Raw genomic sequence first — 64,117 nt, forward strand, 5'->3', positions numbered from 1 at the left:
TTTAGTCCAAGATTATAGCTTCCGAGCAATAAAGTTGGGTAGAGTTGGTCTTTCGACCAATAGGAAAGCATCTGAGTGCACGGGCAAATCCAACATGGCTGCCTGCTTGAATTCCAAGTAGAAGATTAAGAAATTTATTAAATAATGGACTTTATTAGCGAGAAAAAATGTCTATGGGATGTTAAAAGTCCCTTGTATTGCATGAAGATTTATAGAATTTGGTTAAGGAGGGAGTATTTTCAAGGAATTGATTAATCAGCGATTGCCGAAAGCATGCATACTCCTTGCATACGGTAAAGATATCCTTTTCGATGTTTATTTATTTGTTTGATATAGTGCGTGAAAAAGAAATCTTAAATGCTGTGATACCTTTAGATTTATTGTTGTTCGTGCTGAAATTTCGCCTGTAAATTTGGCTAATTCTTACATTAATTCGTAGTTTTGGTTAAAGGTACATTGGCGACAGTACCGGTACATATCGACGCCAAATGATTGTTTACATTTTACTGAATCTTTGTCAAATTACTGGAAAAAATAACAATAATCTTAATTTGATTATTTGCCGTATTATTTCTTATAGTGCGTATGTGCGAAATGTAAAACTGTTTACATAAAACAGTATCATATAAAAAGTAGGCTGATGCTTGATACATAATTTTTATATTAAATGTTTGTAAAATAGTTTTTGAGGTGTTCTAGAATAGTGAGAAATTCTTAATTTCATAAGATTCAAAAACAACTTTTCATTTTGCAGTGCTAATAAATCAGTATTAATCCTGCTTGCAAATAATTATCATTTTGTCTTGCTTTTAGTGTTAAAAAAAATTAAAATTAATCTATGTTATTGCTTTATCATGATTTAAAAGTGAGTTTCTGAATCGTTTTGTAAGAGAGCTGTACATAATTTTTGCTTCTCAGTTACAAGGATCCCTTTCAGCCATTCATCTGTGCAAATGAATGAAGAAGGATATGAGAAAGACCTTTTAGTGAAGTCTTACCATTAAACGCTAGCTGGTTTGTCGATATTGACAGGTTAAATAAATTAAATTATCTGTCATATTGGTTAACTTGCTGGTTAATCTTTTCATCCTTTGAGTTCCGGTGCCAAAGTAATTGAAGAAAACCACAAGTCACTGAGGCATTTACAATTGTAATAGTTCAGTTGGTGATGGCTATGTTTTAATTCAAGAAAAAAAAACCAAGTTTCTCCCATTTGAAGAGAATTCACTGCATTTAGCCAAGAAGAAATGAAGATTTGAACGCAAGCATCATTACTTTGAAAAACCTAGAAATGTATTCCCTCTACCAATTTTTATTACGATTTCATAGTATTTTTTTTATTCTGTTCTTTTATTAAAGTTTATGCTATTTTTTTAACGAATAGTTCTTTACCTGAGTAAAGCATGATTAGAACATTTGCTATAGTTTTTATATTTAAAATAAACATTGTTATTCAATTTGGTGTACTTACTGTTCATGTCATTACTTTGCGAATATGTTAACAATGTTGCACCAATTATTTGGGAACTATTCGGTTTCCGGCTATTTTTTTTTAACAATCCGGTATCTGATCCAGCCAGCCCACACTGTACGGGATATCTGACAGATTTTTGCAGGATATCCAGTAGTTAATCTGATATTGATATGGGGGTTATCCGGTATGAAGTGGGGTTTGATGGAAAATTTTCAATTAAATGGGATGATGTAATAACTTTTCATGTTTCCTTCATCAAGTTTTGCCTTTAGTAGTTAAGATAATAATTTGCATGTTTTAAGACTCTACCTGAATTTTTTGAACACAGTAAGATTTCTTAAAGTTGATTTTTTAATTATGAGTTTATTAATTTCTTTTTTAAAAAAATAAACATTTTTAGCACAACTCTTAATGATGTATTTTAGATGTTAATTTGCATTTTCTATGACTATGTAGGGGAAAATGGGGCACATTTGAACATGGGTCACATGTGTACATGGCATGTTTTACTAAGATAACCTCAAGCAAAAAATATTTAAAATTCTCAAAATATGACAGTAGCAGTCCTACCTCTTGGTGACATAATCTTTGTTTTAGCGGGTGTTGTATATAATTTTACCAATATGTCCTTTCCTTGTAAAGACATATTTTAAACTAATTATGGAGCTAAACTTAGCTGTTGCAAACCATTATATGAACATTGCAAGTGAATTTATGACATAACTTTTTAAATTGAATCAACTTCTTTTGAAAGTCAGCTGTAAGGTAGATAAGATGGGGTACTTGTGAATATAACATCTTCCTGCATATGTGAACACTTTCCATACCTCTTCCATAATACCTGTACCTCAGAGCCAGACTGATGTAAGTCCAAAAATTGTGTTTTCAATTCGTTCATTATTTATATTGTACGTAGAATCCTATTCATTCCGCATCGAGCCATGTGAATGCAATTCTAAAAAAAAAATTATATTGATTTAAATTTTTGGCATCTTGAATTCAAATTATGTTTTTCGCAATCACGAGCGTGTGTGTGTATGAATGCTCGTGTGTGTTTGTGTAGGCGCATGTATGTGGGTGCGTGTATATGTGTATGTATGCATGTGTGTGCATGTTGTGTATGCAGTGCTGTGTGTGTAGGAGTTCGTGTGTGTGTATGTAGGCATTTGTGCCTGTGTTGAGCGGATGTTCAATCTTTTGCATGCGGCAGACAAAAGTTTTTCCTCTCGCCTCTAAAGTTACAATTATATGACTTACGTTGTTCTGACCTGAGGTACAGATATTAATATTAGGGTAGTATTAGGGTTGAAAACACTACGTACTGGTGTCGGAGTACAATTAGTTTTGGGATACAGGAGTCAGAGGACCTAAAATGTTTTCAAAAAATTCTGTGTACAAGCATGGAGAAAGAAAATCATTGAATTAGTAATTTAAACTTTTTCATTTCGTAAAATTTTTGACCTGAATAGGGAAAAAATAATCTTTTACTAATAATAAAGATGAAAGTCTGTGTCTGTCTCTGGATCTCTGTACGTCTGTTACGCGCATAGCTGTAGACTGCTCGGCTCATTTTTATGAAATTTGGCGCAGAATTAGTTTGTAGCATAGGGGTGAGCACCTTGAAGAAATTTTTCGAAAATTCCATTTTGTTCTTTTACTATTCCAATGTTAAGAATATTTTACCAAGGAAATTATCATAACCTGGACAAATAAATTTCCAATTTATCATAACATGGAACCGTAACATTTGAGAGCAAATGAACACAGCAAATTGGCGAGAAATTCATCATCCATTATTTGTAAATATACAGGCAAACCAAACCACCTTTTATTTTTCTACTACTGGCAAAGCCGTGCCAGTACCGGTACTCAATAAAGTAAGACAAAACTGATAAAAATAAGGAATTTCTGCCGAAGCTGCAGAGTGGGAGTGCGACTAATTTTGGGGGTGCAGGAGTTGGAGGCCCTAAAATTTTCTCTAGCATTTCTTTGTACATGCATGGAGAAAGAAAATCATAGAACTAAATTATTCAAACAATTTTTCATAATGTACATTTTTAATCTGAATAGGGAAAATATAATAAATTAACTTATGAAGTAAAGCAAAAAAAAAAAAAAAAGATGGAAGTAATGAATTCCTGCCACAGCTGGGGAGTCGGATTACGACTAATTGTATGGTACAGGAGTCAGAATTGGTAGCTAGGCATTTCCCTTCAATTCCGCAGCATTAGTAAAACCATTTGCATTTCATATTCCTTTCATTTTGGTTCAGTCATGTTTATCTCTTGTGTCAATATTCAGGTCTACGAGATATGGCATTTCAATTTTAGTGATAGTTTTTTTATCTATTCCTTGATACCAAAAATTGAGAATGTATTCAAAATCTGCATAAATCCCCCCCCCCCTCTTAATTTTTTTTAGGTGATAAAAAATAATGTTTTCTGTCATTCTGAATGTTAAAAAATTTTCAGTTGTTCAAAAAATACTTTTAAAATAGTTAAATTGACAAATACCTTTTCTATATACATGTTCATCACCAAGAACTTTTTCCAACTGTTTGTTTGAAGCAAATTCACCTTTAAGTTAGGGATTTATCTTTGCCTTAAATTTTCCCTTAGAGGCTAATGTTACATTCCTTTGATGCGTAAAAAATGGAACAAAATATATTTCAAATCAAAAAGTAAAATCTGGAAATGAGGTGTGCTCGCTGAAATTTTTCAAACAGAAAGTTTGTTCAAATCTGACTATTCACTCAAAAGTTATGTGTGTGGGGGGAGGGGGGGCAGCAGATTTCTAAATGTATTCTGTGGGAAAAAAAGCCTTTTTTGTTATTATAAAATTGATATGAAATTAATTTACTTCAGCTGTTAGTCTTTAGTTAATTAAACCTACATTAATAGCACTTTTTTAGGAAAATTTTAAATTCAATAAATTTCTTCTGCATTTCTGCGCACAAAACGAGGTGAAAAAAAAAAATCATGGAACTAAATTATAAAAGCCATTTTTCATAAGGCATTATTTTGAATCTGCATAGGGAAAAAATTAATAATCAAACAAATGAAGACAAAAAAGACAATTTTTATGCAGTTAAAATTTAGCACCTTTTTTTACTTGAAAGTGAACAAGACAAGATTTTTATTGAAAAAAGGAAGGAAGTAAAAAAATAGCATACGGAACAAAAAAAAAATGTATCAAAATAAAGTCCTTTTTTTCAAACATTATTTACTAAAACTATCGGCGATGAAACAAGTAAAAAAAAAGCCCGCATGAAGAGATAAAAACTTATTTTAGCAAACCAAGTATTTGTTTTGAGAGCAGACGATCCGAACTTTTACGGCAACCCACAATAGTAACGATGACGTCATGGTTTAGAAACAAGTCTGAGCTCTGCCAGTGTTGGCTGGTATAGAGGATAGCTCGAACTTCAGCGTTGCTTGGACTTGTCTCATGTTGGATCGTGTGATAAGCGCTTTACATTTCGTCTGAAAATTGCGCCAAATGCATTGCCAAATAATCATATTAAATCTTTTGCTTTAATCAAAGAATATTTTTTAAGACCCGCAATACATTTTTTAAGTATAGTATAGTTGAATAAATAACAATAAATGGAGAAAAATCAGTTTCTGGGATCAAAAAGCTTGATTCGTGGAAAAATAGTTAAGATCTTTTTTGGTTAGAATAATTTTGCTGAAATGGCAACATATAGCTGGAAAAAACAAAACATTACGTAATGAGCGGAATGCATTGTAGTCCATGTGTGTTTTTCTTTTCTTTGTTTTCGGGTGATAAACAAAATTATTGGTATAGTAATGTATGCCGCAAATGATTTCCTGTATTAGTTTTTTTTTAATTCACATGTTACTCCGTTCTTCTCTTGATAAGTAGTTCAAATGGGTGCGAAGCGGGAAGAAAGCTCCGCAAAAATCAACAGATGACAAGTGCTCGAATCCAACTGGAAATAAGAGAGTTCGAAATGCAAGTGACCCCTGTTCACCGAACAAAAAAGAATCGAACTGGCATCAAAAAAGTCAAATACTAAAGAAAACGAAGGCGAGGTTAAGAAAAGTAATACCGCAAAAAGTGTAAAAACATCCAGTAGCAGTATTTCGACTTTTTCTTCTTGGAAAAATTCAATTGTACATTTCAGGACTTCTGTAACTATTGGCTCAAATGATGTTCTTCGCAATGTTGAAGTACGTTGTAAATTTTTGATTTCTCCAAGAGCAAAAATACTCATTTAATGCTTATTCTTTTGAAAGTTCATTCGATGTACACGATGATCGCTTTTAGCTCTTTATTTTAAATGCAAATTGCTTATTATAAATATTATTTCAAATGCACTATTGATTGCTTTTTCTTTTAAATGCAAACATTCATGTTATAGTTGTACCCAGCAGGTATGAACTGGGCCGACATCGGCCGGCTTGAGCTCAAGAACGGGGAGGAAAGATTTATTGCCATGAATCATGTGTTTTTAATTTCTGTTCAGTTATCATATTACTCAGAATTCATCAGGTTTGTAACAATCAGAGCAGTAACATTGAAACATATAGAATTTGTTAACGAACTAATGCATGCGTTATCAATGTTTTTTTACACTTTAAATGCTTCACCCTTGTTGTCCAAGTATCCCGTGTTTTAAAATTACAGTCGAACCTCGTTAAACTGCCCCCCCCCCCTTTAAGTTCACCAAGAAAGATAGTTAAAAAAAAACATTTTGTATTTGAATGCAATACCGAATTCCCTTCTTAAACCACCAACCGCCACTGATTTTCGATGAAAACTGCATACTCGGTATGCTAACTGTTTAAACTGCCATCATGTGGTAATACACTAATAATTCCCCCATACATATGTGCTTAGATTAGTCACCAGGTAAAAATGGTAAAACCGTCTAGCCTTCTTTTACAATTTTTTCTGTTTAATTCGCACACTGGTGCACTCAGTAACCAAGAAGCATTGCTTCCAACATTCCATTGCTTTTTTAACTATATATCTTATTGGCCGTCTACCCCTTTCAACTTAATTCATTGACATTTCACTGCTCAGCCATAAAAGCATTCATTCTTGACCCTGTTGGGGGGGGGGGGGGGCTGGAGGCTTAACCTGGTAATTGACATTGTATGCAGACTTCAGCAAATGAAACTTTGTATCATAATTTTGAATCATTGAGATCCTTTGTTCAGCTAAGATGTCGAAAGCAGTCTTAAACATGTACGATAAAAATTCTAATTTGGGTGTTTCAGAATAAAAATTAATCTACAAGTCAATGGTTTAGTGCTAATATATTTTCTAATTCTGGGTAGGGAGGATGGTAGCCAAAGAACTATCAGTAACACGCTGCAAGAAAACCAATCGCTTTTATTTTTAGATAGTAATTTCGAAAAAAAAAGACAGTAAAGTCCTGTTACAAGGAACCACAAATTTTGCTCGTTGTAATGCAATTCAAATCGGGATTGAAAATTTACTTAATTGAAACAGAATTTCACTGCATTAGTGTGGATCAAAAAACTTTTTTTTCTAATCAATTTCTATTCAGTTCAGCAGAAAACAGCAAAAAATCACGCCCACCCCAGATGTAAATACATTAATTTCTCAAAGCCATGGTAGGGGGCAATAGACTACCCCCTGAATCTCTAAATAATGGGCCTAATCAGATCAGGGTGGCAGCAAATCGAGTTCAACTCACCACCCTACCCAATCAACCAACCTTATGGTGAAATTCATTATGCTGAAGTTCTTTAAATTATGACTGCGTATCAAATGTTCTTGATCTGATTGTTATTTTCTATGAAAACCTTCTGGGTTTTCATGCTTGCAATAGTTTTTTGCAGCCTCTGTCACAAGTTTTGCACATCTATCTACCGATTGAGTGTGGTATCAAATATTCAAGTTATGGCAGGGCTTTGGTTTTCAATGAAGTTCAAAGCCTTTTGTTGCATATTTGGCCACAATGGTAGTGGTATCAGCTTACACTTGAGTCAATCAGTATGTTCAGGATAATCTGCAGTTTGAAAATTAATTAATGAAAGCTTGAAGAATTGAATGTGACATACTACTGGCGGCTCATTTCAGACTTTCAGTATTCTCCTATAGCCTAATTCTCGAATGTGCTGTGTCCAATATCAATGCCAAATCCTATTCTCTGGATGATAAAAGAACAAGTTTCTATGAATGACAGGATCAAGGATTTCTTTTAATGTCATTCGATAAATGTCTTGTTGTTTGAATGACCTTTAGTGTATGCTTCGGACCGTCTTTTACGGTGTAATGCATCTAAATATAAAACCAAACAGGAGCCATGTTCTTTACTGTTATTTTCACTGTATCTGCATTACGTTTGTCGGACTTGGAATTAGATCGCTTGTTAAAATTTTTCTGTGTTCGGGGTAAGGAAATTTCAACAAAAGGGAGAAATTTCCATGCCATATACTCAGTATATAAAGAGAAGCGTAAAACTTGTGACAGAGACTGGTGGATAAGTTTGTAGGCATGAAAACCCAGATGGTTTTATTAAGTAGACAACATTCAGATCAAGATCTTGCATGAAAATTTTGAAACTAAGAATTTAAAGAACTTCAGCAGAAAAAGCTCACACAAATTGATTGGTTGGTTGGATAGTGGTGTGTGTGGGGAGGGGGGGGGAGAACTTGACTTGCTGTTACCTCCATGTGATGAGTCTTGAGTAATTTTAACATAATAGGAAAATAAGTAAAGCATTAAAACAGATGTTTAATATTCATTGAAAGCCAAAGCCCTGCCATAACTTGAATATTTGATAATACACTCAATTGGTAGAGATATGAGCAAAACTTGTGACAAAGGCTGAAAGAGGTCTCAAGCGTGAAAACCGAGAAAGTTTTCATAGTAAATAATCGGATCAAGAACAATTCAGAATTTAAAGAACATCAGCATCACACCCAAATTCAGGGACTGATTTACGGCATGGCATTCAAGGCCCGGGGCACCAAATTTCTGTCATCAATATTTTTTTGGGGGGGGGGGGGGGACCAGTGTTCAGGGCCTCTAACTAAAGGAAACAAAAAAAATTTGTCATTTGACAATTTTTTTTATTAAATGAGAGAATAAAGAGTCCTTTAAATTAAGTGTCTTTTGCGTACTCTCATTTCTGATGGTAAATTATCTTTATTAGCTCTGTTATCAATAGAAGTAAGTTTGATCTAAAATAGAGACATACCGAGTAGCACTTTGGCCGAGTACCGAGTTACCGAGTTCTCGGCCTTTCACTACTCTGCCGAGTTAGCAAGTACCAATTACGTTTTAAGAAGAACCACCGACACACGAATTTTGAACTTATTAGAAAATAAATAAAAGGTATGATTAATCAAGTTGGAATTAAAACAAATTACAGTAAAATCCCTCTATTGCGGACACTAATAGGACAAATTTTTTGTCCGCAATAGAGAGGTGTCCGCAGGACAGGGGGTTAATAATGTTATTTGCATTGGAACTGGGGAATTAAAAATTGTCTGCATAAGAGGAGTGTCTGTTATGAGGGGTTTCATTGTATACCAATCAATCATAGTTCTAGTCTGCCAAACATAAATAATTTTTAAAAGCAGATAAAACAAATGTGCAGGAACACTGCAGACACGTGTTTCTGCCCCCCCCCCCCCCCGTTGCAAGGAACGTCTTTTTTAGTGCATAACACGTGAGCTAAAGAGTGTTAAAATTCGACAAAAAATCTGACTTTTGTCGGATGCCTTTAAATCCACGAGCTCCCATTTTGTGCATTGAAAAAGGAATTCCTTGTAACGTCAAAACACGTGTCTGTAATGTTCCTGCATTGTGCTTTTAACGTTGTTTTATTTCCTTTTATTTTTTAAGCAAAAATATTTTTATATTTTTTATAACTAATTTTTGTTTGTAGCAAAAATCCATTTTAAATATAAAAATTCCATATTTTCTATACTTATCTTTTTTGCATAATTTTTAATAAATAAGTTTTATTTACTTTGTGGACATTAAAATAAAGATTTATTCCATTGAAGCATTACAAACTTCATTATTCTCAAAATTTAAATTTGACTTATAAATTTTAATTGTAAATGATTGCAGAATATAATGCTTGCTCTTTTTTTTTTATAAATTTTAGTATCTGTCTTGGACAATGTTAAATTTTTTGCAAGTACTCGGTATTGGCCGAGTATCTGATCAGAATTTGGCCGAGTACCGAGTACTCGGCAAATTGGCCGAGTACCGAGTAGTTACCGAGTACTCGGTACGTCTCTAATCTAAAACTTGATTATGAGGACATTATAGATGAATTTACTACAAGAAAACAAAGGAGAAAATATATAAAGAATCATTAATGCGCAAAAAGCACGTTATGATTTACCTTTACCATTTGTATCATAGTTTTTCCAATTGCCACTGTAAAAAATTTTCTAACATGAAAACCATAAAATTATTTTAGATTTATATTAAATGATTTCTTTGCAAAACATCTTAATTATTAATTTTTTTTTGTATGAAATCGATATTTTAAAGTTTTCTTTCCATCAAAATAATGTCCAACACTTACCTTCATATTTTTTTTTTTGGGGGGGGGGGGGAACACCATATCTGTCAGTGCCCGGGGCACCCAGGTGAGTAAATCGGTCCCTGGCCAAATTAGTTGATTGATTGAGTCGGGTGGTGAGTGGGACTCGACTTGTTGTCACCTCCACCTGATTACGTTCGTCATTTAGGGGGTCAGGAGTATTAGTTTTTTTAAAATAATAAGATTAAGAGATTAAAACGGTACCAATCACGGACCAGTGTCTGTGCATCTGTGCTTGGATTTGTAGTCTGCGATATCAATGCATCGGTTTAGAGAAAAATTCTAAGCCGGTTTAATGATGTGGGATGTGCACCGTTTTTTTGCAACGCTACCCTTACAAATTCTGATTGTTCTAAATAAGCTTTGTTTTTTTATTTTATTTTGTTTTTGTTTTAAGTATGATTTTTTTCTAAAAATAATTGATCCCTTTGCTTGTTTTTAATTTCATTTATCACATTTATGTGACTATTTACTGGTTTTAATTAGTTACTAATTTTGATACTTATATTTTTTAAAAAGCCAAGTACAGTCAATTCGCCATAACTCAAATCTGAAATTACCTACAGAAAACTTTGACTTATCGAAAGTTTGACTTAACGCTAGTTTTGGATTTTGACATTTTAATAAGAAAACCCATCAAATATTTTAATTAATATGTAAATATAAAAGACAAAATTACAAAGCTTATAAGCACAATTACACAGTTACTTCGTGAAGAATTCTGAAGACAAAGTTGTGTCTGATCTCGAACTTCTCCAGCCATCCAGCACTGACTTGGAAATTTTCTATGTTTAGTAATTAAGCAAAATTCGTTGCTTTCTCACGCAGCAAAGACCCACTTATAGGAATGACATGGTCTTGATTTCAATACTGCTGGAACCTCTTGAATAGAGCTGATTCTACATCAGGAAAGGTGCACATCTTCATTTGTTTCAAATTCGGATTTGTGGATTAATACTGTTTTTTGAAGTTTCTCTTTTTCTTTTAATATCGTTGACAGAGTAATTTGGAGGTATTCCGTATTTCATTGCGATATGTTTCTTTTCATTGTTGAATTCCTTTCAAAGTCATAAATAAGATTTACTTTACTTTCTAAATCCAAGATTTTTAGCTTTCGCTTAGACATCTTTTATAGTAAAGAACACTCTCTCGTTCTCTCTCTCTCTCTCGGGAACTTATCAGCAAATGATTGAAGTAAAAAATGAAGGGGAACGCATCTTAAGAAAGGTCAGCCTTTGAATAAAGATACAATCAGTTGACTTAACTACTTGACAGCTTAAAACCAGACTCGTAGTCCAGCAAAATGTCTAAGTGTAAGCAGAGCAGTACAGTACAACAAAAGGAAACAAGGAAGTCTTTTCCGCACGTGCAGGGGCGGCATTTCAGCATTTCATTTGGGGGGTTGAGTTTCTTAAATATGTATTACCACAGTGCGGTGCTAAACACACATAAGCTATAACAGGAAGTGGTCATAAAATCGGTTTAATATGAATAAAATTTAGTGTTTAAAAACAATTAAAACTTTGATTCATTTTTTAATAAGTTATCATACATAACATCTCGATACTAAAGTTTTTATACCTTTTGGAAAAGTTTTAATGCATGATTTTTGGAATTCTGAAGAGCAAGGATTCGTGTTACTACAGTGCCCAGTGTCGTGCCGTTTTGCCAGTAGAGCTAAATAGAAAAGTTTTTTTTTGCCCATTGTTCTTCAAAAATAATTCTCTAACCTCCTGAGACATAAAGAAATCTTTCTCTACTAGTAGAGAAGTACTTTCCAATCAGCTCAGCTAGCTGAGCTGATTGGAGTAATTAAAAAATAATTGAAGTAACTAAGATATGCATGAAAACACTTTTTATATCTTGCTTTTCAAAATGACCCAAGGCAACTTCAAAAATTGTGAGGGACTTAATTTTTCCTCATTGAATAATCTAGTCTCGTCGGCGCTCTCAGCTTCAATGAGATGTCATCTGCCTCCAGCTCTGTTATTCACTATTCCAGACTGATGAGTTCATAACAAGGACGAAGGTGCAGTCTCTGGATGTGATACCGATCTGTCGGTATATTGCTTGTAATTTTTCTTGCCGTATGCTAAAAATTTTACTCGTTATTGAAACATTTTATTTTGCGTTTTCAAAATCCAATCCAGATAATATAAAGTCAACTATACAGAAAAATAATTATCATCAAACCTTGTGTTAATTTCAATCAAAACTGAATCGATTACTTCATACAAAATATTAAAATATCAATGTTTGACTTCACAGCGTCTTGTGGATTTTTGTCACCTCGGAGGACGAATTATTTTGAAAAGTTTCACGATTGATTGAAATATACATCTAAGTAAAATCTATTTTCAGTTTCAATTGTAAATTGAACTATGGTAGTATAGTGCACAGATCAATCGTAGATTGAACTGTGGCTTGACTAGTTTGAAAATTAAAGGTAGCGGATTGAAGATGTTTTGATAGAGTAAAGCATTTTTCAAAAACTTTCCTCAATGCAAACAAATTGAACAAAAATTCAAACGAAGTCATACATGCTTAAGGGCATGAGCTTTTTCACCATTGAAAGAATCGTTTTGCAATAATTCTTTCAGTCGTCAAATCACTGCTTCGAAGTTATACAGAATTGTTTTTCTGGTTTTAACTCTTGAAGACCATCTTGTGTCACTCCGAGGTTGCATAATTATAGAGTCCCATAAATGGTATTTGTTGATATGTTTTTTTGTTGATTCAATAATCACATGCATTTTTGAAACCTCTTAATATAACTCATATAACGCATTGAGCAGCTGAAGCGTGTTTCTAGTAGAAGAAAGCGATGAACACTCCTCAAATAAATATACACTTAAAAAAATGAGCGTGAAAGTGAATGAAATATCAAGGAATTTTCTTGATATTTCACATTCACTGCAGCCACACCACTTTACGCGAGCCTCTCGTATTGAACATACCATCGTTACGGGCATACAAGTATGAAATATTAAGCCTTTATCAGGAAATGTTTTCTTTAGTTAAAATCAACCATGGTTCTCTATCAGTTTTCTATGTTCTGAAAAGGCCGGAAAATACTTCATGAATTTCTAAATCATCATCCAAATAACGAAAAACACTTTCTAGTCTGGGAATGTGTCGAGTTTCATCAAATAGTTACTGAGAACCAGCGAGATTTTTTTTAATGAACATTGATTTCCAACTTACATAAATAATTTCATCCATTTTATATCATTCTGCTCAAAAAATTTGGGGCTGCGACCGCCCCCTGTTGACCCCCCTATTTGCCACCTCTGTGCATGTGTAACTCCTTTATTGTACATTGGCACAACGTGTGTACTCTTTGCTTTAGGAGTCTATTGTGCAGTAATTGCTAGTGAATTTGAAGAAATTTTTCTCTCATAGAATTACTTTTTTCTTTCTTTCTTTTTTTATCCATCCCTTCGAAATAAATTTCAAGTCATCTTTGAAAAACCAACGAGTGAAAGGAAGTTAATTTCAAGATATTGAAAATAATTAGCATGGAATTAAAGACAAAGGGATCAGGATTTGATAAAAACTTTGAGGTATAGTAATATTCAAGTTATCCGACTTCGAGTTATCGCAAATTGACTAATAATTTGTTCAACGTAAGAAATTTCCTCGTTTCAGATATAAAATTAATGTAACTGTTTACTCTTGTTTGATTTTTTATACTTTCATCTATTACAGTCAAATCTCAATAGCTCCCAAGGGACCGGCCAAAACCTTCAAGTATTTGGTAGTTTGAGTTATCGGAAGTTCCTCTCCCAGCCTTCTGAAGAATAATGTTTATTTTCTTTTTCAGGAACAGTGCATAATGGATAGGCTATAACACTTATAGTTTGGATAAAATTAATTTTTAGTGCTACATTAAAATATCTTTACGAAGAATAAATTTTATTAATATACTTCGAAAAATGAAGTTATTTTTAACTGCTGAAATTTTTTATTGCATCTTAAAACATCATTAAGTTTGTACGTAGTAGGCCCAATTTCTTTTCTCTTGATTTCAGTTATTATTGCTTTTAAATGTCTTTTTGTTCTAAAAGCAGATTATTTGAGTCATCAAGAAAATAAACACTACTTTATTAAATTTTTGCCAAAATTTTGAGTCTCTCAAAGGTCAGCCAGCAATAAAATTGTAGGTCATCAGCCATAACGAAAAGGAGCCCAATCAACTTATTCTAACTTAATTTTGCCACACTGTCCCCCTCACACAAGTTGGTAAGCAAAGCAATGTGTTAAAGACAAGAAAAAAAAACTTTTTTTCCTTATTTTGGCAACATTTTTATACATAAAATAGAAATGACACTCTCATAAAAACTTCGACTTTTTAAAGGGATTAGATTCGAGATATAAAGACAATTTTGAATTGAAAATTATTTTGGGACCAAATGAAAACTTCGAGAATTCAAGGTATAAGGCTTCGAATTATCTAGAGCTGACTGTAGTGTACAAAAGTTTCTTTAAATTAAAGAAAAGTTCAGAAAATGAGAAGAGGTGAAAAAAAAAGTGAGCAGATATTCTCCTCAGATTAAATCTGGTACAGAAATAGCAAAATCCACTTATATTTACTTAAAGCAAAAGTTGGAATCCACCACTGCTAAATTACTGAAACCAGGAAAGGAAATTAAAAAATAATGGGAAGGGGAAGACACTGATTCATTAAAATCCAAAGATAAATCAAAGTTGATAGTATTTCTAGCAACAAAAAATGCAAACTAATTAGTTAAAAAAGAAGGTATTATTTTAACTAAAGAAAAATCAGGGGTAGGACAAATATCATTGGGGGGGGGATGTGGAGAAAGAAAGAACATTATATGCTACGTTGATTTCAAATAAACAATTGTGAAACTTTGATTTAACATATTTTGTCGGATTAAAGATTTAAAACGCATCAAGCGGAAAAATGTATTAAATTTACGTGAAACATGAAATCTACAACATTTGTCAGATCTGTGATACTGCAGTGTAGTTTAATGCCCTATTAATTTTATTTTCTATAAATCTTTAAAAATTGAAAATTTTCATGTTCAATTTGGCATTTTTCCTGGTATTCACCCTTTAATAGATTTTTCCTGTGGATTGGCCTAAAATAACCCCTTTTAATTTTACTATTTAGATTCAAATTGCCGTCTTACTTTCATTTACTTTGAAAGTGTATGGTATGAAAAATACTCTTGTGCTGTTTTTAAAAGCATTACTTAAATGACTTTTTTTAATATGTTTTTAATTTCTCATCAGCCTGTGAAAAATGCTCTTGTGAACCACTTTGAAGGACTCAAAATTTTCAAAGTTCACAACCCTTTTGAAAGAAGAGTGACATCTATAGCTTGTCATCCTATATACACTAATTATGTTGTTGCTGGCTCTAAAGGAGGTGAATTGATCCTATGTGATTTAAACAGTCCCCGTACTGTTTGTTGTCCTGGAGTAAGTATAATTTAATCCTGAAAGTCTAAAAAGTTTTTTCCTTACAATTTATTTTTCATTTAAATAATTTCTTGTAATAAAGATTTAGACTCATGTTTTAAATTTAATTTCAGGTAAAATTAAATGCTCTTATATATTTTGCTCAAAGCTATTTCCTGCCCCTACTTGAGTTTTGTTTTTTGATCAAGCATAATCAGAGACTAATAATTCAAATGACCAATTCAAGTTCATCTTATTGTAACTCGTTCTCTTCTACTGATATTCAATGGCTTTAAACCACTAGTGCCCAACCTTTTTTCTGCCCGAGGGCTGCACCTCATATTAAAATCATCTTCACGAGCTGGGACACATATAAAATTCTAAAATATTTCATTATTTTTCAAATATCATGAGAAAATGAAAAAGGGAAGAAAATTGCAGACCAGTGATTGGGGTTATCATTGCTTTGATGCTTATTTTATTAAATGCATGTTTTTCAGAAACCAATTACTGAATTTCAAGACAGGGATAAGATCCTAAACATGGACATCAAGCAAAAAAAACCATGGGAGAAGGGGTAAGGCAAGTTTGGCAAGTTTTTGACAGTTGGTGGTTTTACCTAGTGTTAACCGTGGTTTTTACCGTCATGTCAAAAACAACTTTTTGACATTGTTTTTGAAAGAAACCTAAATTTGTCCAAAAACTATCTAAATCTATCATATTGGCAACAAAACTACCTTAACAAGTGATCCTCAGTTTTTCAAATTTTGATTTCATACATTAAAGGAAGTTTTCAATAACTGTTTTAAATTTTTTAAATGATGTGTTAAAAAATCTCAAACGTTATTTTGGATCAACAAGTTGTTTGTTTGTAGAATAAAAGGGATAAACTCTGTAGAATGAAGCTGCTATTGTTAAAAAAGCAGTATATTTATAAAATAAATAAATGAAATAGACATTTTTAGTGAACATTTATATATTATATTTAGTCCCATTCTAAATATTTTTTCCCTCAAGTATGCAATAACAAAATACCAGTTTTGAAGCTTTTTGTACACTGGGTTCATTTCTAAGTTAGGAAAGGATCGATCCCAAACTGAAGTAAGTCATCTCAATTTATGCTGAAATACATGAGCTATATTGGTTTTTCTAAAACCTTTCCACCATATGTTTGCTGAGACATCCTGAACCGAGACGAAACTTCCAGGATATGATCCAGATTCAGCTTCACAAGCTATTAGAAACTTAAATGAATTTTGTTGTTTTAGGCAAATATTAGCTTATTTATGAACAAAGACTATATTTCTTTAGGGAAAAAGTTAATTAGAAGAGAAAAAAAAGTGTCATGAGAGAGAAGAGAAAAAAAAAACATAAATCCTGACTTAAAAGGATTTTTATATTGATAAAGTACTTGTGACTAATTGTTTTTCTTCTTCTTCATCAGCACAACAGCCTGGTGTAGGCCAAGGCTTTCTCCATCTGCTTCCTCCAGGCGGTACGACGCGTTGTACTAATTGTTTTAGTTATTAAAAAAAAATAAAGAGAACGACTTTGAAAATTGGATTTAACATTGGACATAACTATTTTTACAGCATAAACAAAGGAAAATTGACTTATTTTAATTAAATACATTCATTTAATATTTAGTTAACTTGATTGATATGATGTGTAAATTATAGTTAAATAATTTTTCAGCAGGAGGAAATTTAATAAGTTTAGAAAACATGTCAATAATAACTGTTTGGTAATGTCAGATTTTGACATTATCGTCAAGTTTTTGACATGTACTGTCAAAAAACCCAACTCTGGGGGAGGTGGGGGTCATGACCTCACCTCCCTTTAAGGTACCAAAAATAGCCTAAATCTGCATTTTGAGATCTTATATTTCAAAAAATTCTCCCCATATGCTTTTGCCTGAAGATGCACTTATGAATGACCCCCCCCCCCTCCCGGCCTTTCAGATAATGAACCCCTTCAAAATCAGATGCTGGATCTGCTTTTTATTGAGAGTTAATAATTCCTCAGGCTTATTTTCTTAAAATCTTTTACAGGTCGGCCCAGGTGGATCAATTGTAGGATTGAAGTTTAACATAAACGATCCTTCTCTTGTATACACAGCTTCAATAACAGGGAATGTTAAAGAAGAAAATCTGACTGATCAGTCAAAGTCAAAGACTTTTCTTTCATCTGGTACATTCGAGTAAGTACAAAGTAACTTTTTTCTGTAGAATGTTCTTAAATAATATCAGTATGCTACTGCAATAAGAGTTATTTTAAAACAGATAACCATGATACTGCTGTAAGCAAGTAAACAGCATTAATTTGCCGAATTGAGTTTTCAAAATATTTGAAGAAACACATTTTGGATTCAATACCAACAACAATGGGGAAATGTTGGAATTGGACGTTTTTTTCACACCTTTTTTTCAGTGGAAACAAATAAGCAAGCGTGCACAATAAAGCTAACATACAACATATGACAAAAATGCAAAAAAAAAAAGAGAAAAAAATTGCAGTTACTGCTCTTTACCTGCCCACGACAGAAAAGCTCTAAAGTGATTATAACAATCATTATATTTTTATCATTTGAATTTTGTATTGAAGAACATATTAATGTAGTATACAAAAAAAAAAAAAAATGTTGTGTGCTATTTACAAAAGTGCGTGATGTCACTTTGTAGATAGTGGGGAAAGCAACATCAGTCCAATGATTTTTTAAAGAATGGTATTCTTCCTTAATATGTTGCTATTATAAAATTCGTTGTTAATGTGATGCATTTAGTATAAAAGTAATGTGAACTTTTATACTAGGAACTTATTAGCTTGTTTTACCAAAAATGTCTTCTTTTTTTTTAAAAAAATAGGAATTGGTTTGCATCTTTAGATGTTTGTTATTCAAGAAAATTGATCTTTTCTGGAGACTGTCGTGGCAATGCTTACTTAATAACTACCGCTGGTCAATCGGTAATAATTTTTAAATATTTTGTTAATTCTTTTCAGCTTTGTTTTCTAAGTTCTTTTTAGTGATTTTAGTACATACAATCTTCTTTTTTGTAAAGGTTCCATTTGAGTCATTTTTCTATAAAGTGGGACATTATTTCTATGCTCCAAAAAAAGACAAATTAACTTGTATAGAAATGAAACTGTTGCTAGATTGCTTTAGTAACATGTTTTTATGTTTTTAAAATAGACTAAAAACAAACTACCGTAAAATCCCAAAAGTACCCCCCCCCCTATTTTCAAAACCTTGTTAATTTCAGAAGGGGGGTGGTTATAATAGAGATTTTTTTGAAAAATGAGCCAAAATAATTGTTTTTAGTAATTTTAATTTTAGAGTACAGAAAAGAAATAAGTAAATAAGAGTTAATATTAATGAAGAGTGAGAAATTAATTAATAAAAACCTGTCAATTTTCAAGTAGTAATAAATTGCATGTGGGTGCCATTTTTTCAAAAGAAAGGATTTTGTACCTTAAGTTGGCAAAATTCCTATAATTTATCGCTTGAAAATTCATTATGTACTGAATGTAATAAGGTTGCAGTAAAAGAAGCAAAATCTTAATGTTCTTGTTTCAGAATAAAAGCCAAAATCACAATCATGGCTGAAAATTCGTTACGAAGACCGTAATTTCGAAAACTGGGCTTTACAAAGTTTGCGAGTGTAAACAGAGACAAATCTCTTATTTAATTTTGTGAAATATACATTTTTGATGATCGTTAACTCGTTCAATTGCTTTATTTCTCCTTTAAAAATGGTTATTTTTAAGTTTTGCGCTACTTTTTAAGCAATGCATTTCCAAAATGACTCCACGTTTTCAAAATGGCGTCGTATTGAAAATTGTTCATTTTCACAAGTCAGAACAAAAATGCTCCTTCCAAAATGAATAAAAAGCAGTACAATCATATAAATTTCTGCTGCAATACTATGAACAAAAAAAAAAAAAAAAAAAGAAAGAAAACAGCTGCCCTTGCATCAAAAAGAGCCTAGACATTTTGGAAGGAATAAACCATGGAGATCATTTTTTTTCTTTTTTGTTCAAATCATGTGGTTTTCTTTTCTTTCTTTTTTTTAGAAAAGAAAACCTGCACATGGAGGGAGGGGGGGGGGGGAACTAAACCTCTGTAAATGCTTTCTAAGTAAAGCAGAAAATGTTATCCTTTTTTTTTTTTTGGAGGAAGTGGCAAATTAAGATGATTGGAAAAAATTTTTCTGGTGAAGAGGGGGGGGGGAATATTCAGGATTTTAAAATGATTTCACTTTCCACAAAAAAGAGGGAGGCTATAATCGATAGGGGTTACTTTCGGGATTTTACTGCATATATTATTATTATTCATTAAAAAAAATTAACATGATCAATGTCATTCCACTGTGTGTCCCTACCCCCACCTTAAAGCAAAATAAGTTCTAAAATGTCAGGTATCTATCATACATATTTAAAGAAATGAGGAACCTGCATGGGTCGGGTAATCGCGGAACGTAGATTCATTTGAATAGTCTACAACTTTAAACTCCCAAAAATCAACACAGTTTTTAAAAAACTGACCTGGATTCTTCAAAATTACAGCTTAAAGTTAGCTTAAAACGAAACGAAGCTCACGTGACACTAAAAGAGGAGGAGCGTGTGTCGACATCAGGATTCAGTCCCTGCACAATAGAACTGGTTCGGAAGGAGTCGAAACGAAGGGGATAGAGTGAAGCGTGATTTGCCGTTCTTTATTGAAAGCAAAGGTGTTCTTATTTTAAACTTCAGAGAGGAAGAGGTGTATATTCTCACTGAATAGATCATCCTCAAACAGTAGCGGGTTTTAGGGAACGGGGGGGGGGGGGGGGCGCCCCAAAATGAGGAATTAATTTAACCCTTTCAGCCGTGGCGTCCGGTGCACCGTACATGAACTTTAAACAGCTGCTAATCATTTATTAATTGAATTAATTACTCGATTTTTTTTTTCGCAACTGACTCTTTACAGTCTGCTTATTATAATCTGTACAAGAATTTTTCATTTTGGGTTTGACAACATAAAGAAATAGGGGTTGGGAGAATGGGACTGGCTCATTTTCCCAACTACAGATTCTCGTTGCAAATGCGAGTTTTTTTTCTGATTTTTTAAAAAATATATAATCTTATATTAATTATTTCAAATGCTTATAGTATGTTTTATTATTGTTTAGAGAATATTTTACAAAGAAGTTTGTTTGATGTTTCATCATTTTATTATCTGAAATATGTATTTCAATAACATATGTTCGGATTATTGGACGTATCATAACTCTTTTAATTTCTCACCTATAAACTTGAAATTTTGTCTATAAGATACTCCTTACCATAGTACACTGTCTACCGAATGAAAACACTTTCGCTTAAGTATTTCAAAATTTCGTCTGGAAGGGTTAACTATTTTATTTATTATTTTTAGTTAACTTCTGTGTAGCTTTTTTTTTTTTTTTTTTTTTTGTAAAAAAAAATCTTTCTCAGCTTATAAAAAATGCAAAATGAAAGAAATCATATGGTGGTTTCTTAGTAAATTCTCTTAGTGATATTAATGGAAACGACATATCGTATCAATATGTTACCTCAATTGTATCATGGCTTTAAAAACAAATTAGCAACTGCTTTCAAATTCACACAGGAATAGCTTCTGAATTCTTCAATAAAACTTAAATGTTATGAAGCTATAATTTTCTTAATCATATATTTTGTAAGTAAGATAAATTAATTTATAAAAACTTAAATGAGGTATGGGTTTTTTAAAGAACTTTACCCTCGTGTTATAATCATATGACAATGTTCTTAACAATTAAAACCTCTTATTGTATAGTATCAGCATCTAGGTGGCATGTTGGGTTTAGTATTTAATTTGCTTGAAACATTAAAGATATTTTACGTTCACATTCAAAGTATATTAGTGTATAGCATTTATGTACTTAAAGTAGATTCATTGGTCTAAAAGGATCTTAAAAAATAATAAATAATTAAAAAAAAAACATTTGTAAAAGTTAAGTCACGAAAACTTTGTTATAAAAGAGTGAATGGGGTGGGGGTTCAATTTTTCAGGCCTCCTGCAAAAGATTTTTCTGTATCCGCCCCTGCCCTCAACCCCCGAAGTTCCGACAAGGAAATTGACTTTGAAGTGGACATCAATATTTTACTCACAAGTAAATTACTTCAAAGTACAACTGTTCACACAATAAAATAAATACTGAGTGTTTATTGAGGACCTCTATATGCCATCGGTGATAAGTTTATTTAGACACCCCCCCCCCCTTCATAAAAAGTCCCGATACGAGAAAAATTCCTTTTGAGACTTACACCATTAATTAATTCAAAAGTAAATCACTTAAAAGTAAGATTTTCAAATTAATAAAGAAAGCAAAAATGGAAGATTTTTTTCTATATTTGTAGATATCACTCAGAATTTTACAAACTAGACCAGTGCCAGTGACTCTCACAGCTTGCAAACGATGCTGACACTCACAAAAACGCATTTGTGTTCATCAATGAGACAGAGCAAATGAACACTACTTGTCATATTAGCCATGAAAAATAATGACGCTCAAAAAAGATATAAAACAAATTGCTAGTGCCAAAGCTAGGAAGATACCTTTGCCCGCATGGAATATGGGGGGATAAACCTTCTTAATTTAATATTTTATAACATTAAGCGGGTTAATTTTATAGTTTTCTATCTTTGTTCGTCAAATTGACGAGCTTTTTTTTTGCCTCGTAAATATATATATATATATATATATATATATATATATATATATATTATTTCTTTTGTTTGATATTTTTGGTCTGAAAAAAAAAACGTAATGTGTTAGGTTAATTAATGTTCAGTATTTTTGTGCTTTTAAATGCTTATACATGTTTTCAGATTGATTTAAATGCTTACTGAATAAATTTTTGATTGCTTGTTTTGTATCTTGTGTAGTGACATTTTACAGAAAATATAATTTAATTTTTTATTATCATTCCACTTTTTGAAAATTGTTTTTGAAAAGCTAACACTTAAATGCAAATATAAGTATCATTTACTAGTTTTTTACTATTTACTACCTATATAATTGAGATTGTTTTATTCATTAATAATTAAATTGGAAATACGTTATCTATTGTGCATTGAAGTTACAACCAGCTTAATTTCTCTATTCGTATGGGGGGGGGGGAGGACGTCACGTCTTCGTATGGCCCGGGTTTTAGACGCAGAAGTTAGAGCAGAGCAAAGTAATGCAACTTAATAAATGAAAACTATATTAATCTTTTTTGTAACTACTTTCAAATTTTGTATTTTTTAACATGTTTTGTAGTAAAATGAAAATACTATTTTAAATTTAAAATTTTTGAAAATTTGTTATTTGTTCAACATGTTTTTTTTCTCATATTTTATTGGGTTTTTTCCTTAAGTATTTTATTTATTTATTATTATTTTCCTTTATCAGTTTTTGCTGATTAAAGATTGAAATAATTCAAAGCCCCTTCACTTTCTGAAAATTCAAATCTAGCTTGTTGATTTCAACAACTGTTTTTAATGCAGAAGTTGACAAAGAGCAAAATAAAATAAATCTCAATACATGAAAAATAACATTCTATCCTCAAAGAAAATAAAATCGTATCAATTTGAAGAATAAAAAAAAAAAAGAAAGAAAGAAAGAGGTGTGATCAGGGATAGCTTTTATAAAAAGCAAAACAATTTTGTATAGTTAATGCACATTTATGTTCGGTACTATAAAATAATTTTTGCAACAGAAGAGTGAAAAACACAGTTTAGTTTTCTCTCCCTCACTTTTTTTTTTTTCATCGTGCTGATGGCATTCAACAGTCTCATCTTCTCTTTTTGGTGTACTAAAAATATTTTATTTGCTGTGGTAGATGTTGACCATTTGCTATGCGATACAATATAGGACTTGCAGTTCAACATTTTGTGCTTGGAGCCATCTTGAGAATCCTAGCGATCTTCTATACATGCACGTGCGTCCAGTACCAGAAGGAGATGGGAGCGGGGAGTGGGAATGGATCTTGATGTCATCAGGGGAGATGGGGAAACTAAGGGGGCAGGGCTAAGCGGGAGATTAAAAAAAATAATTAAAAAATAACTAGCAACCCGATTGAGCTGAAATTGGTGTCTATCGTCATGAAATGACCTGAATTTTCATTTATAAAAATAAAAAAAAATGCATGCAGGTTGCTCATTGTTGTTTAACATATTAACAACTATTATGCAATGTTGTAAAATGGAAAAATAAAACTTTTCAAGGTTGCACTATTTTGAAAAAAATAACAAAAATTGCTCTTTGATTTTGTTGTCATTCCCCTGTCAAAGAATAGAATTAATATTTCTCACATCGTCACATCTGGTAATTATTGTATTAATCCATAATTTAGTCTGAATTGTGGCCTCATTATAGAAATAATCTTATTTTTTTTTCTTTTTGCAAAAACTAAGTCAAGTATAGTTGGGTGATCTGAAGTTGAATCTTGCTCAATATTTTTAATGACTGTCATTACCCTGTTTCTGATAATTAATTTAATTTTGTAATATTCACTTAATGTGTTATTGACTATTGTTTGTATGGAGTTTTTCTACCTTGTTTCAAGTGACACTGATTTTTGTTGTATATAGTTATAGCAATACATAAGTTAGCTTTAATTTTTGTCATTCCATTGTCGTCATTCTTGTCTATGGTTTATTCACTAAATGAAACTGATCTCGTGCAGACAGTAAATATCCATTTTAAAACCGATTTTTACTTTTTAAAAAAATGCTTCTAACTTTTCTCCTGGTGAATTTAGGTCCATGGTGGTTTCAAATCTGAAGGAAGGAAAGCGTATTTTTCATTGTTGTTTCCGTTATTCGTAGTCAAACTTATTCTCTCCTTTAAGTTTTGCTAAATATCGTTCATGTTCTTCTGTATACTATGTATAACATTTGTGTACCATGCAGTGTACATTATTTATCCTTGATCTTCTTAAATTACCATAACTCTTCTTATTTTTTTATTTCTTATTATTATTATTATTATTTTTTTTTTTTTTTTTTGTTCTAACTATTGCTTTCCAACTGAATATCTATTTGAAATTTCAGCTTTTTCAACAATTTAAATTATCCCAAGCATTTTTATTTTATTTGATGCTGAGATAAAAAAAATGATTGATAAAACCAAAATTAAACAAAATTGAATTAAATATTTTCAGGTTTGGCCCAAAAGCAAAAAATTGCATTGTGATAAAATTTCTCATGTGGAATTTCATCCCAGGGATCCAAATGTGTTTGTGACTGCATCTATAGATCATTCTGTAAAACTCTGGGATTTAAGGATGATGGGTGATCCGGACTCAAAAGGAAGGTATCACCCTACTGAAATTTTTCCTCATCTAAAAGGTGTAAATTCAGGTTTGTATTTACTGTTGTACAAATCTGTATTTATAATAACAGGAACTAAGATTAAATTAAAACCCTGTCCCTGATTGCTGACCTCATATTGAGGTGAACTTAGCGGGTCAGAACACATAAAATTTAAATATATACATTTTTACTAGATGATATAGGAAATGCTGGAAAAAAAAAAATCACACCTAGTGAAATTTGCTAGTCACAAAAGCAGAATCAAGAGGGAAACTTGAAAATCCTTTGAAAAGTCTTTCTTATATGCTAAAATAAATTGCAATATTTTATTTGCTAACAAATAGAAACTGGCAACAGATAAAAAATTTTAAATCATTAAGCTTTCTTTCTTTGTTGACCTGCAATGAGATTGTTATAAATGGCTTGAATAAAAGACTTAGATTATATTTTAAATCTTCTAAAAAAGGTTAAAATTTGCTACCTGTATAATTTGGAAGTTCCAAGTAAATGCCATCAAACATATAAAATTTTGTTGTTTCAGTGGATACTAATATGTTAAATGTGCAACTATGTTTTCAACGCCAAAGCACAAGGAAAAAATCCTTAATTTTAGAGTTAATATCTTTAATAGATTAAAAGTCTTAAAAAGATGAAACCAAGCTAAGAGCATTCTTGATCAGGTACTTTCAAGCAAAAAAGGAATAATTAAAATCAGTTCATCCATTTAGGAGCTATGGTGTCATAGACAGACATACAAATACACAGACACATCAAACATATAACCCCCTTTGTTACATTGGGGATTACAAATAAATAAACACATTAGTCCTGTTGATCCAAACTACGCTTAATTCAAAGTAGAGTGAATAATGTATTACAAAGGACAAACTACAAAATATTTTTAAAAACTGCGGAAAACATCACAAAAAATGTTGTCTGTATTTCTGATGTACATGAATGCCAGCAAGGGTTTGCAAAGGAGGTGCACTTTCACTCCCTGACTTTTTAAAATAAAATAAATATTAAACAGAAAAATGTTTCAATTTAGTTTTCTTTGGATATTTATTCACTGCAAATTTCTATGAAAATGTGTGAAGGTGGGTTTTTTCATTCAATTTTCATCTTGGATTATGAATTAACACGGCAAAACAGGTTTGTTTTCCAGATTAGAAGATCTTGTAGTTTGCTATTGCTCCATCCCTACTCTAGATAATCCAGTTAAATTTTAAATATTAAATTAAAAAAAGTTGCTTTTAAAATTTTCTTTGACATATTTTTTGAGCAATCACGATTGCTTATTGCTTTCATTTGACTGTTTTTGATGTTAGCTGATTTTTCCCAGCGCCACCCTCTGCACCATCACCGTGGACAGGCGGGCTCCCCACGCTGCTGCTCCTACAGCGAAAACCGTCTCCAGGTTGCATCCATGTCCTACACACACGCGCATACATACATAACTACACACACACACACAAACACACATACATACAGACACTTACACATATACACACACAAAAACCTACACACACACACACAAAACTATTCACACTTTCATGCCTGCACACAGAGACAAACACACATATCCCCCCCCCACACACACACACACACTTGTGATTGCGAAAAACATAATTTGAATTCAAGATGTCAAAATTCAATTTTTTTTTTTTTTTTTTTTTTTTTATGATCCTGCAAACTTGCATTTATGTTAGCAACCTTAAACCTTGTGTATTTTGGCTATTAATTATTTTCAAAATTTAAATCCAGAGTAGAGGAACCTTATGCAGTGTTATGGAAACAATGTGTGTACAAAATGTTTTAATTTTATTTTTGTAATTAAGATAATATTTCTTCATCCATTTTGCAGCCTATTTCAGTCCATCAAATGGTTGTTCACTTTTAACAACAGACCAGCACAGTGAGCTCAGAGTTTATTCTTGCGAAAATTGGAAAAAATTCAAGGTCATTCCTCATCCTCATCGACAATTCCAACATCTAACTCCTGTTAAGGTACTGTTACTGTCATGAATGTAGTTTTAACTTAGCATTTTTTAGAAAATCTCCCCTGGTATCTCTTCAGTGTCATAAATTACTGAATTTTTGCCTGCCTAGGTCAGTGGCGTAGCTACGGCATCTGCCACCCAGGGCGATCCCTCAATTTGGCGCCCTTCAGTTAGACATACATAGACTCGTTACCACATGTAATCACAGCGCCAAACAGCTAAAAAATCGTACTACTGGGTCAGTTTTTCATCAAGTTAAAGGATTGAATCATAGAAGACTCATGGGGGGAGGGGGGCGACAGCCCTCACTTTAAAAAGTTTAGGGGCTTTGTTCCTCTATTTTTCTCAGTTAAAAATTAACAATTGGTCAAAAATTTACAAAATTGATTAAGTCATGTGTTTAAAGAATGAATAACTGACTTAATAAGTGTTGGTTATATGAAGCTCCTTTAATATAATGTTAAACTTCAATTCATAAAAAAGCCTTCTGTCGAGACTCCATCCCCTTCCCTTCCAGAACATCTCCTTTGACCCCTCGCTTTTTTTGTGCATCAGCCACTTATGGATTGGATTGTGGTTCACTTACGATTTTCATCTCAAAAGACCATCATAAGCAGGAAAGTAACTAGATTTTTAAATAAAAGTTCTGGAAATAACATAATGGCTCTGTTGGATTAATTGAAGCCAATTTTTCGTAAACCGCAATTTTTTTTCAATGTGATGCTTTTATCTTCTTTATTATATAAAATCTCAAGATCTATTAACCATTCATAGCTTTAAATAATGTAAAAGAACTTGAGGTAATTGGAGTTTTGATTGGACCTTAACTGAAAATCGATATTTTAATTAAAAATTGGGAATTTGTATAAAGCTATAATATTTTTAGGCATTATACTGATTAAATGAAAGATAAATGTGAGGGAAAGATAAATGTGAGGGAACAAGGAAAGTGTTAAAAAATATTTAATGGATAACTGATGACTGAGTACACAAATAAATAACGTGTATTCGTAATGCAAAGACAAATTTAAAATGATTTTTTTTTTTTTTTGCTTTTTTAGTTGCAAAATCCTTTATTAAGTTTTAAAAATCCAATCTATTTGTTAATAAATGCACAGATGGTAATAAATGGCAGAATAGATAGGTTTTCCTGAGTTACAAATCACTCATTCTAGACCAAAGATAATTTTTTATCAATTTCAGTTTAGAAAAGCTCACTTCGCAACTAACTACACTGATTGCAATTGTTAAAAAAAATCTTGGGACGGAGTTTTCTAGTCTGTACTTGCATATGAATTGTAACAGCTCTAAAGGACCTTTGTTTTCGTCCCAAGTTTTCGTTTGATTTTCAGTTGCAATCATAAAATTTTGGAGTATTTTTTTTTTCAGTAAGAAATTGCTGTTCATCAATATCATTCTGACCATTGAGATTACAGTCATAACTCTCGTTTAAATTGTTTGCTGGCGCTAGAAATTAATATTTTTCAGCAAGAACACGTATTTGTTCAAACCTCAATGTTACTTTTTTTGTTATTTGGTCCAATGAAGTAAACATTTCTTTTGCCAGTTCTGACTCCTATGGTGACACAGCGTCTTGAGACCCTTCTTCAAACTTTGATTTTTTTTCTTCTGATCCGTCATTCAATTATAATTCCTAAATCAGATCAAGTTACCTTTGCAAGTGCCGCATGTTCAACAATCATCCCATATCATATATAACAAACAACTTTCCCTTTATAAGAAAACTATTCGAAAAATTTGCAAGGACACCTGGAAAAAGTTTTGTACTAACATGACAACTGTTTATGCAAAACCGTACAAAATAGCTTTCAAGACAGTTGTACTACCATCAATTCTGCAATAAAAAATGAGATTAATGACTCTGAAGAAATGTTTTTGAAGTCTGTCTTAAATCATTTCTTCCCTCCGGCATCAGATAATATAAGAGTCAATGACCGTTCAGTGACTTTACCTGACTGAGTCACCAGCGATCATATCGCAGGAAGTAGATTTTGCTATGAAACAACACCCCAAAAATAAAGCCCCAGGTAATGACGGCGTTGATTGCTATATTTGGAGTTATGTTCACTCTTTTTCCACATCTATTGCTGAATTTCTTTAATGCCTACCTTCAGTTTCAATACTTTCCTAAAGCTTCTTCTGTTTCACAAGCATGGCAAACCACGTAATTTATTTATGTCATACAGGCCAATCACATTACTTCCTGTTTCATCAAAAATTCTAGAAAAGCTTGTTCTTAACAGATTACAATACTATCTTCATAGCTCTGGTCTCAATAATCCTCATCAATTTGGATTCATGTCTGGACGCTCTACTGAGCATGCTTTACAAAATATTTTTGATAAAATTTACAACCGCATAAATAATGACAGGCTTACCCTGTTGATTTCAATCCGTGTAATTGGAGCCTTTGACAATAAAACATGGAAATCCATATTGCAGCAACTTCTTCATTCAAAGTGCGAAAGAAGGTTTTTTGAATTATACAAAAGTTTTTTCATTAGGAAGAACTATTACAATTTTTTCAGGATCCACTTTGGTGAACGCAAACCCATCCAAAGGATGTCCGCAAGGTTCTTGTAGTGGCCCAGAACTTTGGAACCTTGTTTTAGCACCACTTCTTGACATTTCAAGGCCTGTAAACGTCCATATACAAGCATTTGCAGATGACATCATCTTTGTAGTCTCAGCCTCAACTAGGAATGAACTCGAGTCCTCAGCCAACTAAGCACTTAGAAGACTGCATGTTTGACTCCAATAAAACCAGTTACAAGCTTGTCCGGAGAAAACAAAAGCCCTATTTCTTTCTAAACCTAGAAATTATGTTTGACAGCCCGTCAAAACTTGGCGACAGTTTCATTAAAAAGTACAAAGAAATTGATTATCTTGGAGTCAGGCTGGATAAAAAGCTAGCTGTACAGCACATTTGGAAAAAATCCATAAAAAATCAATTCTTCTGAGTAATCTACAATGCATCTCTGGAAAATCTTTTGTAGCAAGTATCCAACTACACAGATTACTATATCAAACAGTAATAGAACCTTCAATTCTTGATGGAGTCGCAGTGTGGGGTCAATTTTTGATGCAGAGGAAAGGATCTGATGAAATTAGGAACTATTTAACGTCATTTCCTCCTTGTTGTCTTAGGAGCATATAACACATCAGCTCATACCACTTTGCATGTTCTTGCGGGTACTCCACCAATTGCTCTTACAGTTCATCGAAAATTAGCTTTGGGAAATGTATTTATCAGGAAAACCACAATTCAAATATCATCAAATACCTTCTCATCTAATAGCTTTGAAGAAACCAGCCAAAAATGGACAGAACATCTAAAATTACAGTGTGCAATTTCATATGTTAATCTAAAAGAAACTAATATTTCAACACTACATACAAGAATTTTCACGGACAAAAATATATGATGGAACAGCGTCAGCATTTACTCACGTCTCCAATAATCTGATTGTCTACGATTGGTCAGCCTAACTAACAGTAAATAATTCAGTTTTTCAAGTGGAACTTTTCTTCATCTTTCACACTTTACAATATATATTGCATCAAAAAATTTTCTCCAGCATTTCAATATTCTCAGACAGTATGTCTTCTCTCAAAGTGATAATGAACCTAATGCATACCTCAAAGTTAATCAGAGACATTCAAGCTCTTTGCAGAAACCTCCCAAATATAAAACTAAAATGGATTAGAGCTCATATGGGATACTACGGCAATGAACGAGCCGACTTTTTAGCTAAAACCGCAGCAATGACTATTACACATCCATTCGTATATAAAATTCCTCTGCCAAAATCTTTCCTCAAGTATCTCCTCTGGTCTGAACTTCTTCAAAATTGGCAGGAAATCTGGGACACTGCAGAAACTGGTCGGAAAGTCCATGATTTCCTGTCAAAAGTAAAACTAAAACAACACTGTTAACATCCAATAGAAGTACAATTTCTCAGTGCACATGGACCATTTCCATCGTATCTACACAGATTTAAGTTAATTAGCTCACCATTATATGGCGTCAACCTGGAACTCCAGAACATTGCATATTCAACTGTCCTCTAACCAGCTCTTTCCATTGCAATTACAATTCCAACTATTCTTTTTCCAAAAATATTACACATATTCTATCTCATCCAGTTACACGCAAGAATATCCATAAAATAATGTCACTACTCATAACTCAAGCAGATGACTTTAAATATCCAGCCTAAAAATTTTCAAAATTGCCGTTTACATTGTATTTACCAGCCACCCCAGTCTTATTTTGCTTCTTCACTTGTATACTTTGTTCCTTTTATTGTTTATGATTTTATATTGGTTTCAGTAAATATCAAAATTGTTCCAGCGAGTGTCGCTCGTAAACTATTCTGTTCTCCCCCAGTCACCACATCTGGTTAAACCCTCACTGGGGTTGGTACAGTGGTGATTGGTAGGGTTTAAATAAATAAATGTTCAACAATCAGGCTTCAATTAGAGCAAAAAAAATACTACAAAAATTCCCGTCAAAATAATAATTCTCAAAGAAAGAAAATGGCAAATCAAAAGTTCCCAAAAAAATTGAGCGCATCCCTTCATAAGTACAACTAAAATCTTTAAAAAAAAATGAAAGAAGGTAAATCGCCAAATAATAATCAAGAAGGGAAATTTTTACCTCAAAACAAAGACAAAATTTTATTTAGTCACAACTGAGAAAAAAACTGGCAACCTTCTGAATGCTAATTTAAAATGAGATTGCGCAAAAATTAATTTTTGGATTTAAAATTTCTGTTCCATTAAGCTTAGTAGTGCTTTTTAATTTTTTCCCGGTAATTTTACAGCCTTTTTTTTTTTGAAATTCAAAGGAAATGAAGGAACTCTATGGGTGTTTTTTTGCGAGCTTTTAAATGGGGACCTGTATCAAAGAAATCGGATAATTATTTCGGGTAGAAAGAGACCTTTAATGCCATTTTTGGGTCTTAAAATTAAAGTTCAAAAGGTTCGGTTCTTTTTTGGTGTTTAAAAAAACCCCCTACGTTCCTTCTCGAGTGCCCAAGTACCTCCCTGCCAAATTTGGTCGAGATCGAACGTAAACTGTCTATTTGTATAGGGAACATACACATATATTCTTTGTTTTATTTATATAGATGTCTGGACTGCTGTCAAAAATCACGCAATAGTACTTGGCTCATTTAATTTACTGAATTATAAATCCTTTTATTTGGCAGTGAAGGGAAAGTGAAAAAAAAGCTGTGTTTTTTTATGTTGAGCAATACTTTCATCTGTGAACACAAATTTACAATATTTTAAAATCAATGAAATAAATATCCTTGGATTACAAAGAAAAGTTTATAAATATAGTATCCCTTACTTTGTCTCCCATAATTTCAATGAACTCATTTTAAATTATGGGATACATGTACGACATAGCAAATGTTCCCCCCATTTTGATTCTCAGTACGTGCTCTTGAAGCACTGGATCATACTTAGCCAATAAATCAACTAACTCTAAAAAGTTTCCTTTGTTTTCCGTCGATTCAATTTCAAGCTCGTGAATTTCTTCTCTGTGGCCTCTTAAAGCCAAATTTTGCTTTGCCAAGAATCTGATAATGTCGCGCAATCTTGAGGATTTTCTGCCATTTTTCTGCTTCATCTTCAATCTCTTTTTGCTTCATTTTATGTATAGTAGCTTCATGGTCAACCAGGGTTGGCAAAAACCCATTTAAAAAAAAAAAAAAGCCCATGGACCCAGGGTTTTTTGGGTTTTTTTTAAATAAAACCTAAAAAATCCCAACTAAAGCTGGGTTTTTTAAAAGAAATGTGGTTTTTTTGTCTTTTTTTAGGTAAAATGTGAGGTACTTGTAGCATATTGTAACGTAAGTATATGGACAAAGCACAAAAATTGTCTTAGGGTTAAAAAAAAGCTGGAAAATTCAGCATTTTCTGAAGAAAAGTAAAAAAGACGACAAAACCCAAGAATGGTGAAGTTTCAGATTTTTTAGTTTCCATGATTATCAACAGTTAAGGCAAAGTTACTTTTTGAGTGATAAAATCTATTGTACGTTTGTAATTACTACTTTTTTTTTTTTTTGCATTTTACTTTATTGTATTTCATTTTGCTATGCAAAACTACTGTAGAACCTCAAGTAGTTTAAATCCCTTTTTACTGAACTCCAACTTAATCAAGACATTTCTTTGAATTTTATGTTGCTGTTTTTCTATTTCTCTGTACAGAGTAAGACATATTAAACTTTTTCATAAGAAAATGAAAATACTGTACATCCTATTCTGTTTTCTGTCCGACCGTTTGAAACCTGTTAATTCCTAAAAAATATACCATTTTTATTCGAGATTTGTGACTTGTTGGTTTGCGGAAAATAATTTACATGAAAGCCTTTTAGCTAGAGTAGTTCCTCTGTACAATCTACAGATATTGAGAAAATCAGACGTGACAGGACTTAGTCAAGATAATTTGAGTTATTTATTGAGACCAGTTAAAGAAAAAAGTTAAATATATTTATTTAAAATCTTTGAAGTATTTCTTAAATGCTGTTAAGAGTTAAGAAATACTATAATAGAAGTTCAAAATTCATTTTTTATGTCCATTGTCTGTGGTGAAGAACAAATAAAAAAGAAGTTTAAATTGTGAAAGTATTTAAATTAATTTTTTCAAAAACTTCTCGGAAAATTTAAAAAAAAACCCCCAAAATTGGGCTAAATAATGGGTTTTTTCAAAAAAAAAAAAAAAACATTGGGTTCAACCCGGCCAACCCTGTAGGCCAACTCTAATTTCTAACTCTTTCCATTTGATAAAATTTCGACTGTGCTCCGAACTGGATTCAGGTTCAGATATTTCAGGATTTTGTTTCACTATAAATTAAATCCATTTAGTGAGTCAAAACGAGAGTGTCTTTCCGTGGCAAAATGGTAGCAACAAAAGCAATAAAGCCTTTCTTTATGTGGTGAGTACACCATCGACGATTGCAACATTTTTTCACCATTAGGTAAAGATAGGAAAAACCAATCAGAAGTAAGTTTTCTCATTTGACCTTTGACAGATTCACCTGGGCAGGTAACTTCACCTAAATTAGAGTCTAAATGCTGAACGGCAAATGATTCTTGGTAAACCAAAAGAATTTCTTTGGTTGTCATCAATTTTACTAGGCCATAGACGCAACACCTTTTAAATCAGTGTTTTCAGCACATTCTTCCTCATTTCAAGAGTTTCTGGAATATGGCCTTCCCTCGGATTCTTCATTTGCTGTACATCTTCAGTACTTGAAGGAGGATTAATTGCAGATTTTCCAGAAGATTATTGAGCATCGGATTCTTCTAAAACTACTGTTTCAGTAACACTTGTAGTTTCCTTCCTATTAATAAATTTCAACAGTGCTCCTTCGTTCTTTTTTAGCTCTTCTTCTTTAGCTTTTTTCTTTTTTCGAAACATAGCACCACTTTCCTTCACTCCTTTCATCTTTAATACATATAAAGAGTAATTGAAATAATTAATACTGAAAAAAAAACTTTAAAATGCTTCTGGCATATTTTTTCCTGATTCTTATGTAAAAAATCTGAATCCAAACATGACCGTCATTATTATTTTTTTAAATTTATGAAAAAAATAATGTAGATTATGTTTTGTCAATTAACTAACCCATTTAGCAAAGCTTATAGAAGCTTTTTTTTTTTAAATTTTACCTTTATTTAAAAAGGTAAATGCAAGCATCATAAGTTTCAAACAAGACCAAAGGGAAAAAACTAAAGACGTATTTGTTTTCAACATATAAAATAAACATAAAATTCTGCACCAAAATGTATGTGTCTTGTGTTTGTATAGTACTTTACCAAAGCTTTTCTAATTTGACCATGTTTGGAGAACCTTTTGAAGAATTATTTATGGACAGATTAAATTTGTGTGGATTTGTATTTGGATTTAAAATCATTAGCAAAATATTTTTAAAATTAACACTAACAAATTTCAGTTTTTGCAATGAATTATTGTATCCACTTCATGTTTTCAAAGGGAAAAAGGAAAGAAAAACATGTTCTTGGTTTATTCAACTAAATGTATTTTGTATCAAGTAAGTGTCAAGTTAGAAATGATATATATATATTTTAAATCATTCGCGTTATTACCTTATCTAAGGGTTTTAAAGGTAACAATGTACAAACATGCACAGAAATTAGGACAATTACAAAGAATATTCAATCCGCCGAAATAAATAGTCGAAAAACACATATAAAAAAAGTATGATAATAATATTTATTGCCAAACACACAGGAAACTTTTTTTTTTAAATTTTATACTCTTGAATATATTTTTTCACTCAGAATAAAAATAGTCTGCTTTTGAAAAAATAGCGAAATGGCACTTGCGATAAAGAAAATAATAAGCAATCCTTGATTGATCAATAAGGCACATAATAAATCATTAAAATGGAAATTGTCTTCAATTTCCATCCAGGAAAAAGTCTTCATTTTGTTTCCTAAAAGAAAAGAAAAAGCTTCGTTAATGTAGAGGGAGTTAGAAATAAAAAAATGTATTTAGCCACTGGTAGTTCTATCATCTCATTATTACTAAATATACCTATTTTAAAAATATATATATGAGCACTATACTATATTTTATGAAACATTTGTTCAACTATCAATTGAAAAACTTATTATAAAAAGTATTTTCACACCATACTTAATTTGATTGAAATACCTAAATTTAATTAAATTTAAGTGAAAATTGAAATGAGAAACATGACCAAGACTGGCAATGGAATTCCCTTACCTTACTAAAAGAATAAAATTATATTGCTCAAATTGGTTTAATTAATTTTTAGTTGCATAAGAGTTAGGGAATATCAAAATATGAAGTAAAAACAGAAGTTCCGTATCAGCAAATGCAGGGTTGAAAACTCATAAAAATGTTTTCCGCAAAACTCAACTCGTAAAATCTCTAAATGCGATTAGATAATTTCATATGGCTTTATAGCAAATGATCATGTGACCCTTTCATAATGAAGCCACACATGAAAGATATAAAAAGGTCACGCCACTATTGCAAATTTCGGATGGGGAGAATGTAAAAGTATTTTTTTCTTTTATATATTTTTTTCTTCAAATAAACAGTGCTAAATTTCCACCCCCTAAAAAGTGCCGCCCGGGGGGGGGGGATCGCCCCCTCCCATAGCTACTTCACTGACCTGGCTGTTCTGAAATGAAGAAGAGTAAAGATTTCTTTATAAAAAAATTTCATTCATGTTCTTTTTTCCAAAGATGCAACTCTGACACTATTTTTTTTTTTTTTTTGCTGAAGGAGTCTTATTTTATCATTATTGTGTCACTAGTATGAAGGTTTTTAGCAATTTGTAATAAAAAATTGGCTATTTTATATCATGAAACCTGTACTGTGCCTTGCATACACGTCACATTTGCATGATTGTTGGTTTCATTATCATTTATCAACAAGATCTAGAAGTTAAGATCTTTAGAAAATTGCTGAATGACAGAATTTTTTTTTTACAGGGAAAATTGTTGATTAGATTTCTTATTTTGACTATCATTTATAGGCAACATGGTTTCCTCTTGCTGATATTGTGGTGGCAGGACGTTATCCTGACGACAACTTTCAGCAAGCTGATTCACGCACTATAGATTTTTTTGATGGCAGCACGGGAAATGTTCTTTACAGGAAAGATTCAAAATTGAACAAAATTCACTCGGTAAGTTGTTGTTACTGTAAAGTAAGGATCTTGGAATTTCTTTTAGTGGAACAGATTTTTTAGGAGCATGGTGAACAGAGTAGCAACATAACTTTGAAATTTGAAGGAAAATCTGTGAATTTCATAAAAATTACTAAAAATTAATTGAAGACTTAAAAAATCGAATAAATATAATAAAAAATCGAATAAAATTAAATAAGGCCTAATAATGAATTTTTGGCCATCCTTTTTCTAATCGGAAGCCCAATGTCATCAAGTTAATACTCATAGCAAGCAAAGTTGCTAACTCTCCAGATTTAGAATGCAATAAATATGTGCTAACCATCCTCATTACTTCATAATCCTTCATTGGCTAATATATTTTTGACCATAAATATAATTCATTCTGTGAAACTTAAAAAAAATAAAAAGAATAGGAGGAGGGGGGTGGATAAAAGATAAAATGAAAGTTAATAAAGAAAATCTCTTTTATCAGTTAGAGGTTTTAAAAACAAAATTATACTAAAATATTCAGTCACTAAATTTGAATCAAGTGCATTGGTGCTGATTTATACCAATCAAACACGTTTAGCAAGATATACTTAGGGGGAAAAGGAATAAGGCAAAAAAGTCTGTAAATGTGCTATAAGTTTGGATGTTTTTTTAAGAAAAATGAACTTCATTTGCAATTCAGCACTTAAATTTTCTTCTCTCTTTTTCATAAAAAGAAATCCAGTTTGTAGAGTTATTAGGAATTAGATTCTAATATCCTTATTTTAAAGCCTTTTTTATGTTATGCAGATATATTTTAAAGCTTTGGTTTTTAGTTCACTGTTAATGAATTATGTAAAAATTATGACTCACACATAACTTTTACATTAAACTTTTACATAAACAGGGTTCGTACACTCCTTACAAACTCCTGCCTTTTAAGAAAAGAAAATAATGACCTTAAAACTCCTGAATTTTGCTATTATCTCCTTACAAACTCCTTATTTCTTTGTTCTACATGACCTTAAAGATTTTCTTCTATCGCCAATCCGTTACAAGTGATTACGTTATACCGAATTTTACAGGAATTCTGCTATTTTTTCATTTGTTAATACCGGAAATCCACTTTTTTCGTTCGAGTATTTTCTTCCCCACATCCAAATTTCTGACGTCTATACCGATAATTATTAACAATATAACACCTTGTAGACTTTTTCAAGTACCATTCGAATTTTTTTTACTTTAATAAATTCTTTTATCTGCCGTTTTTAGACTTTTGATGTTTGCATTTTGATTAATGCTATCTCTTTGCATCCAATATGAGAATCGATTTTTTTTTAAATGCTGATTATGCTTTTTTGGAGGGCAAACAAATGAAATTTCTTTTTTTTCCTATAAAAATCACAAAGTTGAATTTTCAAGCCAAATGTAAATCAAGCCAAGTTAAAATTGAAATCACTAGTTTAATTTGATTTTTGCTTCAATTACGTCGATTGTTATTAATAAAACGTTTATTGTAGAGCTCTAAAATGCAATTCTAAAATAATTTACTTAAATAAGTTCTTTTATGTGCCGTTCTTTATACTTTTATCGTTTTCACTTTGAAAATCGCAATCTCTTTGCATCCGCCACGGGTTTAAGATTTTTTGCATTTATGATGTTTATTATGCCTTTTGAAGAGGCAAGTTCATTTTGTATATTTATTAAAATCATTAAATTGAAAAGTTTTTAAGAGTGTTGAATGTCAGAAAGTTAAGTACGGAATCACTGGCTGAAATTAATTTTTGTTTCAACTTCTTTAAGCGTTTCAATACATACATAACAGCTGTAATTGGCAGGGTTTATAACTTTTTTATTTATTTTTAAAAAAAAGTCTGACTTTTTTTAAAATTTAAATCGATTTTTTTTTTTTAAATTTGTAGATATTAATTACTGAACATGAATAAACATAGCATATTTTATACAATAGATGAAAGAGCAATAGCTAAACAGTGATACCACTATTTCCTAGAATTATAATTTTCATACTTTTTAGAAAAAAAACTTTTAAAATTTGTCAGTTTTCTATGTTTATCAGCACAGAGTCACACAAAAGTTTTGAAATGGACTAAAAAATGTTTATCTATTTTGAAAATTGAAATAATTTGTATATTTTATTCAAAACGATCCATAACATTTAAATTGAATTTTCTGTATTTCAGTCTCATATGAGCAACCTTATGTTTCTATGCCAAAATCAAACACAAGCTTTGCCAAAAATTGTTTGTTGTGTTTGAAATTAGTCCTTTTGTATCATGTAAATATTTCAATTATTTTGATAGTTGGAAGTTATTTTTGCCTCTACTACTTTCAGTCCGCTTATTATAGTTTTTATTTTAACAATTATTTTATTTTTTAAAGTCTTTATTTTTTTGGTTAGGAAATTGTTAGTACCTGTTTTGTTTTTGAGAAAATACTAATTTCCACAATCAATATCACTTATTTTTTTATTAATTTTCAAAAGAAAACATATTTGTCTTTGAATTTGATTCAGAGACAGCTCACGTCTAAGAAGCAGTAAATGTATATTTTACTATAAATTTAGTATGTTTGTGCATTCAATATATTGTATGAAAGCAAAAATAAATAATAGAGTTGTACATATTTTTCTGAAATACGTTTTAAAAAATGCATCTTTAAACAAGTAACTAGTCCTTAAAAAGTAAAATGAACTCCTTAAAAACTCCTTACTTTTAATTTTCAAAGTAGAGTATGAACCCTGATAAAGGTTTTAAATATTTAAAAAGCTATTTATATCATGTTGTTTTCTGTATATCTGGTCCATTCTGCATTGGCAATATTTGTAACTCATTCTTGGTGTAGAGATTTTATAGCAGTTTAAGTGTTTTAGTATTTAGTAACTGTTCACTTTACCGTAGTTAGGCAGCAAGGTCCTCATCGTGGGTGCTGGGGAGCAATAGTGCCAAACAAAAAGGGCCATGAAATGAAAATAATAAATAAACTTTTTTTAGATATCTATTTTCTGAGGTTGTTCAGCATGAAAGAGGCCTTTGCTATCATCTAGCCGAAACAAATATGCGGCCCATGGTAGAACAAACGCGTTTGGTGTATAAATGTTTTTTGTCTATAACAGAATCAGATGCTTTTATACTCCCTTTATTTTGTACTAGTGGTACCCGCATGACTTTGTCCGTAATAGAAAAATTAAAAGGTCTTTTGGTTTGCCTGTATATTTTCAAATAATGTATGGTGAATTTTCTCACCAATTGGCTTGTACCCATGTTATGGTTCCACGTTATGATAATTTCGTATCTCGTCAATTGGCTTGTGCCCATGTTACAGTTCCACATTATGATAATTTCATAATTTACTCGTCCATCTTATGATAATTTTTATTCTTAAAATTGGAATAGAAAAGTAACCACATCGAATTTTCGTAAAATCGCTTCGAGGTGCACACCCTCATGCTACAAACTAACTTTGTGCCAAATTTCATGAAAATCGGCCAAACGGTCTAAGCACTATGCGCGTCACAGAGATACAGACATCCTACAGACATCCTCTGGACAGAGAGACTTTCAGCTTTATTATTAGTAAAGATATTGTGATGAGCAAAAAGAGTAGAGACTTTTTGAGTTATCCTCAAAGGAAAAAAGGGGTGGGAAGATCGTTAAATAGGTAATTAATAGGTATAGGTATTTGAATAAAAAATAGGTGTTTTTTCTGTCGATGGTAATAAATCTGACTCTTGTTCTTTTTTCATAATTGAGTTGAACCACCCAGATTCATGGAATGACTGCTCAACCTTTCTATATCTCTTATAATATTCAGATGTCTAAAAGCTACATGATAGTTAAAGCCATTTTAATTTTTCTCTACTCTTGACTTTGAACTACTTTCAACCATAGAAACCAGTAAAACATTTGGGTTTGACCTTGAAATTTGGGCTGTCACTATTTTTTTAATTGCTAAGTTTTAGCTATTCAACTTGTGTGTGAGACCATTATCTTATGTACTTTGATATAGAAATGTAAAATTAGTAGTCATAATTGTTATTTAAATAGAAGTAGATCAAAATGTAAAGGTCTAAAAATCCCAATTTTGACTACAAAATGACTTTTGATGAAGGGCAAGAGAGAAAAAATGGTTTAACCATCTTTCACCTTTTAGGAATATGAGAATTGAAGGAAATAAAAATAATGGAGCAGCACTTTTCTAAAACATCCTGTGAAATTATCCAATTGTGTAGCTCTTTTAGCTCCATGTGTGATGTTAGCTAAACTATTCTACAAAATGTATTCCAATTTCATAAAAAATATTTTCTTTATTGTTTTTTTAATATTCAGAGTTACCACTGAGTGTTATTAAACCTTATTCTATCAAGCACAGACATCCTTGTGAGCTTATGTTCTTTAAAGGTGGAGGTGGAGGGGAGAGAAAAATGGAGACTCTAAAACTAAAAAGAAGATGAATAGCATTAAATACTCTGAACAGATGGAATTTTTTTTTTTTTTTTTTTTTTGAACTTGTAATGCTGTCTGCCCCACTATAACGAATAAACAAATACCTCGCTTATATGAATAAAACCTCCCAGAACTGAATATTTCCCCATAGACGCAATGTTAAAGATCCCCGCTTCATCAAATAATTTCCTTGGATAATCGAATAATACTAATCAGCTTTCGCAAATATTTTTGCTGAGAAAAATTCTGAATAAATTAGAAAAAAATAAATAAATAAGTTAGAACAATTGAAGTAATATTTATTGCTGACAACGGGCGGAAACATTAACATTCATAATCCATCAAAACATTTTCACTATTCTATCAAATTTCTTTTGTCTTCTTCATTATTTAAAATAAAAAAAAATTGTGTCGATAATTAAACTGAATAACAAAAATAAATATACACATTGTTGGCAATGCTAAATGTTAAATGTAAGATACTGTAGATAAGGAGGAAAAAAAGGGAGTCAGAAAAGTGTTCCCAAAAGACCTTGAGCAAGCAATCCCCTATTATAGAATTTTTTAAAAATGATGTTCTGGAAAAAGTTGACAAATCAAAGATTCATAACTCAAGTTGTAAGTTACTTTTTGTAATTTTCATATGTACTTGTAATATATGACTCATTCGCCAGAAAACGTAACTTTTGAACTCAAATATTCTTCGATTTCGAAACCTTTTTTATTTTTTTTATTCTTACATGAAAGTGCTACCTACTAGAAGTAACCATAAACAATGGCCCAGCTAAATACCAATTATTTTACTTATAAATAAATAAATAAATAAATGCCTTGTTGACAGAAATAAAAAAAAAACTTTTAATATTTAAAAATAGAGGCCAATTTAATATCAAAGTAGTAATTTTGTTAATTATGCCAACAATCAGCTAATTTAATGATTAGTGAGAATATAATATTAAGCTCTCTTAATTAAAGTACGACTTAATTAGTAGTTTCAAATGTATGTTAGAAAATAGTATTTAGTAAATTTGAGGATATACTGGCAATTTATAATTTTGGTAAAATGCCTATTATTGATATATTTCCCCTCCATCAGTTATCTTCACCTCAGAAATAAAGACATTGATAAGGTCTGTCACGGAGGTGAGATTTACGGAGGTGAGGATCTTTCCATTAATATAGACTTAATAGATACATTTTTCATGGAATTTTTTTTTCTTCGTTGCTACAATCTGCACATGTTAAGCATATGAAAACATGTTCACTTCTTTTTTACATTAATTTACATCCCTAAAATTCAAGTTCACGGAGGTGAGAAGTCAGCATAACCACAATAAGTTTTTAAAGCAAAATCTATCTTCTTGTTTTTCGACGAAATCTCACAGCTTCAACTATGGCTGAAAATAAACAAGGGGGCTCCCTTGTATCATGGAAAATAAAATTTGATGTCATTACTGCCACGTGTTAATGAGGAATGGCATTTTGTGTTTAGGTAACGGAGATGAGAGTTTTTTGTGTGACATGACTACTTATCCTTTAAAAAAAAAAAAAAAAAAAAAAAAAACGAACTAAAACACAATGTTAAAAAATTAAATATACTTAAACAATTAGTATTTGAGACACTTGTGAAAGGAATAACAAATAAATAAATATATACTTTTAATTAAATAAGTTATTAAGCAGCATAAACTGTCACACAAGGTGTGTGACATGCCACGGAGGGGAGAATTCACATGTTATGAACCTCTATACCAAATATACTAAAATAAAAAATATTATTAAAAAGTTGTTGACAGGTTTAAATAGATATATTTTTGATGAAATTAAAAAGCATTGTTAAATGAATTGTTTCTTAAAGGTTTTTCTGTAAAAGGTATGTGACAGAAAAGTTACACTTTTTGAAGAATGACCCATATATACTAATTATTAAACTATTTTGTTGTTTATTTAGCTTATTTAAAAACCTTTTTACCAATAACATTAATTATTTCCTTTAAAAAGCTATTGATTTATTATTTTTACATTTTAAGACAAATGCTGTCAATTCAAAAAGGTAAAAAAAATTCCCTGTTTAATCAAATACCCCGCTAAATTGAATAATATTTCTTGGAACTGACGATATTCAATTAAGCGGGGTTGACAATATTTTAATTCAAGGTTCAAATTTATGTATCTGGTAAGACTTGTGGACACAAGTTTTTACATTCTACTTTTCAATTTCAAGCTGTTACTCGTGTTATAGTACATCAGTGACAATTCTGATATTGGATAGCAATAATGATGAATGCCTTCTTTTTGTCTTTTCAGCTTAATGTCTTCAACTCTTCTGGAGATGCTATGATATCTGCAACTGGTAAGTAAATTTAATTGAGAAAAAGTATCATTTGATAATTCTATTCTTGCTCAAATGTGCTTATTTTGTGCATTAAGTTTTTTATAATGAATAGAATGTATGGGTCATTCCACGAAAATCTCAATTTGTAAGCCGAAAATTCAAACTAAATCAATATCGTCACTAAAAAGACGAATGGGCGTATCTCACTTTTAAGCATTTTGCAGTAAACTGATTAAAAGATTTCCAGTTTACTGTATCGCTTTAGAACCACCACCAGTGTGAGGGACTGTAACTTTTTTACTATTTATTGTAAAGATGCCCATTGGTCATATTATAAAATTGACTTTAGACATTTCTGTGGTGGTCGTAACTCATTTTTCGATTTTTTTTAGATACGCCCATTCGAATTTTTAGCAACGACATGAATGTGTTACTCATCATTTTACAAATAACTTTCTAAATTTTCAAATCTAGTAACAGTCGTTTCAAGATGGATGACTGCATGGAATAATCCTACATTTGATGTTAATGATATTTTTGTTGATTATTGCTTATATTTTGAGCTTTCAGTTTCTTTAATTTCTTTCATTGGGTTTTTAAATTTTTTTTTCTTGTTGAGCCTAATTTTAATTCTGTGTTGAATGGCCTGTTACGTACATCACAGAACGTTATATTTTCCCTTCCATTTTTATGGCAGTATAAAAAGAAAAATTGTGCTTTATTCTCTTCCCAAGAGTTGTTTAGAGTGCATTTAAAAGTTTGCATTTTTATTAAATTATTTGAACAATCACTTAGCCTGACAAAAGTAACAAATAGGGAAGTTGCAACCTATTAAATGTTCATATTTTGGCTATTGGATATTGTTAATTGACCCTCAAAACTAAAAAATTCACCATCGCCGAATTTTAAAACACTGTGATTGATTTTTAAAGAATTTTTTAAAATCCACGCGCAAAAGTGTGCTCTTCTGAAACGTCACGAGCTTACGTCACAGGGCACTAATGGGCAGCCTTCCACCGAAGATCCCTTGTTTTCGCTAGGGACATTTTGAGCGCTTTGATATTTTTATTTTTTAGAAATTCAATAATCCTTTTGAACACACTATGGAGGCCGGATTCGTTGTTCGGAACGAATGTAACCTCTTGAAACAAACTACCTCTTTTGAATGTTTAGTTTAATGCAAAACAAATGAAATGTATGTTTTGAAATAATTTAATTTCTTGTCGCCATTTAATATTTTGTAATTTGTACAAGAATATTTTGTTATTTTTGACACTAATTTGTGGAATGAAAGTCAAAAAGGTTCATGGGAGAAGCCTTATTGGTTAAACATTTCTTACAATTGAAATTCTTTTATCTAAAGAAGTTTACATTTGTTGGTAGCTATCTGAAAAAAGATGTTCTGATGTGTGTGATTCAAAAAAATGGGAGGGAGGGGAGCGTAAAGACCCACGACAGAAATGAAACTTTTGACTGATTCTTTTTTTTTTTTTTTTTTTTGACACTGAACTGGCACTTCACCCACATGTTTTCTCCCACACAAAGGTTTTGTTCTTTCCAGTGATGTTCTCATCAATTTTTCTGAGGGTTTACTCCCCGTAATCCATTACGTACAATATGTGTATGCGATCATGTATACAATATGTCATAATATGAAAGTTTTTGAAGCTTGAAAGTATACGCTATTTGTCTAAAAAAAGTTTGAGAGTATACTGCATATATGGAGACACCCCCTGGTTCTTTCTGTACCTGACTTGGACCTATTCATAACAGAATTGTATATTTCAATGAAGAAAATAGATTATAAACAACATGAAAACTAACTTTTTGAAATCCTATTTTTGATTTCAAAACAATGAAAAATAAGTTTTAAAGTTAGTTTTGTTAATAAAAGTAATTAAACTAAATTCATGGTAGAACTTAATGTGAATTTTGCTTTTAAACTGATGACTTGACTTGAATCAAAGAAATCTTCTAAAACCTACATTATTTAAAAAGTTTAAAATGCCCAAAATCCACAAATGTATACTTGCTGAAGTTTAATCTTGAAGTTAGTTTGTTAAATTTAATAACAAAATTACCTTTATAATTACTATCATTTCTCATTATTTTTTGCAACAAGTAAAAAACAACTATGTCACTTCCGTCACACAAAAAGATTGTGGATTAGAAATTCAAAGCCCTTGCATAAAAAGTTTTTCGAAATAGAGAAGAAAAGAATAAGTTTTGCACAAAGCAAATAAAAAAACATTTATTTTATCCATGTGGAAAATTTGTTGATAGAAGTTTTAATTTTAATACCAAGCACCAGTGCTTACTTATTCGACTAATATTTAGACTGGTATCTCAATCCGAAAAACTAAACGAGTCTATCTCTAAAATATTCCATTTTAGAGTTACATTCTTCACACGTTATATTTTGAATAAATATTCGTTTGTGTTGTATTATAGGCAAAATGAGTATTATTCTGTATGAAAAAAGTTTAGGAATGAAAATTATGCAATACATTGTTTCTACAACAATATCTACCAGGGTTGGCAAGGTTTTGGACATTATAATAAAAACCACAGTAAAGACCGTGATCTAAAACCCTTGTGCCTAAAACTGTCTGAAAGTGTCCAAAATAACATTTTTAGAGAAACTGTATTTTGTGAGAAAATATCAAAAACAGAACAAAATGTGTCGAATTTATGTTTTATATTGAATATTTATTCAATGTGAGTATTCAAGTATAAATATATACAGTCGAATCTCGATAACTCGAAGCTTATAACGCGAATATTCCTACGTCTCAAAGTTTTCAATGGGTTCCAAACTCATGAACTGTTGTGGTAACTTCCCATAACTCGAACGTTTTAGCCACTCCCTTGGGACTTGGAGTTATTGAGAGTTTACTGTATTTGCAACTTTTTTTTACAGCTGATTTTAATCTAATTACATAGAAGTTGAATTCTCCATAAAAATGTCAATTTTTGAATGCGTGAGGTTTTTTTTTGGTGTTTTTTTTTTTTTTTTTCATTATAGTAACCAAATTTTTTGACATTTATGCATGTGTGCAGAAGAAAGTGTTCAAAATATAGTGAAATAATTGACTTAAATGTAACAATTGATAATTTTCAAACTGAAGGGGAGAAATATGTATTTGTGAGTCTTTTACAGCTTTGTGAAGAATTTATTTTCTTAACCTTGATGCTTTCATGATCTAAAACTAAATTACCACCAAACTACTTCAGAAAAAGACCAATAATTTGTTTCTAAAAATTGTCAAGCTACTGCAGTTTTTGTTTATTGTAGTCACAGAATGTATTATATTAAAAGTGTGAATTTATAAAAGATATTGCAGAAGTTTTAAAATATAACTGCGTATATTTAATCATCAATTTATTGTTTTTTAGTCTATGATTTAAAAAAGAATTTTTGTTAAGACATCATGTAAAACTAAATACAAAAACCATTTTTAAAAAATAAGGCTTTTTTTTTTTTTTTTTTTTTGCACCTAAATATTACACATTTAATAACATTTCTTTGAGTTATAAATGGAACTGAAATTAGTTGTCTTGGTAGTGCTGTGAATTTTCTTTCATCACTCTACCAACTGTTACATAAGGAAGTTTTTATGTAATAGAGTTATTGGCAATTTAAGTTAAATATTTTTAAAATGAACATTTCAGAGAAAAATATTTATGCATTACGAATATTGCTGTAAATACGAATTGATTAGATTATACACCTTTAGCTTTAGTGCAGTTTAAGACACTTTTGGACATTTTTAGAAAGTTTTGGCTAGTAAAAACCACCTGTCCTGTCCTAAACCATTTTTAGACGGTCCAAAAGCCAACCCTGATATCTGCCTGAATTGAAAATGATTTTTTAATAAGAATTACATTCACATTGCTTGATGCAGAATAGGCTTCTACATACAATGCACTAATAAACAGAAAATCGTAATTTTTGGACTTACGTCAGTCTGGCTCTGAGGTACAGCTATAATTTCTTGTTTGTACAAAAGCTTTCTTGCGTACACAAATTAAAACAATATAGAGAATAAAAAAGCTTTTCATGTAAATTTTGCATAAAATTCACTCGCAGTTTAAATAGCAAGCTTTGAATGAGTTCTAAAGAACATTATCTTCAATAGAATTATGAAAAATGCAATACAAATTCCCTCTTTCGACACCGCTGTCTGCCAACTGCCGCTGATTTTCATACTCGGTATGATAATATTACTGTCTAAACCGCCGCATTGAAAGTTCATGACAAACAATTCAAATTTGAAGCCTTTTAGGAGGGTGAATGTCCATGACAAGCACAGAGGGAAATCTTGAAGTGTCACTCACACCTACTACTAATGCTCCATACAAATGCAAAAAGATTATTCACCAGGTGCACTAGGTAAAAGTGTCCAGCTTTTTTTTTTTTTTTGCTTTCTGTTTAATCCGCCCCCTGCTGCATTCAGTCTCTAAGGAGCATTGTTTCCAACTTCTTATTGAATTTTTACCTAGCTCTTACCAACTCTCCCACCTTCCTCTACCTTTTCATTTAGACTTTTCACTACTCAGCTATGAAAGCAATCATTCTTTATACCCTTTTCTGTTCCTGGGGGGGGGGGCAATCGAAACATTCTCGAAAAAATTCTAATTAGGGTGTTTCAGAATAAAACATTTTCAGAATATTGCTAATAATTTTTCAAATTTTTTTTTTTTTTTTTTTTTTGGGGGGGGGGGGGAGTTGTCAAAGAAATATTGGTGATACACTGCTGGAAAACCAATTGCTGTTAGTTATTCTTCAAGATTCATTTGGAAAGGAAAATACATGTCTTAGAATATGTTTTCATGAAAAACATGAATTTGTGCAGGATTGGAGCAAAACTCATTAAACTGCTCACCCTCGACTTCTACCAACTTTCTGTCCATCACTAAAATTGGCAGTTTAGCAAGAGTCAACTGTACATTATTTTAATTTCAAGCTCAAACACTTTCATCCTGTGTTTGAATGGCCGAAAAATACCAGATTTAGTAATAGTCCGTGCTGTAAAAACAATTTTTATTTCCTTACTTAATACTTATTTTTTTATCTAGTTCCAATACTCCAGAATGTCCATAAAATGTACTAATTAATTAAATCACAGTAATGGACATTGAACATTAAGCTGAATCCATTGTCAAATTTAAGTTTTTCTGACGTTCAATTTTTTCAAAAGATTTTTTGAATCTGATAAATTCTAAATTCAGTTAATAAAAGCTTGTTGCTTATGCTATTCCTAATTTCAGGAGCTTCACTGCTTCTTTGGAAAAAAGAAGAATGCTATGCTAGTTCTGACAGCTGTTTGCCTTGTTCTGTCAGTGGCACAAGAAGAGGAGAACGTGGAAGAAGGCCTGCATTAAATAAAAAGGTTAAAAACGTTACAAAGTTTCCAAAATGTTGATTATGACCTGTCTGTCAGTTGTACATTTCATTGTTACATAATTCATTTATGTAAATTCATTATTTCACCCCCCCCCCACCTCACACAGATACGCACATTGATTGTTTTAAAGCTGTATATTTATTAAGTGATATTTTCATTTGTATTCATGTGACAATTTTCTGTCTTAGTTTCTAAATTAAATTAATTTTGTATTAATATTCCTATTAACAAGAGAGAGAAAAAATGTGTTTTGAAAATTATGTACATATTCTGCATCATATTCTGCATTTTGTAAATCAATTAACATACTTTGTAAACATTGTCTTTGATATTTGGAATACAGGGTGCGATTGAAAAGTAACCAAACTTTTTCTGGAACAACAAGTTTATTGAACTTTTTGACAGATGTAGTTAATATTCTTTGAAATACATCTCTTGGGCTTCGATACACCAGCGGTAGCGGTTTTTCCACTGTTCTTAAACCGGTCTTACGGGATGGCATTTAGATTGCTGGTTACACTTATTTGAATGTCCGATATCGACTGAAATTGGCTTCCCTCCAGGTTTCTTTTGATGAGCAGGAACAAAAAGAAGTCTGGAAGAGAGATGTCTGGGGTTCCCGCACTTCATGACTCATTTTCACGCGTGTTTCCTTTTGCTTGTTGCTCAAATCCTTGGGAACCAGTTTCGCGCATAACTTGCTCGTGCTCAATTCCTCCATCACAATTTCTTGAACGCTGTAGTAAGTTAGATTTAATTTTCACTCATCTCCTGGATGCTTGCCCAATGGTCGATGTTCAAGAATTCATGAACCTGTCGACTTTTTCGTCATTTTTTTACGTTGAATGCCTTTTTGTTTGTGTTTGTCTTCGGCAACCTCCTGGCCATCTTTGAACGCCTTGTGCCATTCATAAATTTGTGTCCAGAACAGAACATCATTTCCAAAGGCTTCCTTAAACAGTTCCTGGGTCTGGGTTAAGATTTTTTTTAATTTTATGCAAAAATTGATTGTGTAATGCTGATTAATCTCGTTTGTTGCATTTCCACCACTCAGAAAACGTAACGGAGTGCAAGAAGAACCTTCGCACGTAGCCCAACATTAACTCAACCGCTGCTCGGAGCACATTGACTCTTGTTGAGCCTGAAAGAACAAAATCAGATGCACATTTTCCACCAAAAATCTTTTTTTTTTTGCCACCTGGAAAAACTCACGGTGGCAAAAGTTCAGTTACTTTTCAATCACACCCTGTATATTAATATTTTGCAGTCTAGAAAAATTTTTATAGTACTAGTTTTTCAATTCAAATCAAGGTTAGCAATGTTCATATTTTCTCAAATAACATTATTTGCTATAAAATATTTCCTATTTCATATAATATGATTTTGTGTAATTACAGTCGGAACTCGATTTAACAAACCTCAATTTAACTAATTTCACAATTTAGCGAGTTTCTCTTTTTTCTCTACTAATATGAAAGCAAAAACCAATAATTAACAAATTATTTCAACAGCCAAAAAAAGTTGTTTTTCTGTTAATTCGAGTTAGGAAATATTGGATTGTTTTCCTAACAATATATTCATCTTTTCCTAAGCAGAAAAGACTTTTCTTGGAATCAGCAATGTTGACGGGAAGGCCAATTCATATTGCTATATAAAATTTTAACGTTGCTGACATGAAAACTAATTGAACTCAAAAATTGAATTGTAAATATCTAATTGAAAAGTATTTAAACCCCTAAAATATATATGAGTCATTAAACATAACAAGGACATGAAAATGACCTTTTTGTGAGAATGACACTTTTATAAAGCCAAATTTTAGAGAAATAAAGAAAGATATACTCCTTATTGCCAGATAAAATAAATGATGTTAATGTTTCATTTCTTTTTATTTATTAATATCTGCATTAGGGATGGGCAAAAAACCGGTGTACATACCATAACATTAAACCGACTTAGAATTTTTCTCTTAACTGATGCATCGATATCGCACCGACTACAAATCTAGGCACTGATGTTCAGACACTGGTCCACAATCATTGTCATTTCAATCTTGTTATTGTTTCAAAATGCTGGGGAAGCTGGAGCACCCCGATGGAAGGTCACTGGACTTACCAAAACTTCTTATTCGACAATTTTGTTTCTTATGCTGTGGTTAATTTGGAGACTACTTTGAAATTGCCTTTTTAAAAAAAGATGTTCATTGTCTCTTCTAATTAGATACATTTTTGTGTTCATACTATTATATATGATTCAGTACAATACAGAGCATAATCGGGCAAATTAAAAAATTTCCCCTTCCCAAAAATTCAAGTTCTGGGCATCTCTGTGTGGAAGTATCAACAGCGATCGAAGACCTCCACTTTTCTAAAAACTTGCAGGAAATGCAATTGTTTAAAGTCTTGACGGGAAATACACTGATGAACAAAGGTTATCTTATTATAATTCACTTAAACATACTTATTGTGGTATTTTGAGGAACCCCTTGTTAAATGCGCAACCAAATAGGACTTTCTATGAGCTTTTTGGGTTGAAAAAATAGGTTCATTGTAATCTCAAAACACATGTCTGTAATCTGTAATATTAATTACTATTTTTTACAACGCTTTTTTTATACATTTTTTTGACAATCTCTTGTTGATGTTTGAATCTGTTTGTAGTAATGAGGGTAATTTATATTTTTTCATCTGGAATATATTATGTAAAATTTAAACAAGCAGTTATAAGTAAAAAAAAAACTTGCATCGCAATGTAAGGTTGGCGATACATTACTATGTAGAAATCCGACATCGCCCAGCCCTACTATGCATGTTCTTCTTGTCTATACATGTAAATGGCATTTACTTTTTGTGATTTGTAATTGTTGAAAGAAATTCAATTTATATTTTTGTGTTGATACTTATATACTTTGTTTTTTAGTTTAGTTTTCTACTTGAATATATTTTGTTGTGAATTAAAATTTGCATAAAACTTCAAAAAATGAATATTTTTATTTTATGCTGACTACAGGAATTTCCTTTTTGACACACTTTGAACCACATACTCTTAATCAGCTAAGTTTTAATTTTCTGCTGCGTATATTTTTTTTTATTTCCATTTCTTTACCTGTACTAATACTTGATATTTTAGAGCTTATGATCTACTTTTTAATATTTTGCTTTTTGTAATTTCTGAAGGAAGTGAATTTTATCTTGTTAAAAACTAAGGAAACTCATTAATTTTTTTATTTTTATTTATTTATTTATTTATTTATTTATTTATTTTCATTTAATCTGAAACTACAGTAGACTCCTGATTAACTAGCTACAATTAATTTAGGAACCATAAAAAAAGTAGTGAAAAAATTGACAATTTCATAATTATGTATTATAATTATAAAATAAAGAAACTATAAAGAGGAAACTCATTTACTCCTGCATCAAATGGTATCACCCTCTCTTCTGAATTAAAAATAAATAATAATGAAAGTGTCGCTGATGTCGTCCATGATCTAGACAACTGAATCAGAGTTGCATTGCTTAAAGAAAGAGCAAATGAATGGGAAATGGCATCAAATTATTCCATTCATGTAATGCTTCAAAAAAAAGAAATATTGCTGTTACTGCCGTGCTAAGCACAAAAGTGGTATCTGCTCTTATTGTCAAAATTGAGTTATTGTCACCAAATGTTTCTTTGTCACATATTTTATCCAAATACAATGTTTTATGGTCATTTGCCAATGGGATGTATTTTTTAAAAAAATCTAAAGAAATTTCATCTGAATCAAATACACGGGGGCCGCACAACTTTAAACGGGAATTTCTCATTTTGAACTCGGCTGCAGATACCAATTTTGCGCTTAGCAGGGCAGTGTAAGTTATCAAACTTCCAACTTTCAGCAAAAAAAAAAAAATGCGCTTCACGGGACGCTCTGCATAAGTGATAACTTTCATAGGATTAAATTATTATCATTATTTAATCCTATGAAAATAACAACTGGCTTATGGTAGCTATAATAGGCAACGAAGTTTTTGCATTGTATGTTATCTAAAAATCTTGCAAGGACTGCATCAAGTACAGTTCCGAGACTTGTAGTGGCTTATTAATCATTTGTAACTGTAATTTGGATTGTAGAAAGGGTTAGATTTTTGTTTTAAAAAAATTTTGAAAAAATAATAATAATAATAATAATAGAACCGACTTCAAAATTGCTCTAAATAAAAAATTATTTTATTCTTTGATCACCATTCAGACTACTTTTCTGCAAAAACAATAGATTAAATGACGCGTCGTTTCTAAATATTTCGTTTATCAGAAAAAACACTCAAACTTCGGTAACATTTTAGATTTTACTCTGTGATGAAAAAATTAAATGTTTATTAGTTTTGTTTTCTTGGTCATCGCCTACCCTTGCGATGCGGAGTCTGTGGGGTTGTACTGTATCACCCCGCATTAGCCGACATGCCGGAAAAAAAGGAGATTGACCAGCGTGCCGAGAAATTCGAAATTTTTTGGCATGCTGGATAATTCAAGGTTTATTTTGAAATAACACAAAAGTAAATTTTTCCCTCAGTTTCAACCGCAAAGCAAACTATACAAGGAAAAATAATAATAAATTCCAAAAATTGAATCTCCTTTCCAAAAACGAACCAATAAATTTCAGGCCGTCGAGATGAAAAAAATTTGTGGTAGATTGATGTTGCATTATCTTACTATAGTTAATAAATATTTGTACAAAATTAAAATGTTTATTAATACTAATAAACTGATCTGTACTGCCAGGCTAAGCACAAAAATGGAATCTGCAGCTGAGCTCAAAATGAGAAATCTGAAATCACTTTTGAAATTTTTATGCCTCCATGTATTTGATTTAGATGCCACTTTTTCAGGAATTTTATTTTAATATTTCCCATTCGCAAGTATTCATAAAACAATGTATTTAGGTATTATATTTTACAAAGAATCACCTAGTGACAATAATTTGGATAAAAAATGTAGATACGAAGTATAGAACTTATATTTTTTAAAAAGTTGAATATATATTTGTTATAGTATTAAATTGTTATATATATATGATTTTTTTTAACCTTGTTTTTTCCGGCATGTTGGAAAGAACCAGGAAAGGGTTGTTGAAAATCTGGTGACCCTCATATTTTGCGGCACGCCAGCAAATGCGGGGTAATACGGTAAAATGTTCTAATTATGTACACCTTTTCACACTTCAAAACCCTAAATGAAGTGAGATAATTTTAGTATTACTAATTGCAAAAATGTTTTTGTTTTGAAAATAAATTTAAAGATTTAATACTGTTTTAAAATGTTAATCTATATATATAAAAATGAATGTTTGTCTGCATGTCATCCATAAACTCAAAAACTACCCGACAGATTTGGCTGAAACTTTCACCGTTTGTTATTTTTGGTACTGGGAATGTTTATAGACCAGTTTGAAAAAAATCCGATCGATAGTTCCTTTTTTATTCCAATCTAAGTCACAATTCATTGGATAAATACGAATAAAATTATCGGCTGCAGAAATTAATTCGCTTGAAAGATCTCATTGATAAGAAGTTAGCTGTTGCCATTTTTCTTGAGTTTGAACAAATAAATTCTTTCTTTATTGTTTTATGGCTTTTCATGCAACGGGGGGATTTAAAACTTTTTCTATTTGATATTTTTAGCGATTGATTGATCTTACAAACTGCGTGAGTACAAAATTTGAGTATAGTCACGGCTTCACTTGATACCTGGACCCATTATTATGAAAATTACTATATATATGTATTTTTCCATGGAGAAGGTGCATAATATGCTCATTGAAGCCACTCGCCACCAGGTGGCACTGCTGAGTAGCAACTTCTGCCCCGTTCAACCGATTGTCATGAAAATCAGTATAGTGATGTATTTTTTTGTTGGCGTAGCAACGCGCGTCGGGTACAGCTAGTTGTAAATAAATGTTATCACCATAAACACAAGGTTAAGCTTAAATCTGAAATGATAAAATTGGCGTATTATTACAACCAGACTAGGATCTGTATTTTGCCCCCACCCCCCACAAAAATCACCAGGGACCCTAACCACACACTTTATTGGATCCCCCCCCCCCCCAAATAACTAACTTTTTAACGAGTGATTGTTTTCAAGTCAGTTTAGATTTTATTCTGTGATGCACAAATTATTTTTTGTTTTCTCGGATGTCCCCGACCCCCCGCATTGCGAAGTCTGCGGGGATGAAGTTCGTTTAAAATATGTACACATTATCACAGTTCAAAACCCTTAATGAAGCAAGATATTTTTAGTATAACTAATCGCAAAATTTTTTTTGTTTTGAAAATAAATTTAAAAATTAAATGCTGTTTTGAATATACATTGTTTACAATGTTATTGGTATCATATTGTATTGTTAAACTCACCTTTCGTTAGGAGATTGCATTATGTTGCGACGTATGTATCTTCTGTTAATTTCATTACTTTTTCTACTATTACTTAACCCGTAAAGCTGACCCAAAGAGTAAAGAAAAGGAATTTCCCCGTGCATGCGCACTTCTGTCGTATGCGCGAACGAAAGGAATGCGATGTTAGCATACCTAATGTTTTTCAGAAATGTGAATACATGTACTGTTTAATATCATCTACCACAGCCGAACAGCAGCTAAAGACGAATATGCAACACTAATACTACATGAAAAGAATCCTATAACACTACACACGACTGCTATTCAAGACAGCCATCCAAGAACTATTTCATACGGATAAGGATCGGGAGTCTACTAGCCCGCGATCTTATGTACAAGCTCAATAGCACGTGTACGAACCTGATTGGCTATTAGTGGCTATCATAGTTACGCGGCAAAAACGCCCCCCCCCCCTCAACTCATCCAATGAGAAGGCAGGAGCAAAAACGCCAAAAAGTGGCAACTGGGGTAAGCTTGTATTTCAAGTAGAGACTTTGTGAGTGTGGCATGAAAGCAGCAATGGCCAAAAAGGAGATTGAAAAATATCGGCAAAACAGCCTTAAGTAAAACCCCTTAAACTTGTATAATTGACCACACTAATAAACTTATGTTTTAAGTTAGCTACGATAATCTACTTTAGGTAACATGCCCGGTAAGAAGTGCGCCGTTACGCGTTATGTCACAAATCAGTTTACACTCCTATAAGAAGTTATCACTTCAAAACTGACTGAGTTTTAAAAATATTCTTTCTACTGATGTTTAATGTAATATTTTTTTTTTAATTGCAAAACATCATCTCTTGAACCATGACACCGGTAGACTGGTATGGTCTAGCATAATTAGGCTGGTCCTAAAAGGATACTTACCTGTCTGCATTACATTTTCTCCTAAAAGAATTGTAAAAACATTTTTTTTTGTTAATATTGTTGTTACTTTTAATAACTTTCTGTGATTTACGTTTTGTAATTTATCTTTTTCTTGAAAAATAAGAAAAACTTATATATTAAGAAGCAAGTGTATGACCACTCCAACTTCTTCCAAACGGCAGAGAATAGATGATCGAACAAGGTATGTATAGGTTTGAAATTTTTCGGACACCATGTTAACGTAACTTTCGGTTTTCTACGACTGTAATTAGTGGAGGTATTAATTAAAATGGCAATTCAAAGCAACGTTTCATTTACTTTGTAATTTCAGATTATCTGTTGCTTAAATCATGCTTGCAGTGCTTTGCACATTTTTTATGCTACAGGAAGCTTGACCTTGACACAATAAATTCAACCCGCAATGTGACTAAAACTCAGGACTGATCAGGGCTGCAAAGTCGGAGGGAAAATGAACGACTCCCAGAATTTTCGAGCCTTCCACTCTGACTTCTTTACCCCAAAATCATTCCGACTCCGGAAGCATTGCCGAATTATGGACTTGGAGGGAAAATGAGTCTCTGACTCAGACTTTAACCCAAAAACAGCAAATGCAGCCTTAGCGCATGTTATTCATTTCATGTTCCGTTACAGGCAGTAAGACGTGCTCTTTCGGCTGAGAGTTAAGCTTCGAGAGTACACCGGTGGTGTACTTTGAGGGACGGATTAATCAGGCCGCTCAGGCCTATTTCATACGACGAGCTTAAGATTTGTGTCGCGTTATATTGCTTAAATTTTAATTAGTGATTAAATTATATTTTTTAGCACAGAATGAATGGACATGGGAGGCAGTTGGCCTTATATGGGGGAAATGACCTAGGAAAATAAAACAAAAAAGAAGTTAAGTAAAATGAAGCACTTGGTTTTTCTTTTATTTTTAGTTCATGTAAGTTAAAGGAGTTCAAATGAAAGTGTTAAGAGCATAAACAATGGAAAAAAAGAAAGTGAATTCTAAATAGTATTCTGAATCGATTACCTTACTCAAATCGTCCAACTATTGATTGGATTGAGGACTCGGAAGCTTTTTTTATTTGTAGACTATAAGTTACAACATCCAGATTATTTTCTTTTTACCACTTTTGAGGTCAAAAGAGGAATTGAGGGGATGTCCTTCGAAAAATTTCGGAATTGAATTCCTGAAAACGCAACTGGAGTATCCCCAATGAGACTACAATATTTTTACAAATGAAATTTCGATGGTGTGTAGTCTGTACCATGACCCCCCCCCCTCTGCATCCTTTAGCTTTATGAATAGCTTTTTTAGAATGAACTTCTGCTATATTTGCTCTTCGAGATGGCTCTCCCCCCCCCCCCCCCGCATTCCCTCGGAAATGGCATCTGCCCGATAATGAGACAAAAATTCTTTTAAAACATCCTCTCAAAAAATTTCAATGGTGTAGTCTCCACCATTAGCTCCGCAACCTTTCGGCACTCTTGCTGTAGCCAAGGGCGCCCATATAGGGGGGTAAGTGGGGGCTCAACCGCTCCCCCCCCTCCCTAGAAATCAGAACTTCCTTGCTTTCAGAACTTTTTTCTATGTAAAAATATAAAAACATTTCTTCTCCAGCCATTAATGAATCATTTATGAAAAATGTTAAACTTTAATAACTCTAGTCTGTACTAAAATCGGTTTCCATGAGGAAAATATCTGAGCCCCCCCACCTTAAAATTGTGTTGTGTATTATGCTGTAATATTTAATGAACAAGTGGTCAATAGCTGTTCCCTGCAGAAACTAATTTTAGCTAGGAATGCAAGTGCCTAAAGCGATGTCACTACCACCTCCCCTCACAATTTTAGAGTCCACTTTCCCCTGAAGAAGTACCCCCAAAGTTAGAAGCTAAAATCAGAGGGGGGCCCCTAAATGTCGCGAAGAGCCCCCCTCCCCCCCCAAAAAAAATTTCAATGGCGTAGTCTGCGCCACGACCCCCCCCGCCCCCCCGGTGCACTCTGCTAAAATCCTTTTAAAATACTTCTTAAAAATTTCGATAGTTTAGTGTCCACCACGAGTCACATAGCAAGCGGTCGAAACGGTTGAGTCCCTATTGACAACGTATTGCGAATCGATCGTTTCCGAACGCTTGCGGTGATACCGGCGCCTGTTTCCGAATGTAGCCCTGGTTAGTCACCGGTTAACCATGGTCAACGGGTAGCACTCTGCGAACGTAACCACTGAGATTTTAAACGTCCTTGGACATATAATTTTGTTTAATTGGCAACATATAGCTGAAATAACCAAAATATTACGCAATACGCGGAAGGCTTCGAAGTCACCGTCCGTTAAATACAGCGAAATCCAGCCGCCATATTTGAAAAAAGTTGCTAGATTCTTTTGTTTATCGCTTTATTTGGCAATAAGAAAAATGAAGCAATTCTTTTGATACAATCGTTACGGATTAAGTTAAGTTACTTCATTAATGGTGTACAGTTAAGAAAAAAAAACATTTAACAAAAACAATTTTTTATTTTTAATGATTTAAATAGTTTATAATTAAACTTAAGAACCATTCCTAAATTGTGTTTTATTCATCCAATTCGTTTTAATTAATTTAAAAATATTTTTAATGTCACATAAGAGGCAAATATGAAAAATTATTTTTAAAAAATCGAATTGTACCACGTTTGAAAAGCAAGCACTAATAAGCCACAAACAAACAAACAACAGTTTAAATGCAGTTACTTGTTTTATTATAACTTCACTGTGAAATTTGGTTGTATGTTAGTTGATTAATATACTTATGGTAGAGTCATATAGGGTCATAAACTTTTCATGCGGGGACTCTAATAACTCATTGGAGCTATCTGTACAAAGTCCCCCCCCCCCCCAAAAAAAAGAGACACCATAAATGGAAGAAAAAAGACTCCTTTAAATACTCCTCAACCCCCCGAAAAAAAATCAACGGCAAAGTTTGTTCCATGATCTGCAGGGGTGCCCTTTCCTTCAAGAGTGTGATATCCCTCCCCCCCCCCCCCAAGAACGAAACCAAAATACCTGTAAAGAAAATTTTAATGGCAGCGCAGTTCTGTCCCATGAATCCCCCCCCCAACACATACAACCATGCTCGTCATAAGGGTGATCAGGGATTCAATTGCCCGTTCCCTCTGGATTTTCGAAATGTTTCTGAAATTGGGCATTTTTGTACGGATTAGGTGGGTTTTTTTTTTTAATTAAATGCATTGCGCACAATCTGACTGATTCGAGCACTTATAATGTAAGTTTCTAGAATGGAGGGGGGGGGACATTATCCCACTCCCTCCATTCCAGAAAATTTGAAATGGCGGGCCTTTGGGACAAAAGACACATTGCTACAAACTTACATACATGCTTACATAATAAAGTGCTCGAAACAGTCAGAGCATGCATAAATCAAGGGCGGATCAAACTTCTGCTTTTAGCGGGGGTTATTCAGAAAAGGGGATAGGGGTCGTGTCACATATTGCTCTTCTTGAGCTCAAATGGGGGGGTACCCGTCCCCATCTGGAGCCGTTCCTTAATAAAATTTGCAATGGATAGCAAATTTGCGTATTCTATACTTTGTTTAATATAAATTTCTCATTTCAGTACGAAGATAATTTTTTTGTTTTAATCAGATCAGTTTTTTTTTTTTTTGTGCATTTATTTCTTTGTTTTTTTGCAGCCCAATGCAAATGAAATGCTAGAAAAAATTTTCGTTAGTAAACTCCTAAAATCCCATAGTTAAAAAAAAAAAGAAAAAAAAATCGCAAAACAAAATTTTGAACAGGCATCTCGTTTACAGGACCAATCTGTGAGCTCAAGGCCAAATTGCAACTGTTATTCCCTCCCCCGCCCCCCTCCTCGACTGCCTGCATACATAGACATTTGTATCTGTAATTTTACGGAGTAACTATAAATTAGTATCAAAGTCTCAAAAATCATATTCATCATACCAACATAAAGGTAGTGTTTGTTGAAAAAATTTCATCATTCTCTAACTTTCTGGTTTTGTCTCCACTTATTTAACAGATGCTCTTAACATGTGAAATCTACATTTTTAAATTAAAATGTAGCTTTTTTTCTTTTTCATATATTCAAAACTAGGGAATAGAAACGCGGTCCATCGTTTTCCGAAAAGTTTCACTTTTGGTTTCGATTCTATCCCATAGCGCAGGTGTTCCCAAACTTTTTCGATTCGCGGCAGCCTTAGAAGAAATATAATTTTCCGAGGCATCCCAGTCTTTATTGATCATATATGTGTACGAATGTTACCGTGGGCACTTCGTGGCATCTTTTCGCAGATAATCGGTAAAAATCGGCTGAAAAAAATTGTTAAAGTGGCCGCTGACCGATATGCTAATGCATTGTCGCATCTCTACTCCGCACCAGCAAAAAATGACGTTGATATTCCATTTAAATTCTTGAGTCACTAGAAAAAAATAATAAAAAAATAAATAAAAACTTATATTTAAAATTTTTTCTCTCCATAAGGGAGAAAATGAATAAAATACAAGATATATAAATCCGCAAAATGGGGGAGGAAATCAATAAAATATTTGTTAACTAATTAGTCTCTTTCATTTCTATTTAACTATATTATACTTTATCCTTTATTTTGCGGCCTCTTGACAGAATGTACTACACCGATCCCTTCCATTTTGGTGGAACTTAGAAATATCAATCATGAATTTTAATCTCTTTTTGATATTTTCAATTTGGCCCAGGTTCCATAGTTGTGGTACGCCCTTTGTTAGCACAGCCATAAAAATATATTACTTTTTTCAATTTTTCAGAAAATTTGAAGTGATAAACAAACGTTACACAACAGTTTTTAATTTTAATCTATACATTGTCTTTATCAATAAAAGTATTAATTTGAAATTAAACCCTGCCAATGTTTGGAAAATAAACAAAATCTGGAAAACTAAGAAATTACAACAGAGAAAGCGAAAATGAGTGAGCTCTATTTACAATTCATGTATTGATTTAAAAAGGGGAAAAGCATATCCTCTCTAATATATAAATAAGCATGTCCTTGATGAACATTGCCTGACTGAGACAATTTCTCCCACTCATCAATTAGTCAGAAACTAATGCTTAGTTTCTCTAATTAATATTTCATTATACCTTTTATTAGTGTTCATTTTCAAAAGAGAAACATATCCTCTGTATGTAATATATAAATATACAAACAATTGATGAACTGTATGTCTGAGACAATTTCTTCTACTCCTATTTAATCAAACATAACTGAACTAATGCTTATCTGCTACATTAGCAACCAGACTTCACCTGATTAAAATGGTCCCTCCCCTTTCTAGCAAAAATAAAGTTTATAAATTGATGTAACTTTATCACACTTGTAAGATATCACACAGAAGTAGCAAATTTGAGGGTTTGCAAAAATATAACTATTTAGTCGAAAAAACTAAATATACAGACACAGACTTGGATATAAGAATTTTATTTATAGCTACAAAAAATATAGGCACCATTTCAAAATATGTAATCTTTACTTTGTGATTAATGAAACAGAAATTTGATACATGGTTATAAACAAAACTCTTTTAATAAAGTTGATTTAATCTTGCTAAGCAGGTGGTGCAGTTGATGCCATTATTTTTTTCAAAAGCATCTTTACTTTTAACATAAAGCCTTAGGATAACCATATAGCAATACAAAAATCTTCGGTTTTCCCTTTGGCCCAGATCAGGGATTATGTGGGTTAATGATATCAGCTTTGATTACTAGACTACATGGAATGCAGCTGAGTCCCTGACCCTAGAGGCACCCTTGGGTAAGATATCAGGACATGAAAAAAATAGCAATGAGGTATCAAGGAAAAGGGATTATTTGTGATGATGACTCACTGAGCAAAGCATGGGATGTTCAAAGAAGCTCCCACACCTGGAGTAAATTGCTTTATACATTTCTATAAAGGTTGTGTAAAGTGAGAGAGAGAGGTTTTTAAAGAAGTGATATGAGAAAAAAAAAAAAAAAAACCTTTATTTATAAAAAAAAACACACACACACACACATACAAAAAAAGTTTAGTTGTGCCAGTCATTGGAAATTAAGGGGTTCAATGACACTAATTCCCCACACTTTTGGTTACACTTCATTATGTTTAGTGAAAATATATAATACATTCAAATCTCAGACTGGTTCAAACTTCAAGTTATGGGAAGTTACCACAGCCCCTCAAGGAATATTTGAGATATTGAGAGTTGATTGTATAACACAAATAAAAAAATGTGTTCCAGAATTTATTCCAGACGATTGAAGACCTTAGTGATCGTTAGTGGTGACCAGGGCTTGTTAAATATATCCATGGTTAAAGTACAAGTTCCCATGCCAAACTGATACTTTTGGGACTGCTGGATCAGGGGTTGCTTGGCTCCTGGTCTGAATCAAAAAACCAGAACTGTCTTCAAGGCTTCATCCAACTGGTTAATCTCCATGTTGTAGTAAGTATGGGGACCCTGGAATGTTGAGAGAGAGAGAGAATCCCATTCTTCAGTTGATTCAGTAGCTACTCTTCAGGCTCGGAAAAAACCGAAAAGCACAAGCAGAGTTAATGGCAGCAAATGAAGCCAATTCCTTCTACAATGTGCCATTCAGTCGGGAATTTCCAGCCTCTGCAACTGGACACCTGAAATAGTTCTTGGACTCTGGGAAGAAAAAACAATTTAATTTAAAAGCAACAATATTATACAATGCTAATGGACACAATACTGTTTTTCATCCTGTTCAGAAAAATAATATATTTTATTTCTCAACATGTTTGTAATTAAAATATTTTGTCAATAGGTACAATAGTAAAATAGCTGTTATCAATAGCTTATTTGCTATTACTTTTTTTGTTATCTATTACACCAAGGTGTAACCATGTATTATATAAAAAATTTACTTAGCTATGATTGCTTCATAATAGAGATTATATCAAGAGTAGAAGCAAGACACATTCACACGAAAGATTATTCAAGAATTAAATGCATTGCCTGTGTATTACAAGAAAATTCTCTAAATATAGTATGGCACAAAACCAATTCAAGTTGAGAATCAAGTTTCATAACAGTCTGGGAGTAACCCAAGTTTCCAATTACACAGATTAACAATAGAGAATAGCATCCATAAGAAAGTAACAATTTTAAAGATCAAACATACTCACACTTCTGTTGATTCATTAATTACTCTTCAAGCTCGGAAAAAACCGAAAAGCATAATCAGAGGAAATGGCAGCAAATGAAACCAATTCCCTTTACTATGTGCCATTCAGTCAGGAATTTTCAGCCTCTGCAACTGGACACCAGAAACAGTTTTTAGACTCTGGGGAGGAAAAACTTAATTTAAAATTTGAATGCAACACTATAACAATGCTAATGGAATGGCATACAATAGTTCTAAATAGGTATCCATCCTATTCAGAAAATAATTAGTATATTTTGCTTCTCAACACGTTATTAATTAAAATATTATTCAACAGGTACAATAGTAAACTAGCTGTTATCAATAGCTTATTCTCTTTAACTCTTTTTTTGTTGTATATTACATTAAGGTGTGACCATCTATTATAAAAAAAAAAAAAAAAATACTTCAGCTATGATTGCTTCATAATATTACATCAAGAATAGAAGTAAGACAAATTCATAAAAAGTATTATTCAAGAATTGAATGCACGACCTGCTTATTACAGGAAAATTCTCAAATTATAGTATGATACAAAACCATTTCAAGTTGAGGATCAAGTTTCATAACAGCCTAGGAATAATTACACAGATAAACAATATAGAATAGTTTCAAAAAGTAGAACTGTAATAAATTAAAATAGATTGGACATCTTTCTGCGAATGGAGAAAAAATCTCAAGAATAAAAACAAATATCAAGCAGGAAAAATCCTCAACATATAAGCACTTTAACCTGGAGTGTTTGTTGCTGCTCACAGCTACTGCACCCCACATGATACTTTGATTTAAATACTTCAGTATTTATCCTTAAGCATGTGACAATATCTGGAACTGGCAAGAAAATCAAATCTGCATGTTATTTTTCTGAAAGTCATGAAGCAATTCAGCAATAAAAGCATGATTGACAGATCTTTTA

The 64,117-nt window shown here is 32.0% G+C and overlaps 1 protein-coding gene across 1 annotated transcript; it reads left to right on the forward strand.

Annotated features, from left to right (window-relative positions):
* Positions 1-5,463: 5,463 nt before the first annotated feature.
* LOC129230345 (DNA damage-binding protein 2-like) lies at positions 5,464-51,660 on the forward strand (the record flags this gene model as incomplete). The annotated part of the gene is made up of 10 exons (XM_054864742.1): positions 5,464-5,667; positions 15,300-15,488; positions 17,519-17,667; positions 18,368-18,431; positions 24,657-24,855; positions 26,672-26,814; positions 36,374-36,526; positions 43,267-43,312; positions 48,566-48,687; positions 51,017-51,660. Coding segments are annotated over 10 exons (1,326 nt in total), but the record flags the coding sequence as incomplete, so codon positions are not given.
* Between the last annotated feature and the right edge of the window lie 12,457 nt (positions 51,661-64,117).

This window comes from Uloborus diversus, chromosome 9 (assembly GCF_026930045.1).
Source record: "Uloborus diversus isolate 005 chromosome 9, Udiv.v.3.1, whole genome shotgun sequence".
NCBI classification, from domain to species: Eukaryota; Metazoa; Arthropoda; class Arachnida; order Araneae; family Uloboridae; genus Uloborus; species Uloborus diversus.